Genomic DNA, 72,089 nt, shown 5'->3' with positions numbered 1-72,089 from the left:
TCCCTGAAAACACTATGGTTCACTTGCGTTTATGGCACAAGAAGAACATGAAACTAAAAAGGAAGAACAAGAAGTTGAACAAGGGAACTTATTAACCTCAAGTACAGGTTTCTCATGAGCAAGCCAAGGATGGAAGTTGGTGCAAAGAAAAGAAATAAAAAGAAGTTGGATGTGTTGGCTAAAGTATCAAAACAAATGTAGTAAGAGGAGGAAGTTCACAATTTTTATTGCATGGGGACATGCAATAGTCTTGCAGTGGGGGTATGTTGAGCCTAAAAAATGCCCTTTCCTTAGCAACTTTTCTCATCCCTTCTTCTTTGTTTTTCCATGAAGAAATGCATTCCTATCATCAATAGCCATTATACATTGCCTTAAGGAGTTACATTTTAGTGATTTACATGTTACACCTTTATGTTTGCTATTTGAATAAGTGTTTGTCTTTTAGCTACGAAACATAGCCTATTCTGCAGCTAATCGACTATTCCGCAGCTACTTCCATGATTTTACAGGTTCTAGGTGTCAGAAGGAGGAAATAACTACATGGACAACTTGGAAAACATCATGGCATGGATCGTGTCCTATTCACCTAGCCCAGGTCAACAAGAAAGATGGTATAAGACTCTAGTCAAAGGAGAAGTCAAACGTAGAGACCTAAGGCAAATAGGACTCTGTTTTGCACATGTTTAACAGTGATGGGATTCGAAACAACTTCCTAAACCCATGGACTTCAACATCCATCTTTGCAAATGAATCCAACAATCATCACCTTAGATTTATGTCTCCAGCAACCGAGGAAGAGAATTCTGTGTGCCTCTCTACTACGTGTTTTTTACTATAGCTTATTTTTCTCCATAAAACAGTTGTATAATTTCTCTATAAATTCTTGTGTGAGGAACACAGAACAAGTTCTAATTTTTGCTAATGTATTAAGCTCAGACTACTACTTTGTAATCTTGAAACTCATTTACTCTGTTTTTTTAATATGAAGACTGCAAGTTTCATGGATATCTGAAAGCATTTTTTTGGAGTTTTGATTAATTACGCATAACCTGAGCGGCTGCAGAGGGCCCCTGTGCTGGCTAAGGTTACATTTCATTTTGTTTTGTCTTTTATAATTAAACTGTAAATTTATCATTTCTTCCATAATGTTTATAACCATTTACTATCCTTGTTTATAGTGCAAATGTTATGAAACCAGCTCAAGAAAAGATAGAAAAGATAGATCAACGCCTTAGAATTCAGCCTCTTCGAGGGGGCAACCTCCTTTACATTACATAAATGAACAATTCTTTGATGATACAAATGAAAATACCTCCTTTCTATATATAGGAGTCTAAGGGGTGATAACATAATCAGAGCCGACATAACAATAATAATGTAAGGGCACAATAATAACAATAGTGGGCTTCTATGGGGCACAATAGTAACAATATGGGCACTACATGGGTACATAAATATAATAAGTGGGTTATACTAATAACAATAAGGGGTTACACTAGTAGTATAGGGGCCTAACATGCCCCTCTCCTTCAAAAAGTGTTGTCCTCAACGCTTGAGTAGTTCTTGATGCTTCTGTATAAAATTCTTGTCCTCCCATGTGGAATATTTAGTGGGTAAGTTCTTCCACTTGATGAGATACTCTGAAACTGATCGATTTCGTAGCTGTCGGGTTCTTGCTTCTGTGACTAATCCAGGTTCCAATATGATTTTTCCTTCATCTTCAATTTCTGGCAATATTGTTTGAATTGGGATCTTTTGCAACTTTTGAATAAGTGGCCATACTTCTTTGTCCTTCTTCCATTGATCCCTTGCTTCGTTTATCCAATCTAGTTGGATAATATAAATAGCACAAAACAATGCTTCCACATCCTCATCCTTGAAGAGTCTTCCCATTTGCTAAGGTTGCCATTTTTTAAGTGCATGTAGTATTGCCAACATTTCCTTCTCATAAATAGGTTGCTTGAGATGTAGCAGTAAAAATAACCAATCACCTACATCAAAAAAAATTTCACTACGATGTTGATCTACCTGTTGTTTCATTTGATTTTTCACTGAAGTGGCGTTATCCTTTAAAAGTTGGAGAACTTGTTGTTGATGCTTGATGTGATCTTTCACTGCTTGAACCTTTTTCTTCTTGATATGTCCTTCTATCTCTAGAGGTTGAGGAGTGGTAATTTCTTCCAATCCTTTACAAGATATGGTCGGATTCATTTCTTGATGCTCGATGTGATCTTTCACTTCTTGAACATTTTTCTTCTTGATATGTCCTTCTATCTTGATAGTTTGAGCAGTGGTAATATCAAACAATGAATTACAAGATATGGTTGGATTCATTTCTTCTTTCTCGATGTGATCTTTCACTTCTTGCACCTTTTTCTTCTTGATATTTCCTTCTATCTTGGGAGTTTGATGAGTGGTAATTCTTGCCAATGCTTTACAAGATACGGTCTGATTCGATTCTTCTTTCTCTAGGGTGGGGTCCTAGCGTATATCTTCTTCTTTTGATGTTTCTTGATCCTTTTCTTCATCCTCTTCATATTATATGTAAAATAATTTCTTCTCAGCACACTTATGACCTTTAGTGCATTTGCTATCACAATTGTAACAAAGTCATTTTCCTCTTTTTTCTTCCAATTGTTGTGGTGTAACCCTTGTAGGTTGTGGAAGGCTAGGAGAAACAACACTTCCATCTTTATAGTTGTGAGGGGTATGCTTCCTGGTTTCCATAATTTTGCTTTCCACTATGTCACAAAGACCTTTTACTCTTTCCAATTTTGTGGTGTTTCTCTAAAGAAGGTGTTGCTCTTTGTATCCTCATAATGTGCTATCATTTCCTCCATGAAAATTGACCATGTAATAAGTTGTTTATGAGAACAAAGCCCTTTGTACCATAAAAATTGATCTGGTTCTAAATATGAAGATGTAATAGATACCTTTTGTAACAGTTCTACACCATGTAGATCAAAATATTGCTCCATCTGAAGTATCCAATTTACCGGATCCTTGCCATCAAACTTCCTCATCTTGCTTTTTCTTGATTTTACGAGCTCGACCTTGAAACAACTATAACGTTGTACTTTTGGATCCTTAAGTTCTGAAATTGCAACCTCTAGTAGCGTTCTGTCTCATCTTTCAAATTCCACTAGTCTAATCCAAATTGGATTCTCCAAGAAAGAGTTATGCACAATATCCCACAGTGACCTGATTGTAGACTAGTTCAGTAGAGCTAACTTGTATGAAGCGCCACGTGTCACTATTTCAAGATTCGACTCTGAAAAATATATAAAAGCAAACTACAATCCATCCTCTTTCTATACCTTCTTGCAAAATTTCAATCCGATGCTCAGAAAGAAAGTTATGACGATTTTTCCCAGGTCACCTGTTTGGAATGTAATTCAGGAGTTTGCAAACAGACCAACTTCCTCAGATCATATCTCCGTAAATATTGCGTTACAACATCTGAAATTTGGACCCAAGGTTTAGCGGGATTTCTTCTCAAATGGGTCTTTTTTGTGACTTCCGAAACGTCACAGAAAAAAAGTTATAGCGAAAATTCCATGATGACTTGTTTGGAGCAGCGAAACCCTAGAATCCAAAGCTTTGATACCAAATGTTATGAAACCAACTCAAGAAAAGATAGAAATGATAGATCAACGCCTTAGAATTTAGCCTCTTCGAGGGGGCAACCTCCTTTACATTACATAAATGAACAATTCTTTGATGATACAAATGAACATACCTCCTTTCTATATATAGGAGTCTAAAGGGTCATAACATAATCAGAGCCGACATAACAATAATAATGTAAGGGCACAATAATAACAATAGTGGGCTTCTATGGGGCACAATAGTAACAATATGGGCACTACATGGGTACATAAATATAATAAGTGGGTTATACTAATAACAGTAAAGGGTTACACTAGTAGTATAGGGGCCTAACAACAGTCTTTATCAAAGGAGTCTCACCAATTATGATTTATTATTCCAGTTGGAATTAAGTGAAGATGCATGCTAACCTTTTTCTCATTTCTCAAGTTCCAAAGAAGAAACGTGGCTTCAAAGTATTTTTACTGTATACTTTTATAATTGTGATTGACCTTGTCATTATGTTGAAAAATTTCAAAAATTTATGTTCTATAAAATATTCAACCTATTTTACTATGGTGTATTCTTTTATGGGTCATAGGACTTTTTTATTTTAGAATTGGGAAGGTATGGACCAAATAACTAGCCCACCTAGTGCTAACTACTCGTTGTTGGTCCTTCATTTAATTATGCTTCGATAAGATATCTATGAGATTCACCACTGAATTTCTCTATTGTCAATATGTTCAATAGGTGGTAGTTCCCTGCAATTTCATAGACTTTATTAGAAATCTAACATCCCATGTCAAGAGTCATTTGATCTTGATGGAAACAATAGATGTTGTAGTTTAAAGAATTCTGAGAGTAAAATTCACCATGGAAGTCTTTGGACACCCTATGGCCAGTCTGACCCTAGCCTACCAACTTGGCAGCAAGGTGAAGTGTGTCATTGGTAATTTATCATGATAAATGGTTATGACCATTGTTCAGGGAAAATTTTAAGAACCGCCCTAAATTTATATGTATAATAAATGGGCGAATCCACATGATACATAGGAAAAATGGGAGGCAATTTTATCAATAATATAATATGTATATATAATTTTTTTGGCGAATCTCTCACTAGATTATTTATCTTGTAAAGTCGTGGCGAATCTTTTACTGGATTATAAAATCTTGTAAGATTTTGGCAAATATTTTACTAAATAATAAAACATTGTGAAGTCTTGGCGAATGTTTTGTTAAAGTATGAAACCATATATGATAATATAGGGAAAAATATTCATTAAACTGTAATATAATAACATACATGTTTGGAAAAAAGAAACATAATTTTCTCTTCCTACAAACAATGTTGGAAGCTTCAGTGGTCGTGTTTGTCAAGGTTCTTACTGTACATGCTTTCATATCCTTCTATTAGTTTTGATAATATTCCACAAAAAATTTCTTGTAGGTGTTGATCTTGACCACCAGTTCTGTCAAGGTAGGAGAGATTAATATTTTCTCTACCACTTTTTCAAGCTACCTCTTTTGTCAAACTATCAAACTGCTTTCTCATTTTGTAGGCTCCAACTGCAAGATAAAAAAAAAGCACATCAAGTTTATTTACCCCAACAAACCAACAAGTAGCAAGCCCCAACTATATAATACAATGAAGTAGTAGGTATCCCAAAGTCCTGAGGGGGATCTAATGGAAATAAGTGACCATTATCAGAAGCCTTCCAAACAATATATAAATATATAAATTGTCGGAAATCTACCTGTTATATCTAAAAAAGACAAATTATAACATAATATCATGAGACAATTAATACTAAAAACATTAATATACATGTAACTTGTATTTACCTATATAAAGGAATTATGGTTTGATTACAAAGAACTTTATTGTTGACGTTTAATTATCCGACAATCTCTTCATTCAAACTCATTACATATAGTACCAATATAATAGTTATTGTAAATAATTATCAACCTATTGTCAACGTAAGTAACATTACAAAGATTTACATTTATTCTCGTTTTAGTTTAATCCGGAAATCCAATAGATGTTTCCAACATACCATATCCTTATGTGGGTGGAAGTCATTTATGGGCGTTGATGACTCAGCTGCGATGTGTGACTTCCAGCAGCTCTTCCCACCTGCAACGTTAATGTGATAGCTGTGGGATTTGGCCGAGGTATGGTGTATTTATTTCTGCAGTACTGCATCTCTATCATTATTGGAGGGAACTCCCCATCAATGGTGGTCGATCATCGATGTGATCGAATAGCGGCAAGGGGTCTCCAAATTCTATTACTCTGATATTTGATGTCTTTCCTCCATTTCAATGAGGGTTTCTACTATTCAGAGGAGAGTTTGTGGGTAGAGCTATGGTAGGTCATCTGACTTCCTTCCTTCTTGTTTGTTTTGGTTGTTCTGTATGAGAGTCATACATATCTTCACAGGATGCTAGTTCTTTCAATAGGTGTGAAATGTATTTCTCATGCCCATGTTCTGAAGGAAAGACGGTTTCTTCCCATCACACTGCTTTTGGGTAAGAGCAACAACACCTTTGGCTTTCTGTTTTGCTTATTCGACTATAAGTTTGATTATAAAGTTTAGATTTATAACTTTGTCCTTTTCTTTCAGGTGGAACATTGTCAAGTTGGCCCATGTCTTAGGAGGGGCATCAAACCTTGTCTCAGCTCCTTCTCCTAGCCGAAGAACCATCGCTTGGGCCAAACATCTAGGTATTTTATCAATTTTTTTCCTTAGGGCCTCATAATGAGAAGGGTAGCTTTCATAAGAGGTTATACTATGACACATTAGTTGTCTCTGTATTTTGGGGTTTTTAGTTGGCTTGTAGAACAAGTAATGTATATCGTTTTTAATGGCGGGGTTATCGCCTGACCCAAACCAGGATTTTCTGGTTTAATATATATATAGTTTAATAACTTGGATAGGCTTTGTATTTACATGGTGATGACATATAAGTTGTTCCTTCATCTTATTTTTGAATTTTCTTACAGTTATTAGTATACGTATGATCTTATGGCAATTGAGGGTTTATTAGCGTATTTCGCTTTTGACCATTCTATTCCTTTGTGGTTGTTCGCGGAATTCTCTATGTGAGAGTAATGGGTCTGTCAGGGTTCTGTGGCTCATCGACCATAACTACAATTTTTCTTAATTGCTATTTGCATTAATATGCTATTTTGTCTTAATTACTATGAAAGAGTAAAAGAACCCTTGTAATATTTATGAGTCGCTCTGTTTCCTTCTTTCAATGAATTTCTTAGATAATTTGACTCGTAGACTTTTATTTTGAGTCTTTGAACTTCTTCTATAAATATGGAAACCTTTTATTACTTAGTCGAATGTCTTAACTGCTTGTTTAATAATGGATTATGGAATTATATAATGGTTATATGAGGGATTTTATATTCCTAATACGGTCCTCCTTAAGCGGCCGACTTTACACTGTATTCGAAGTTTCTCATTAATCATGTTGAAATTCATATTGTAGCGTGGACCTTAGATATTTTCTTTGTTTAACTCTTTGAGCGCTTGGGTTTTAGGGTGTTGTAGCCCGATTGTACCTTGATTATTTATGTTATACTACAACATGTTTTTCTTTTCTTTTATAAAATAATGGAAACTATATCTATTTCTATTGTAGGGTCTGAATGCTATTAAATTGTTCATATTTTCTATGCTATTTCTATTTTATCAACATATATATATGTAATTGTTTCCAAGCATAGATTTCTGAAAATAACAAAATACCAATCCTACTTTTGTTCAACTATCCATAAGTATATTCTAAATATAAGGCTCAAAATTCAGATTTTCCTACTTATTAATTGCGAAAATATTCTACTTATCTAGAACTTCTCTAGTTTCCAATCTCTGTCCAACATTAGACTCCATTGCTAGCTATTTTGCCTCCCAACCTTGAGACTACTATCACAGTTAGTCTCCTCCCGAGTTGTCCCTAATTTAGGAACTTATCTTCTTTAATTACCAGAAGATCTGTTATCTGGTCCAAACTAGACGTAGCCACAGGAAGGTCTATCTCACCTATCAACACAATTTTTCCTTCCTCATCTCTTGTTTATTCCCCTGATCTTAGATATACATATCCTCTTGATCTTCTTGAATTAAATCCTCCATAAATTGGTTAGGAACAAGTAATTGTCCTTCCAACTGATTAGCAAGTGAAATAGTATTTATTGATAAGTTTTGCTTTATTTAAGAAAATAATTAAATTCAAAAATAGTTTTTTTATAACTTAGAAGTAAAAGTCTATTTGAACTAAAATAAAATATATATTTACATGGTCTTTCTTGGGATATCACATAAATATAGATTTATTATTATTTTAATTGGAGTATTCAATTAAATAATAAAGTTTAATTACGTCTCTCCCAATCTAAATTTCTTATGAGCATAATTCACTACCTTCATAAATCTTGCTTTTTTTAACAGTGTTGTAACATGTGGATTAATTTCCTTTTTGTTGCACAATATTCGCCTTTTACAACAACATGGTGTAGTGGCGCAACCCCTACAGATCATTACAACTAACTAAGAATAACGGAGAAGATGAAAGGTTGTACAAAGCAACATATTTTTCAAGCAACAGCTAATCCAACATCAATACCTTAACTTTTTCATGAATATATCATACTAAGAACGTTTAAAAAATGGTGGGAAATCTGGGAAATGACTATCTCTCTTCTGTGAGGGTGATGCGGAAAGAGCGATAATATTTCATTGTTTTGATTTTTTTTTTTTTTGTTAAATCAGAAAAACCAATATTGATGGAGACATTGCTATTTTTTACTAAATTTTGTGAAGTGACTAAATGTAGCTTTAACCATTCACCTTAAGATATTTTTTACAATATAATTTCCTAAGTCTATTTAATATCTTTATTATCATAAAAACCAACCTATACACATTTTAACTCCACATCTACCACTCTTAGAGGGATGAAATCTATTTATCCCTCTCAGCACTTGGTAGACCCGGAATTAAGATGGATCTAAGCTGATAGAATTCCCTCTTTAAATAGTCTTTGCTCACATGAATACCATGGCATTACCATGGGTCAATACCATGGGTCTTCATAAACCTGGAGCTTAAAAACTACTATTAGTTATTTAAAAGAATTAATAAATTAATAATTGATTTTTATTTTATATTTTTATGTTAACCACGTTAAAATGTTTAAGTCACATTAAATTACAAGATCCATTTTTACTCTTGATCTACCAAGCCCCGAGAGGGATCAAATATTTTTTCACTCTATGCTAGTTTGCATATCATGATATTTGGTCCCTCTCGAAGTTTAGTAGATCGAGAGAAAATTTGGATCTACGCTGGTTTAATTCTCCCCTTTAAATAGGCTATATTCCACGTGAATACCATGGTTCAATACCATGTGCCATCTTTATTTTTATTAATACTAATATTAGGGTTAATAATGTTTTTTTGCATGGTATTAATAATAATTTGGTCCATAGGCTTCACCTAAATATAACACATTTTTGCCCACGAGGCTTTGGATTGACGGTGAATGGGTGTACTGTTAAGGCACTCCATGCGATAGGTCACTGGTTCAATTCCCCGTGGGTACTTAGTTTAGTCTTAACCTAGAAAAAAAAAAAATATAACACATTTTTTGAGTGTTCGTAAATATAAGGTGACTTATGGAGTAAACATAAAAAAATGTTTTATTTATTTACCATACATTTCATTTATTTATATTTTTATTAATTTACCATACCTCCCCTTTATTTATATTTTTATTAATTTACCATACCTCTTTTATAAATATGGGATTTCGCCCATAGGATTCACTTAAATAAAACCTCTTTTTTAGCCTTCTTAAATAGAAAGAGGGTTATGGACTAAATATAAAAAAAGGTTTTATTTATTTACCATACCTCCACTTTATTTATATTTTTATTTATTGGGACCAAATACAACCTCCCAAACCACCTCCCAAACCAAAAAATGGGTGACTGCAAACGAATTCAACATTGCAAAGAATAAGTATTTTCATAGTTCATCCACCCCTTCTTTTTGGGCTAAAATGAAAAAAGTAATTATTTTATAAATGAAAGTTGTGCTAAATATATGAAATGGGTGTTTTATAAGAATTTTGCCCCTCTAAAAGGAAAAACCCCTTAAATTTTTCCCTTGGGCTAAAATTTTCGCCTAAAATTTACCATTCCATTGTTGTTATATATTTGTCTATAATCATTTTATCATAAATAGATGCCAACATAGATACCAACATTTTACCTGTCTGTAAAGTTATGTCTTCTATGCCAACACACCCTATGTGTTCAGTCTCTTCTTCGATTCTGTTGAATTTTGGTTTCAATATTTTTCTACTGAAACTTTAACAAAATGTAGGCTATAATAATCCATTAATATAACTTTTACTTACAATTTTCCATATCTTTCATATGGTCAAACCTAGAAGGAATTTGGAACTTGACTTTCAATGCACGGTTTTCATGCCATACAATAATATTTTTTGCATTAATAGGCACACAGGGAGTTAGCAAGATAAGTTGTTAGGAAATATCTGGTCTAGTTCAACAATGGAAAGTTTGCCAACAAGCCTTGAATTCCTTTGGCGAAGAATGCTTCCAATATTCTTGCTGCAAGGAGTCATCCCGACAACCTGGGTTATAGTGTGGTGGATGCACAATAACATGGCAAGGACCAAGTGGAAACAAAACCAAAGGTAACTTCCAATTTGTGTTAAATTTATGTTACGTCTATTACCATTTATTAGAGTAATACTACAATTCGATTATCTTCTTAAATTGGTTTTCTAGAGTTATCAGTCCTTCCTACTCCTAATATTATTTAAAACAAGTTGCTAGGTTTTTATTTACCATGGCTTGTGGGTTTAATTTCCACTGATTTAATTCCATGCATATGAAATACAAGCCATTCATACCAAAAGTGTGTATGGTTATATGAAACCATCATCCCAATCAACATGAAAGTAATGCCTACCATTGTTCTTTTCATAGTGAATAATGTGTCTCCTTAGCTTTTGTAAAATTAGTTTCCAGATGCACTTGATTGTTCTAAATTTTATGTTTTGCATGTCTTTGTGAAACGCTGGTTATTCAGAACTAAGTGCATAGGAAAGTTTTTTTGTTCTTTGTTTCCCACATTTTCACATCAAAACCCTTAAATTATCCTTGAAGGTTTGATTTTGTGGTCTTGCAAATGCAGCAAAAATCAAGCTTCATAGTTGGCAAGGGTCAGAATTTGTATAATGTTTCCCATTATACATTTGCACCAGTGGTATAGCTAAAAAAGGCTTCACAAGTTAGATTATGCTAACTTTTTTCATAGCAATTTTTCAAATGGGATTGGTATTTTTGTTGGAAATAATACTGAGAGGGGGGGGGGTGAATCAGTATTATCAGATCAGATAAAACTTTTCAATTTCATACTCAGAAACATATACGCGACTTCAGTTAAGTGAACCCGTGTGTACACGCGACTTGGTCTTAACAAACCTGCGTGTATGAACTTCCTTGGCAAGCTGTACTAGGATCTGTCTTCTGATTAAGTTGCCATCTCCTGTACCAACTTCTGAGCATCTGTACCAACCTCTGAGTGAGTTGCCATCAAGGACAACAATTGAATCATAATGCCAACAATCTCCCCCTTTGGACTTGATGGCAACCACCACACCAAGTCACTCTCCCCCTTTGACATCAAGGGCAAAGGGTGGACCAAGATATTCTCTTCTTTGGTATACCCTCTCCTGTCCATACTGCTGTCCATACTCCCCCTGAGTACATGCTGAAATCTCCAAATGTGCTCCCCCTTTGTGTATGCCAAAGTGTACCAATCTATCCATCCTGCTCTTGCTGAATTGTGCTGTTCATGCTCCCCTTGACTGTAGGCAAGATCTGCAAAAGATGTTCTTCAAGAAGAACAAAGACTTATACATCATAGAAGACCTTCCTATCACCAAAAGACTCAACATACATTCATCACCCAACCTAGTGGGGATATACCAATATTGACTCATCCACCTAACCATGTGAAGATACATGATAATACATGAACATTTCATCATTCATCCCAGGCATAGTGGGGAAACCAACATAGGCCGTTACATGACCTTGACATCATAAAAGAGATACATGACATAGTGATGAAATATCTAGACCAAGACTTATGAAAGCCACCAACAGCATCATGATCTGTACTATAAGCATCAGCCTGCAATACCATTCCTAAACAGTAAGATGTATCATTTAGCTTCATAGACTTTATCAACACCTTCTAACCATAATGCCAACAATGCATTATTTGAAGAATATTCTCCCCCTGAGTGTAAGCCAACCATGTCTGAACCATTTCCTGAGTCTGTTCTGCTCCCCCTGAGCCTGAGCCAACCATGACTTAACCTGGGTCTGTTCTGCTGCCCTTTCTCCATATACGCGACTTTGCAGCCTGTAACTCGCGTATATACGCGACTTGTCTTCATTATATAAGCGTATGCAGGATGGAATACTGAATTTCATCACTTTCAGATTCCCCTGTGTCTGTTATGTCAGCTGACTGAGTTATCCCACACCTTTCTGTCTCTGTCTTCTTCAATTCCTACAACTGTGATGATGTATGGTCCTCTTGTCTTGAATTTTGAAATCTGCTCCTGCATTCCCTTGCTTTATGCCCATAGTTGTTGCATGTATAGCACCTTATATTTTTCATGTTCCTTCTATCACAATCAATTGCTTTGTGTCCATATGCATTGCAGGCAAAGCAATACCCTCTGAAGTACCTGGGATGCGATGATCTTTCTTGAACCATTCTACTTCTGCATCTGGCTGCAACATGTCCAAGATTATGACATACATAACATTCAACATTATTCAGCGGAGGAAATAATCGTCTATCATGTCCATAGTTAGGAGTAAAGGATCTTCCTTGAGAAATTTCTTTCCTTGGTTGTTCCTTGAGCATTTCAGATTTCTCATTAGAGTTTCTTGTCTCACCTTGTGAACTAGATTCACCTTCAACATATTCATGAAAACCAAGACCAGTCTTGATAGCAGGAGATCTTTGACTATTAAGAATATCATCCAAGACTTTATAACTATCTTGAAATCGTAAAAGCTTATCCTTTTCTTCTAGTTTACCTTTCAAGATATTTACCTCAACTTGATGTTGTTCTTCCTTTTTCAGATACTGCTTCCTTAGGTCTTCTTCAACTTTTCTCCCTTCTTCCACTTGTCGCTTTAGTTTGATCACTTCATGTTCTTGATCTTCAAGATCTTCTTTTAGAGAGAGGATCTTTGATTCAAGTCTCTGAATAGTTGTGCTCTGATCTTTTGCTATATCCTGCAATTTCTCCCTTACCCTGGTTTCTGTCTCCAATAGTTCTTTTAGTTTGGCAACTTCTTCAGTTTCTGCATTCTTCTCTTCATGTGCCATGAGACTTTTAATATCCTCGCTATTATTGGATGAAGCATTCTTCTTCTTATGTGCCATGAGACTTCTAATATCCTCACTATCATTTAATGAACTTTTAATATGGGTATAATAGCTTCTACCATCTTCTTCATATATCTTTTCTTTGTTATGAGGACATCTAGCAGCATAGTGACCAACTCTACCACATAGAAAACATTTGAAAGGTAGCTTATCTTTGAACCGTCCAGATCCCCGTTCAAGATTCTTGACAAAATTTACCTCATCTTCTTCCTCTGACACTTCGAATGCGGCCTCTGGTGGTACCTCTTGTCGCATTTCAAAAGCAGTTAAGATCCCGTGAAGCTGTGACATGGTAATTTTCCGCACATTCTCCTTTTCTTCTATGGCAGATACTTTAGAATCAAATTTAGTAGACAAAGATCTCAAAACCTTTTGAACTAAGACAACTTCCTCAAATTCTTCACCCAGATCCCTCATACAATTCACAATCTCATCCATACGCAGGAAATAATTAGCTACGCTTTCATTACTTCGCATCTTAAGAGTTTCATATCGGATTCTGAGAGTTTGAAGCTTTGCTATTTTTACCTGATCATCTCCTTCGTAGCTTGTAACGATTTTGTCCCATATTTCCTTAGCTGATTTGAGATGCATGATCTTCATAAATTCTGATTGAGTCAAAGTACTCAATAGGACAGTAACTACTTTGGCATTGAGCTCATATTGCTTTTTCTCTGCTGGATCTGTAGGAGTTGCTGATGGGAATTTGTATCCTCCTTCTACGATTCCCCAAACTTCTGCTCCAAGCGACTGTAGATATGCAGTGGTTCTTATCTTCCAGTGAGTAAAATTGTTCCCGTCAAAGACTGGTGGCCTGATGTGTGCCTCTCTTTCTGGATTAGCCATTTGATGGATCTTTTCCTTCAAGCGATCAAGCTTTCTCTGAAGGACCTGCTCCGATACCAATTGTTGGAAATAATACTGAGAGGGGGGGGTGAATCAATATTATCAGATCAGATAAAACTTTTCAATTTCATACTCAGAAACATATACGCGACTTCAGTTAAGTGAACCCGCGTGTACACGCGACTTGGTCTTAACAAACCTGCGTGTATGAACTTCCTTGGCAAGCTGTACTAGGATCTGTCTTCTGATTAAGTTGCCATCTCCTGTACCAACTTCTGAGCATCTGTACCAACCTCTGAGTGAGTTGCCATCAAGGACAACACTTGAATCATAATGCCAACAATTTTGGATTGTGAAACGAAAAAAGTAAACCACTCTAGCTCGTGTACCTTCTTTTCAGTTGGCTCTATTTTTACATATCAATGTTTTGTAATGTTTCGAGTTGGCTCTATTTTTACTTATCAGTATCTTTTGCTTTCTCTAGTTATTATTTGGTTATGTTATATTTTAAGCTTCTGTGGTAGTTTTTGCAATGGTATGATTTGGATTATCCACAGTTTCATGTTCATTCTGTCAATGTTTCAAAACCCAAAGGGGGTCCATCATCAGGACTAAATCAGAAAGAATAAGAATGAAAACTTATTGAGAGAAGAGCTATAACGACCTGGGTATAAATAAACCTAGAAATTTCAAGTCAGCAGTTCACCTCTCTATTTTTATCCTCAAGATTTTGAGAAGACAGATCTCCTTCCATGTTTCCCCTCCATACAGGGAAGTTATGATAGATTTTGAGCTTTTGTGGTAGTTTTTTGCACTGGTATGATCCGGATTATCCACAGTTTCGTGTTCATTATGTCGAAGTTTCAAACCCCAAATGGGTTCCATCATCAGGACTAAATAAAAAAGAATAAGAATGAAAACTTATTGAGAGAAGAGCTATAACGACCTGGGTATAAATAAACCTAGAAATTGCAGGGTAGCAGTTCTCCTCTCAATTTTTATCCTTAAGATTTCAAGAAGATAGATCTCCTTCCATGTTTCCCTTCCGCACAGGGAAGTTATGTTAGATTTTAAGCTTATGTGGTAGTTTTTTGTAGTGGTATGATCTGGATTATCCACAGTTTCATGTTCATTCTATCGACATTTCAAACCCCAAAGGGGGTCCATCATCAGGACTAAATCAGAAAGAATAAGAATGAAAACTTATTGAGAGAAGAGCTATAACGACCTGGGTATAAATAAACCTAGAAATTGCAGGTCAGGAGTTCTCCTCTCAATTTTTATCCTCAAGATTTCAAGAAGATAGATCTCCTTCCATGTTTCTCCTCCATACAGGGATGTTATGTTAGATTTTAAGCTTCTGCGGTAGTTTTTTGCAGTGGTATGATCCAGATTATCCACAGTTTCATGTTCATTTTGTCGACGTTTCAAACCCCAAAGGGGGTCCATCATCAGCACTAAATCAGAAAGAATAAGAATGAAAACTTGTCCATATGTCATTGAAATATATATATCTATATATATATATATATATATATATATATATATATATATATATATATATATATATATATATATATATATATATATATATATATATATATATATATTATCTCATATCCAAACCTCTTAACTTTATGGTTTTGATTGGTAATATAATTCACCCAAATGTAGGTCGAGTCAACTATAATATACCAATGATCATTTGGTAGGCTTGTCCTACATTAATCGAAGAAGAAACACTTGTTTCATAGTATTCAAACATGACTTCACCTATTACTGAAGGTCTAAGAAATGGAGGAGAATCATGCTTTACTCATCCACCTCTAAATGAAAGGATTCTTTCATCTATGTCATGTAGGTCTATTGCTACACATCCTTGGCATGATCTTGAGATTAGTAAGTGCTAAGCACCTTTCTTTGTTGTTTATTATGATGATACTAGACATTATCTTGTGTCATTTTTCACTTTATAATCATCACTCTAGATATATAGCTATTCATGCATGTGGAGATGTATTACTGAAAAAAATAGCATCCATGTTGCATTCAACTATAGGGGATACTTGCATGCATAAAAAAAGTACATTACTTTACCTTAGGTTGTGAATAAAAGGATAAAAGCATTACTTTTGTGATTTATAGAAATGTTTCCCACCTTGACCTGGATGTAGTATGTTAGTAACTATTATTTGGTTCTGAAAAGGAATTTATCTATAAATTCCTTTATCTTGTGATTTATTGAATGTTTATTAGTTTAATGATAAATTGCAATATAACAATGTTTGAGTTGTCCATATAATGTAATAATAATTAGTCTTCTAGATTTTTTCTTTGGTTTTTATTTAGGTTGGTTGATATAAATGTGAAATTCAATGTTAAATTCAATGTTAAATTCAGTGTTCAATTATGTAAGTGCCTAGTAGCACTCTTTGATTTTATAAGATGTGTTTATTATTAGGATAAATCCTAAGGTGTGATTACATGAATCTTATTGATTTTTTTTTTCCTTCTCATTTTTAATAGAGCTTTCTTTTCGGATGTAATTCCTTTGCATCTTCGAAAATATGATTGTCTCTTGTTTTTCATGTGCACATTCTCAAGCATGAGCTGAGACTTTTACAAACATGGTGGAACAAGTAATCGACTCCATAGTATTAAAAGCATAGTAAAGGTTGTCTATATAGGAAAAACCCAATGGTCCACTTGAAAGCTATGTCTCATTCGAATAGTAGAAACCCATGCTATCATCTTACCACATTTGAATAAGCTCATATCACTTACATGTTTTACCAAATTTAACTTTTTTTTTCCATAATTTCACCTATAATCATGTACTTGGTAGAGTATGATGATATCAAAAATTGATTTGTAGCTCATGTACAACTTATGGCTCTCAAGCTCTTAGTTAGGATCTATTACTGATAATGACACTGCTATAGATTTTGTTTTAGTGCATATTTCATTGAAATTACATGAGAGCCTTTCTTTTGGGTAAACATGTAAGCTTGTCTAAATCTTTTCTTGTTCACGCAATAGACTATCATTGTTTTTTATTTTTCATGTATAAATTATAAAATCTATTACAACTTCATTTGACATGGATAAAAGGTGGTTGGGCATCACATTGATTGGCCTCCTTGGATATGCAATTTTTTTGTTACTAAAATTGTCTTTGGTATGATCATTTTGTTATCTCATTATTTTTCTTATCTTGTGTGCTCAAAAGTGTGGCCTTCATATCTCTTCCCCTAATACTTTTCTTTTATGCTTACTATCGCTATCCTTTCCTCACAAATCACTAAAAGCTATCTTCAAACAAGCTCAGAATACCTTCTTACATAACGATCCATTTTCTCTCAATTTAATTTACAACAAAGAAGGCATATATATGTTATAAGTCTCTGCTTCCCACCTTCGTAGGATAACACTCCATCTTCTATAAAAATTCACATATGTGTTCATTTGTTGCTACTATCTTTCCACTGAGGGGCGAAGCCCTTAATTGATAATTATAATGCAATGTTTTCATTGGTAAGCTTGATAGAATATGGTTTCCTATTTCCTAGATAATCAACTTAAATTATAGTTATGGACAATTATCATTGTTATCTCCTACATCATCAATATTATAAATTATCGTTTGCTAAGGATTCCAATATGCATGTCTTATGTTTTTTCATATTACAAGGACCACAATCAGGCATGATCATACAATCTAGTATCGAATCCATGATTTCATTTCTCTTCATATCCCTACCTTAATTGTTTTCAAATCACAAGGACCATAATCGGGCATGATCATATAATATATTATCATTACAAGGACCATAGTCAAGCATGATCATTACATTCTATAAAGCTCCATAGACACTATGGTTATTTGTTGGTTGAAGCAAATGTATATGAGTATATATGTGGTTGTTATTGTAAATATTGTAATGAGTTGTGTTATAGAGCTCCAATAAACAATATGATTGTCATTTTTTCAGCAGCGGTCATTGTAAATACTGCAATGATATGTATTATAAATATCCATGGGTAGTATGTTTTGGTTTTAGTGGTTTGCTGGTTTATAGGTGTTATTGAACACTGAGGACACTGTTTCCCCAAGGGGGAGGGTTCTGTAACATCCCTCGTTGATTTTATGTGTAAATAACTATTGGGTGCGGGAACCCCCAAGGGTAGTTTTGGGGCTAAAAGCCCATATTTTGGTCAAATTTTGTAATCCAACTGTGAAGACTCTACATTTTGTGGTTGCAGAGTGCGTAGGTGCAAAAGAGTCATAAGGTTGTCTGCCCTTATTCTAGAAATGTCATGTCGGCTGTAAAAGATCTAACCATGGTCCACAGACCATGGGATTGTATAAATAGAGCTAAGCTCTAAGTAGCAAGGAGAGAATATAGACACATGAAGATATGATGTATGAGAGATAGCTCTGAGGTAGAAGTCTAAGTTTGGGTTGTAGCGTAGGTAGAGGCTCTGCACCTGAGTGCGTAGAGGCCTAGAAGTCCGCAGCTGAGAACACGGACCCCTGCAGCTGAGTGTGCAAGGCTCATCGAGTCTGTAATCCTCCGAAATTATCAATAAAGAGAAGTATTCTACAATTTATGCGTCTTTATTTCCTTTTTATGAATTCTGTTATATTGGGTATGATTTCACTTATAATGCTTATATTATGTGCAAATGTATGTAAATGTGTTGGTTAAGTGAACTCAAGTAAGAGCATTTGTTTACGTGGAGCTAACTAAGATCGGTTAATAAGATAAGTAAACACTTAGCCTAGTTTGGGGGATATCACAGTTCACTTCCCTAGTAGCGCGAAAGTCCTTGAGCCGCAAGTTAGGACTACGCGAGAACCAATTGTACCCTTTCGCGAAGATACTAAAGGATGGAATAGAGGGGTAAGAAAGCTACGTGAAGGTAGGTATAGCTAGAATAGATTGACATCACATCCATCTCAAGGGTACGGAAACTTGGTTCCAACATCCCCCCATACTGCTTTAGGTGAGACTTCAATCCGCTCTCTGTGGGCTGATGTTGAAAGGGCCAGTAGTGTAGGGATTTTTTTAGCTAACTAATGCTAAACCTGGGTCAGGCCCTCTCAAGACAACAAATGGTTCCATTGCCGAGACCGAAATCTACATAAGAGATGTGTGATCTTGTATCACTGGAACCCAAGTAAGAAAGAAATTTAAGGTTGGTTGGATAGAAGGATTCACGAGTTCGAGGTACAAGAAAATAGAAACTTGCGACTGTCAAAAGAATAGTGGTTGGACTAATACCTGTATTAGTATATAGAGATCCATGAAATATTTTTCGCCTCCTTCCCTACAGAGCTATGTCAGTGGATCGTGAAACTAGGAGATAACCAAGGAAAATGGAAACTTGGCAGTCCTATTGTTTGGACCCCAGAGCTAGTGCGAAGGCTGGAAGCATCAAAGGATAAGATCACCTACGATGTAGATCATTGGCTTGATTGCGTCATAGGAGTATTTGTGACTAAATTTTCGGTCGACACCTCAGTCAGTTATAGCAAGGCAGAGCAACATTTTTTCAAAGGATCGCGAGGTAAGTACATAAAATGTTTGAATACTTGGATTAAAATTTTGTTGTGTGAAAAACAGGTTATCCAGCTACCATGATGTTTAGGACTACACGAAGCAGAAAAATTTACAGAAACGAAGGAAATAAGGGTTCAGAGTATAGCCCCTTGATTTCACCTCTATGAAGAGATGAAGAAGGAATAGTGAAGGTCTCTCCGCGAAGCGCTATTCAGTTAATAAGACAAGGATTCCTGTAAATACCACCTCCACCAACACCACCTCCATCACCTCCAACTTCACCCGTACCACCCCAACCGCGATTCAGTATGGCGAATACAGTGAAGTTTCCTTTGTTCAAAGGCTTGGGAAGTGAGGAACTGGACCAATTCTGGTTCGTTCTGAGGGTTGTATGTCAAGCTCAAGGTGTTACAGATGATCACATAAATAAAGCAACACTAGTTAGCGCTATAGAGGATTGCGTGCTAACCTAGCATATTAAGTACTCTAATGATAACCCGAATGCTGGAGTAGCAGACATCTAAACAACACTAAATAGGGAATTTAGCGTGCCTAAATCTGAAGCACAGTCGATTGTGGGATTCAAAGAGATCATGATGCAACTAGGCGAGACACCTTGGGAACTAGATCAGAGGCTGAAATGTACGATCCATGAAGCCAACATGAACTTGATAGATGGACAACATTGCGAGTGGTTTGTGGCTTCGCTACTACCACATTTGAGGAGTGCAATGTCGCAGCAAAAGATAACAACTCAGGCAGCAGCCTTGGAGATTGCCATGAGACTACATAATACTCTGATGCAGCATTCTAATCTAGGAGTCGAATAGATCCATACGCAGCTCAAAAATCTGTGGCTTGAGATGCAAAGTCTGAAGCAGGACATGATGGTTCGCCAAAGACCATTTCTTGGTCTTTGCAAATTTACCTTGCAGTAGGAGGATTGATGCCTTTAAGGACGGAAGCTCAAGGAGGACCTAGTGTGGCACTTGCTTTCTGGTGTGCTATCTATCAGGTAGCTGGAAAACATGCCACAGATAACTGCCACTTGTTATAGAAGTATGTGCAAGCACCGCAACAATTGTTCTACAACTTTTGTAGGTTAGTAGGACATGATGAGCATACCTGCAAGAGCTATAAATTGATGAAGGATAAAACTCCTGCCTACAAGGTTCAGGCAAAAATGCGGCCACTTGAATAGAATGCAGAGATGGCATAGACATGATTTCAGGGGCACGGATGAGGCTGAGGCAGAGGAGGACCTGGTAGAGGTCGAGGACAATTGATTTGCTACAATTGCGGAGGACCAGGGCACTATGCTCGATATTGCATTAACCGAATGTGTTGATCATGCAAGTATTGAACATTGTTTGATCATGAGACAGAAGATCATCCTATGCTGATAGCTAGGATACATGAAAAAGGGGTGCTACCACCTCCCCCAACTAAGAACCTATAGATGATGAGATCTGAGCCACGCGAGGAACATCCGAACATAAATATAGTGCTCCGGAGTGGAATCACAATGGGAGATGATAAAGCGAACCAGTCAAACGACAATACCTGGGTTCGAAAATCCCTAACAAAAGAGGTTGAGTTTGATTTGGAGCACACTCATGAATCCTTCATGGAAGCTAAGAAGAGCTTCACTGAGGCCTCCACTTCAAAAAGCAAGGATAAGCCTGAGCCAGAGATGGACCCCTCTATGCTCACAACTTTCTTGGAAACATGTATGAAGTTACTGTGCGACAGTAAGGCTATAAAATGGCTACAAGAGCTCATTAATAAATGTGTTGGAACCGTACTAGGTGAGTCATGCATAGTTAGAAAGATTTGAAAGCATAAGATAAGGACGGGATGGGAGATGAGACTGACCGCACAAATAGGGGAGTATGAAATGGATCAGGCCATTTGAGATGTGGGGTTAGATGTACATGTCCCACCAAAGCATAATTGGGAGAAAATGGGGAGACCTACACAACAATGGTCTCTAATTTAGTTAAGGATGGAAAATCAGTAGAAAATCATACCCATGGGGCTGCTGCAGGGGGTGGTCGTGGGTATTGAGGGAGTGAGCACGCTAGAAGATTTTGAAGTAATAGAGATTGTAGATGACAACAATCCCTACCCTGTGCTCCTGAGAATTGACTGGGCTACTGATATGCATAGGGTACTCAATCTGAAAAGTGAAATATGATCTTTGAAAATAAATCACTGCGCATAATAATACCCCTCGATCCTGCTGAGGGATCGCGCTATACTAAACCAGACCACGATTATGAGAGTGATGATGATCTAGAATGCATCTATAAGATAATAGCATGAGACCAAGACTGGGTGAATCCCACCACATATGGACGGATTACTTGGGAGCGTGAGAGTTCCCACACTTCGAATTCTGATGAAGAAATAGAATGCTAGGAGAATCCGTTAAACATGAGGTAACTATGCTAAATTGCAACATGATGACCCGGTCGCTGCGCTGTGTGTCTTGAGAGGAAAAAAATATTCCTATTTATGATGGTCTATGTTGGCATTATGGCTAAAGTGTTGTCCTTGATGGCAACCCTTTCAGGTGGTAGTTCACTATTCTTCAAGTCAGCAGCAAAAGTTGATGATCAGCTCTCATTTTATTGAAAAATTATGAAGGACGCAGGAAGCCAGTTCAGAAAGTGCGTCCCCGCAGGTATACCATGCAGAACCCGCGTCCAAGGACGCAGGCCAGCCGTTCAGGGGGTGCGTCCACACAGTGCACACATTTCAAGGCAGAGAAAAGCACGTGGGGGTTTCTTGTGTGGTATCTAGCCGACGGTTTTATGTTTCTATGGTGTCGGCTCGTGGTATTGTTCCATGTTTTAAGGAGGAACTTGCCTATATAAAGCAAAGGAGATCATTTGGATTTGACAAGTCTTGGGTTGAATATCTTATGAGGGCTAGATCTGGTCTAGATCTAAATAAGGCGAATCTACTGATGGACCGAGATCTCTTCAGCGCATGTTCAGATCTGTGGATCTGATTGTCTGGGTTACTTCTGAAGTCTTGAAATCATCTATGCCCGGAGGGACGCAGGTGTAGTAAGGGTTCAGGTGCGTCCGGGACGCAGGAGCGAAGAGTTTCAGGTGCGCCAGACGCAGGTGCAGAAGGGTTCAGGTGCGCCGGGACGCAGGCAGTTCAGTAGACTCAGTGCGACGGACTCAGGCTAGCAGTTGAGCAGAGTGCGTCCGGGACGCAGGCCAGCAGTTGAGCAGGGTGCGTCCAGGGACTCAGGCCAGCAGTTGAGCAGGGTGAGTCTGGGACTCTGGCTAGCAGTTGAGCAGGGTGAGTCCGGACTCAGGCTAGCAGTTGAGCAGGGTGCTTCCTTCTCTTAAAATCTTTGTTTATCATTGTTGTGTTCTGGGTTTGGTCCTATTATTGTTGATCTAGTTACTTCAGTTGATTGGGTGTTTCAGAAGGTTGTTTGAGCTTCAATGTTGTTGTTGGGTCCAGTATGAAAATTGGATGAAATGTGGCCTTTCAGTTTATGGGTTGTGCTTCAGTGTATCCAGTATGAAAATTGATGAAACATGGTACTTGAAGGAGAGAAGATTGTAGGCCGGCGCCTACGTACTAGTATCTAAGCTAGTACAAGAGCTAAAGGAAATCTTTGGAGCATTGTAGCAGGTAGTAGCCTGCGTACTAGTAAATGGATCGGCTAGTACAAGAGCAAAGGGGGTTGTAGCTCCCGTACTGGTATAAGGCTGCACCAGTACAAATATTGTAAAAGAATTTTCTTATTAAGAAGAAGATTGAGATGACTTGCAGCAGGTGGTTTTTCTCCCGCATTGGGTTTCCACCTTACATCATTGTGTTCATGTGTGTGCCTTATGTGTGATGATCTACTTTATGTTACTGCATCTGTTAACTGATAATATGGTCGATAATGTTCTAATGCACTCATTGAAGATCGATTAACTTAATCATAAGAAGTTGTGGAAGTAGCATATATGAATCTGATTATGGAAATGAAAAAGTTTTATTAATATGATAATACTGATTCACCCCCCCCCTCTCAGTATTATTTCCAACAATTGGTATCAGAGCAGGTCCTTTGATAGAAGCTTGATCGCTTGAAGGAGATCCGTGGAAGAATGGGAAAGAAGCTTAAGAAGAAAGCTAATAAGAAAAAGAAGTCATCTCAGAAGAACTATGACAGTGGAAGAATCGATTGGGGATTAGGCATAAGAAGCTCTTCAGATTCAGAATCAGATTCAGAGTCATTATCAGGTATGAATGTGTTATCCTCTGATGTTCCAGCTATATTTCCTTGTGAAAGAGATGAAAGTGATAGCGAAACTACTGAATTTGCTCTTATGGGTGAACAAGAAAGACATCAAATAGAGGCAGAATTTAAAAGGCTGACAGACAAAATTAGAGATCAACAAGATCTATTAAACAAAAAAGAATGTGATTTCAAAGAAGAAGCTACCAAACTAAGGGCACAACTAGAAGAAGGAAACAAGGTAAGAAAGCTACTCAAGGACAAGGAAGACCAATGTCAAAAATTGCAGCATGAAGTGACATCATTAAGAAAAGAAGTCAACGAAAGAAGCACAACCATCAAGAAACTCAAAGATAGATCCAGCTACTATGAAAATCTTGAAGCTACAATCCTCTCACTAAAAGGAGATCTTGAAGAATCAAAGAAGCAGAATACAGATCTACTCCAAGCTATTGCAAAACAAGAAAACGAAGTCACCAGCTTAAAATCTCAACTGGAATGTGCCTTTCGAGTTCGTCAAATGCAGCAGGATCTGTATGAAGAACAAGAAAAAGAAATTCTCAAACTAAGGGAACAAATGGAAGAAGGAAGGAAAGCTGAAGAAGTTTTGAAAAAGAAATCTCTTGAAAAGGAAGAACAGCTTCAGGTTGAGGTAAATATCTTGAAAGGTAAACTAGAAGAAAAGGATAAGCTTTTACGATTTCAAGATAGCTCTAAAGTATTGGATGATATTCTTAGTAGTCAAAGGTCCCCTGCAATAAAGACTGGTCTTGGTTTCCATGAATCTGTTGAAGGTGAATCTAGTTCACAAGGTGAGGCAAGAAACTCTAAAAGGAAATCTAAAGTGATCAACGAAGAAGTGAAAGATCAATCTCATCATCAACCAAGGAAAGAGATTCCTCAAAGAAAATCCTTTACTCCTCCTATGAATAATGTTGAATGTTATGTATGTCATAATCTTGGACATGTTGCAGCTAGATGTAGAAGAAGAAGAGTTCAAGACCATTATGCAGAAAGGTCATCTCAATCAAGGTACTTTTATGGATATTGCTTTGCTTGTAATATGTTTGGTCACAAAGCTACTGATTGTTACAGGAGGAATATGAAACATGTAAGATGTTATGCATGTAACAAGCTTGGACATATAGCCAAGGAATGCAGGAACAAAGTTTGGGCACCATATCAAAAGGAGAAAATGTCATCATCACGCTTGAAGATATGGAGGAAAAAGGAATTACAGTCAGAAAATGATGACACAGTACAATGTACAGACATACCAGAATCAGAGGAAGCTGAAAGTACAGGACGCAGTGCAGTAACAGGAGACCTGCGTGCGGACGCAGGCCAGACCAAGTCCAGGTGTGTCCAGGACGCAGTTCAGTAACTGAAGATCTGCGTGGGGACGCAGAGCGACTGAGGATAAGGTGCGTCCCTGAAGCAAAAGGACGCGGCACGATAGTAATTTTGGGTGCGTCCCTGCAGCAACAGGACGCAGCGCAGCAGAAGATAAAGGGGAGCATATGTCCTAAATTCATTGTTGGCATTATGGTCCTTGGTGACAATGCTTATGATTCATCTTATGAGTTGGTCGCATGATCAGATGTATGGTTGATTCTCTAATGATGCTTGCATGAAGTCTTTATTATCCTTGGCACATATATGGATGAGGTTGGCTGATTTCGTGGATGATTATTCAAAGTCGCATTGTTGGAGTCATGATGATGATGAGTTACTCATATACATTTCATGATGATGTTGACATGAGCAAGATGCATGATTTCTTTCTTGGCACAAATGGATGAGGATTGTTGGCTGGATACAGGGATGATTATTCATACATATGTTGATTGATGCTGATGCTTTCATTTGATGGCTCTTGATTCATGTAGATCTGGATGGTTATGAGTTAATGTTGACAGATACTATGGAGCAGATTATACAGTACTGTTGTTTGTCATGATCTTTAGATGTTTGGAAGGTCGTAGCAAGACTCGTGTTGTAATGGTCTATCTATTATAGTCATCTCTTTAGGTCATGTAACGGCCTATGTTCCCCCACTATGCATGGGATGAAGATGTAATGTATCTGGTTCTCATATTTCTGATGTATTCCCACTTGGTTGGATGGATGATCCTTATTGTGATAGGTGATGGATGTATGTATTGAGTCTTTTGGTGATAGGAAGGTCATTTATGATATATATAGAGTCATGTTCTTCTTGTAGAACATCTTTTTGCAGACCTTGCTTACAGTCAGGGGGAGCTTGACCATACAGTAGAGCAGACATCTCAGCTGGTTCTCAGAAAGACCATTATCAGATTGGAGCACCATGACATATACAAAGGGGGAGCTCATTCAGAGACTTTAGCAGATCTAGTTCATAGTCAAAGGGAGCATGTTCTTAGGGGGAGCATACCCCTTTGCCCTTGATGTCAAAGGGGGAGAGTGATCTGGTGTTGTTGCCATCAAGTACAAAGGGGGAGATTGTTGGCATTATGATGCATGTGTTGTACTTGATGGCAACCCCCCCTCATAGAAGACCATCTCACTTATATACATTCAGAAGAGATATCAGATGTAACATAATACATAGATGCAGGACAGCTCAAAGGAATCAAATGGCAAGTTCTTAGTAAGCTTTGCCATCAAGTCCAAAGGGGGAGATTGTTGGCATTATGGCTAAAGTGTTGTCCTTGATGGCAACCCTTTCAGGTGGTAGTTCACTATTCTTCAAGTCAGCAGCAAAAGTTGATGATCAGCTCTCATTTTATTGAAAAATTATGAAGGACGCAGGAAGCCAGTTCAGAAAGTGCGTCCCCGCAGGTATACCATGCAGAACCCGCGTCCAAGGACGCAGGCCAGCCGTTCAGGGGGTGCGTCCACCCAGTGCACACATTTCAAGGCAGAGAAAAGCACGTGGGGGTTTCTTGTGTGGTATCTAGCCGACGGTTTTATGTTTCTATGGTGTCGGCTCGTGGTATTGTTCCATGTTTTAAGGAGGAACTTGCCTATATAAAGCAAAGGAGATCATTTGGATTTGACAAGTCTTGGGTTGAATATCTTATGAGGGCTAGATCTGGTCTAGATCTAAATAAGGCGAATCTACTGATGGACCGAGATCTCTTCAGCGCATGTTCAGATCTGTGGATCTGATTGTCTGGGTTACTTCTGAAGTCTTGAAATCATCTATGCCCGGAGGGACGCAGGTGCAGTAAGGGTTCAGGTGCGTCCGGGACGCAGGAGCGAAGAGTTTCAGGTGCGCCAGACGCAGGTGCAGAAGGGTTCAGGTGCGCCGGGACGCAGGCAGTTCAGTAGACTCAGTGCGACGGACTCAGGCTAGCAGTTGAGCAGAGTGCGTCCGGGACGCAGGCCAGCAGTTGAGCAGGGTGCGTCCAGGGACTCAGGCCAGCAGTTGAGCAGGGTGAGTCCGGGACTCTGGCTAGCAGTTGAGCAGGGTGAGTCCGGACTCAGGCTAGCAGTTGAGCAGGGTGCTTCCTTCTCTTAAAATCTTTGTTTATCATTGTTGTGTTCTGGGTTTGGTCCTATTATTGTTGATCTAGTTACTTCAGTTGATTGGGTGTTTCAGAAGGTTGTTTGAGCTTCAATGTTGTTGTTGGGTCCAGTATGAAAATTGGATGAAATGTGGCCTTTCAGTTTATGGGTTGTGCTTCAGTGTATCCAGTATGAAAATTGATGAAACATGGTACTTGAAGGAGAGAAGATTGTAGGCCGGCGCCTACGTACTAGTATCTAAGCTAGTACAAGAGCTAAAGGAAATCTTTGGAGCATTGTAGCAGGTAGTAGCCTGCGTACTAGTAAATGGATCGGCTAGTACAAGAGCAAAGGGGGTTGTAGCTCCCGTACTGGTATAAGGCTGCACCAGTACAAATATTGTAAAAGAATTTTCTTATTAAGAAGAAGATTGAGATGACTTGCAGCAGGTGGTTTTTCTCCCGCATTGGGTTTCCACCTTACATCATTGTGTTCATGTGTGTGCCTTATGTGTGATGATCTACTTTATGTTACTGCATCTGTTAACTGATAATATGGTTGATAATGTTCTAATGCACTCATTGAAGATCGATTAACTTAATCATAAGAAGTTGTGGAAGTAGCATATATGAATCTGATTATGGAAATGAAAAAGTTTTATTAATATGATAATACTGATTCACCCCCCCCTCTCAGTATTATTTCCAACAGTCTAAAGGAGGTAGATATCGTTTTGGATGCATTTGAAAGGGAGGTGCCAGAAAATTAGCCCTTCCAGGCCTTCGATTGGGCACTGCACGCTACACCCACAAGATGGTGGGGTACGCACAAGGGAAGCTTTGATGATTGGCACGAATGTAGGAGGATGATGCGAGCATGATTTGGGAAGCCTAAGATGCGACTGACAGACAAGTACGATGGGTAGAACGATCCACGCGTGCATTTTTCCAAAGGAGAGAAGAACTATTCTACCACTAAATGCGAGGGGCTAGCTATGGTGTATGCGCTCTAGAAGTACCGACACTACTTGCTAGGAGGCCACTTTAAGATGTATACGGATCACTCCGCACTAAAGTACCTGGTTAATAAGCCTATGTTGGGGGGGTGAATTTGTAGATGGCTCTTATTGTTCCAAGAGTATGACATTGAAGTTGTTGTGAAACCTGGACAATTAAACGCGAGACCAGACCAATTGTCACACATCAAAACAGGGGAGGAACCTACTAACGTGGAAGAAGGATTCCCTAATGTGCAACTATTTGAACTGCATGTCATGGATGGTCATTTTGATGATATAATACACTTCCTCACAATAGTAACTGCACCGGAAGGATACTATGTCCAGCAAAATAAGGAATTAGTGGTGCGCGTGACAGATTTCTCTATCATTGCTGGGAATCTCTACAAAATGGCGACTGATGAGATATTGCAATGATATGTACCTAAGTTTGAATGAAGCAACATCCTCATGGACACTCATGAGAGCACCACAGGAGGAAATTATGTAGGGAGAGCAACCACACAGAAGATTCTACGTGTCGGGTTGTGGTGGCCAACCCTTCATTAGGATTAAAAACCATATTCCAAGGTGTGTGATGTATGTCAAAGAACAGGCAAGCCATTGTGGAGGATGAAATGCCTTTTAATCCTAAAATGACGTTGCAACCCTTAGAAAAGTGGGCAATAGATTTTGTAGGACCCATTCGGTCCCAGCGGAAGACAGGAGTGAGGTACATTATCACTGCAATCAAATATTTGACTTGTTGGGTAGAAGCGTAGTTAGTGAAGGATTGCATGGGTGCAACTGCCATGAAGTTTATATTTGAACATGTAATGATGCGATTTGGATGTCCAAAGATATTGATAAATGATCGTGGTACGCACTTCCTAAATGAGACGATCAACGGAGCCCTAGAAGAGAGGCTCGCGCGTCTGGATGAACTCGAGGAAGAGGTATTTTTGGCTAGATTTCACCAGCAGGTCCAAAAGCAGCGGGAAAAGGCATGGCATGATTGACACATCAAGTTGCGTACATTTAAGGTAAATGATCTGGTTTTGTGGTATGATAGTAAGTTTGATAAATTTCGCGGAAAATTCAGGATGCACTGGTTAGGGCCCTATGTTATTAAGGAAATTACCGACAGTGGCACGGTACAGTTGAATGGAGATCCCTTCTCAGGAAAGGTGAATGGTAATCAATTGAAGCCATACACAGGTGGCCCGACCATGTGACTAAATGAAATTAGCATAGTCTTCGCACTCTAGGCAGATGAAAGGGGGCGCGAGACTATAAACTGCACTGCTCGGGTTGGGGAGTTGTGCGATTTCAGGATTGTGTGAAGTAGTGAAGTGTCACAAGGTCCGCAACAACGTGAAGGCAGGTGTGCTACTCGTGGAAATAGCATGCAGGTCAACCAAAAAGTGATCATTAAAGTCATTGTTCATGATTTGATGGTCAGATTATGGCCAAATGGAGCGGGCGACAGGCATTTAAGGTGAAATTTACGCATTAGATTCTTGAAAATTTTCTGCCAATCTAGCATTAATTGGCCAAATGTGGGGGAAACAGTCGCATTTGAATTCAAAAATCCCTATAAATCACAGGTGGCTATGAAGCGAAAAACACTTGGTATTTTGAAAATTTAGTTGTTGCGCTATCAGGTGTGTACGAACCTTGTGAATTTTGAGGCTTTGAGAGAAAGTTCAACGTTTGAGAGATTGTTGAATAGAACGTAGGACCTCCTAAATAGAATGATGTCGACACCCAAGGAAGCCATGCAAGAAATTTTTGTAGTAGAAGCCCTAGAGAGTGTCAGAGTGATAGTTGAAGTCCCTAAATCACCCAGAACACTGAGACCAAAGAAGGATGTCTCAAAGAAGGATAAGCAGGCTATGATCCTAGTGCACGTCTCACCAAGAAACCCATAAAGGACCAATCTCACTTTGCAGGAAAATGGGGAGGCCATTAATCTAGAGGCAGACAAGGAAGAATCTGAAGAAATCCTGGTGGATGAGGAGGATTTGGTAATGGAAGTTGAAACCCATAGTGCGGACCCTATTACCAAGTTACCAGAATATGTTCCTTCACGCAAGGGCAAAGCTAAGGTGCTAAAGGACATAGACGAGATAAAGAGCTCCCTGCAAACTCTGTTGCTCCTGGATGACATTGTGTTTGAGGGGCCACATTTAGGATGGGTTCCTGTACTAAAGTTTGAATATTGGGACCTCACAGATCACGATAAATTCTTGAATTTAGCCATTGAGTAGCGAATGCACCGACGAATTGACACAACTGCTGGAACGATTGAATTGAAGTTGTATACATGGCTCAAGGGTGTAGAGAAAGTTGGGTTGCTCAACCTGCTCTGGGTGCTGCATTACCACCGCACCCTAGTGACCATCTCCGTCATCAGAAAACTATGGTGTATGCGCTCTAGAAGTACCGACTCTACTTGCTAGGAGGTCACTTTAAGAGGTATATGGATCACTCCGCACTAAAGTACCTGGTCAACAAGCCTGTGTTGGGGGGTGAATTTGCAGATGGCTCTAATTATTCCAAGAGTACGACTTTGAAGTTATTGTGAAACCTGGATGATTGAATACAAGACCAGACCATCTATCGCACATCGAAACATGGTAGGAACCTACTAACTTGGAAGAAGGATTGCCTGACGCGTAACTATTTGTAGTGCATGTCGCAAATGGTCATTTCGAGGATATAATACACTTCCTAACAACAAGAACTACAACGGAAGGATACTTTGTCCATCAAAAGAAGGAATTAGTGGTTTGCGCGACAGATTTCTCTCTCGTTGCTGGGAATCTCTACAAAATCGGGACTGATGAGATATTGTTATGGTATGTAGATGAGTTTGAAGGAAGTGGCATCGTCGCAGACTCTCATGGGGGTGCCACGGGAGGACATTATGTAGGGAGAGTAACCGCACAGAAGATTCTACGTACCGAATTGTGGTGTCTAACTCTTCATCAGGATTCAAAAGCATATTGCAAGGGGTGTGATGTATGTCAAAGAATAGGAAGGCCATTATGGAGGGATGAAATTCCTTTGAATCCTCAAATGATGTTGCAACCCTTTGAAAACTGGGCAACAGATTTTGTAGGACCCATCCAGCCCTAGGGGAAGACAAGAGTGAGGTACATTATCACTACGATGGAATATTTGACTTGTTGGGGAGAACTGCAACTGGTGAAGGACTGCACGGTCGCAGCTGCTATGAAGTTTCTATTTGAATGCTCTGATGTGATTTGGATGTCCAAGGATCTTGATGAGTGATCATGCTATGCACTTCTTGAATGAGATGATCAGCACAGTAATGGAAGAGTTTCAGGTGCATCACGAGAAGAACACACCTTATCACCCACAGGCTAATGGGACAATGGATGCATTCAACAAAGTGCTTGAAAACGTGTTGAACAAGGTTTATAATGCTCAGTGAAGTGATTGGGACCTACGCACACCTGCAGTATTGTGGGATTATCAGACAACATGCAAAAAGCTAATGGGACAAACCCCTTTTAGGCTTGTCTATGGTGTGGAAGTCGTAATGCATATGGAATACATTGTGCCTAGTCTACGCATAGCAGCATTCGTAGGTATGATGGATCACAGAGCCCTGGAAGAGAGGCTCGCGCAGCTGGATGAACTCAAGGAAGAGAGATTTTTTGCTAGATTTCACCAGCAGGTCCAAAAGAAGCGTGAAAAGGCATGGCATGATCGACACATCAAGTTGTGCACATTTGAGGTAAATGATCTAGTTTTTTTGTATGATAGTAAGTTTGATAAGCTCCCTAGAAAATTCAAGATGCACTAGTTAGGTCCCTATGTTATTGAGGATATTAGCGACGGTGGCACGATCCAGTTGGTTAAGTTGAATGGTAGTCAATTGAAGCCATACATAGGTGGGCCAACCATGTTACTAAATGAAAGTAACATAGTCTTAGCACTCTAGGCAATTGAAAGGAGGCACAGGACTGTAAACAACACTACATGTGCTGGGGAGATGCGCAATTTCAAGACTGCGTGAAGCAGCGAAGTGTCACAGTGTCCGTGAGAGGACGAAGGCAATTATGCTAATCATGGAAATTGTGTGGAAGTCCACCAGAAAGCAACCGTTAAAGTCATTGTTCATGATTTTATGGTCAATTATGGTCAAATGGAGTGGGCGACAGGAATTTAAGGCGAAATTTATGGATTAGATTCTTGAAAATCTGTCGCCAATCTAGCATTAATCGACCAAATGTGGGGGGAATGGTCAAATTTGAATTCAAAAATCCCTATAAATCACAACTGGCTGTCCCATGAAAAACATTTGGTATTTTCAAAATTCAGTTGTTACACTATCAGGTGTGTATGGACCTTGCAAATTTTGAGGCTTTGAGAGAAAGTTCAACATTTGAGAGATTACCGAAGGAAATGCAGGACCTCCTAAATAGAATTATGTCGACACCCGAGGAAGTTGTGTAGGAAATTGCGGTAGTAAAAGCCCCAGAGAGTGGCGAAGTGATAGTTGATGTCCCTAAATCACCCAGAACACCGAGACCAAAGAAGGATAAGTAGGCTATGATTCAGTTGCATGTCTCACCAAGAAACCCACAAAGGACCAAGCTCACTTTGCAAGAAATGGAGAAGGCCATTAATCTGGAGGCAGACAAGGAAGAATCTGAAGAAATCTTGGTCGATGAGGAGGATTTGGAAATGGAAGTTGAAACCCAGGGTATGGACCCTATTACCAGGTTACCAGAATATGTTCCTCCTTGCAAGAGCAAAGCCAAGGTGCCAAAGGACATAAATGAGAGAAAGAGCTCCCTGCAAACTTTGTTGCTCCTCGATGAAATTTTTTTTGAGGTTTCACACTTAGGATGGGTTCTTGTACTAATGTTTGAAGATTGGGACCTCACAGATGACAAGAAATTCTTGCATTTAACGATTAAGAAGCTAATGTGACGATTGATTGATGCGATTGCTGGAATGATTAAATTGGAGCCATAGACATGGCTCAAGTGTGTAGAGAAGGCCGGGTTGCTCAATGTGCTTTGGGTGCTGCGTTACCACCATGCCTTAGTGAAGATCTTCGTCATAAGGTGGCTACTCTTCTTCCCACATTGTGGGTGTTTATGGTTGGAGGAGACCATTCCCATCACAGACCACTTGATCCATCGAATCACAGGGCTGCCATACTCAGGGGAGGATCCAACCAATATATGAAAAGGAAAAGGTGGTGAGTTGGCCCTTGCGGAAGCTCTAAAGAAGAAATTCAAGTTGGAGAAGAAGAACCAGAGATATCCCATCTCCATCATTAATAACCCTGCAGTTAGGGTAGCAATGCAAATATTAGTAAGTAAGGTGATGTGGAAGTTTCGCACGGAAGAGGTGCCCGCGCCTGCGATTGTACTAGCGGCTCAATGCGATGAAGGAGTCCAGTTCAGCTAGGTGAATTATCTATGCAGGGAGTTCCTTGTGAACTGTCGTGAGGCACAGGAGTAGCGCAAGACATTTCACTATGTGTGGCTCTTGTTGTCGATTGTACTCGTGGCATGGGAGCTACCAGAAGACAGCCAATTCCCTTCGGTCGCGCCAAACCTTCCAGAGCTAGTGAAGTATGATTCACTATGGGTGACCAAGGATGCACATTGCATAAAAGAAAGCAAGATCTTTTGGGTCTTGACGGAGATGAGTATATGGAAGGGGATCAATCACAAGCCATGGTTGTCACCCACAATATATGCTGGTTTGCAGATATTTGTAGAGTTCAAAGCGGATTTCCACCATGTCTTTATCAGGGTGTGAAAGGACCCTGAGAAGACATGGCAGAAGTTACCATATCTAGCGAATGATGTTGTTATCCTTACAGTCCTCGAGTCTTGGCCATCGGAATGGCGCGCTCCAGCAGGCTCCATGATGGAAATGAAAAAGTTCGTTACGCTACATAAGAAGGAAGAAACAAAGCTCTGAGTGGCACAACCGGCTGAGAAGCACAAAAAGGAGGAAGCGAAGGCTAAGGCCCAGGTAGCACACAACGCCGTGAAATTAGCCAAACAACAGAGGACAAGAGGAGAAGAGCGTGAAGGACAGAAGTCACCTTCACCCAGCACAAAAGCAGAGATAGAGGAGCCGACAGAACAAGGTGGCACGGACCCATAGATGACATCCACCCAAATCAAATGTAAGCACCCTTAAGAGAAGGAACTGGCACAAAATAAAACCAAGGTGTCAAAGACATCCTTTGACCCAATCACCCTCATTGAGTGGGATTTGCATGATATTGGAGAAATGGTGAGGGATGTCACCGCGGAGGCCCTCCAACAGTTTGAAGAGCAACAACAATTGGTATTACGGTCTCTTCGATCAAATATGAAAGAGTTGGAGGCTCGCACTCCACAGGCTAGCATAGTTTCCACCAGCCTCGCAATCGGCACTTCAACTGCCAAGGAGTTAATGTGCATAAGGGTGACCAACGCAATATTGCCACCAGATGGGGCACTTAATATAGAAAATGAGGTCAACAAGCCCACGGTTAGCAGTATGAAAGGGGTGGGGTCGAATATGTCCGCGCTCCCTTGGGAGACACTCCACCTCTTACAGGACGAAGTCATCGCGAAACTTAGGGTGCGAGAGAGTCACGCTCTGTAGTTGATGAGTGAGCAACACATCAATATCGAGAAGTTGGGTCTGCAGCGCAATGAGGTAGTAGAATAGAATAAGTAAATCATGCAGGTAGTGGAGGAAGCCTGTTGAATGGTCCCAAAGTTAGACATTCAGGCAGAAGAATCAGTTCAGGCACATGTCCACAAGCTGGCCGCAGGGGTGCGTGACGCTCGAACAAAGATGGCCACGATTCAGCTGGAGCTGATCCTGCAGATCATAGAATTATAGTTGTGGGATCAGCCTTCAACTCCACCAAAAGTCAGGGATCAATGTACCACCATTGTTACAATAGCAATAGCAGTGTTTGACAGTGTAGTAGCAGTCTGCACGCAACTTTTCGAATAGTCATTCGAGGTCTTGACCATACTATCGGATGACCCGAAAGTAGAGCACCTAGAGATAGAGGCACATGAGCTACAACAAAGATATGACGAGGTCAAAGGGACCATGCAGATGGTCACCCTTACACAGACACTCGCACAGATGCAGGAGGCAAAGGCACTTAAGGAACAAGTGGATGTTGCTCGGCACAAAGAAGTGGTCTTAAAAGTGCGCCTAAGGCCATTGATAAATGAGGCATATATGATCAAAACTTCCATTGAAGGAAATCTTGTGACAGTGCAGGAAACTCAATAAAAAATTCAAGATAGCAGTTCAGCAGCAGTCACCGAGCAGCGAGTGGAAGAAGTCCAGCAGGCGGCCGCTAAGTGTGCTACAAGGGTTGCGGTCATCCAAACAGAGCTGGCAAATATTCACACTAAGATCTCTGCACCTGTAAAGTGACTCAAGGGCGAGTCATAATGTTTGTATTAGAGGTCTGTTGGGTGCAGGATCCCCCAAGGGTAGTTTTGGGGCTAAAAGCCCATATTTTGGTCAAATTTTGTAATCCAAGTGTAAATACTCCATATTTTGTGGTCATGGAGCACGTAGGTTTTAAAGAGTCATAGGGTTGTTCGCCCTTATTATGGAAATGTAATGTTAGCTGTAAAAGATATACCTATGCTCCACAGACCATGGTATTGTATAAATAGAGCTAAGCTCTAAGTAGCAAGGGGACAGATAGACAAATGAAGATATGATGTATGAGAGATAGCTCTAAGGTAGAAGTCTAAGTTTGGGTTGTAGCATAGGTAGAGGCTTTGGATTTGTGTGCACAAAGGCCTAGAAGTCCGCAGCTGAGAGCACGGACCCCTATAGCTGAGTGCGTAGGGTGGGTAGAGTTTGTAATCATCTGGAATTATCAATAAAGAGAAGTATTCTACAATTTCTACATCTTTATTTCATGTTTATGCATCTCATTATGTTGGGTATGAATTTCACTTATAATGCTTATATGATGTGTGAATGTATGTAAATGTGTTGGTTAAGTGAATACAAGTAAGAACATCTATTTATGCGGAGCTAACTAAGATCAGGTAATAAGATAAGTATACATTTAGTCTAGTTTGGAAGATATCGTAGTTCCCTACCCTAGTAGCGCGAAATTCCCTGAGCTGCAGGTTAAGGCTGCGCGAGAACCAATTGTACCATTTTGCGAAGATACTGAAGGGTGGAATAGAGGGCTAAGCAACCTGCATGAAGGCAGGTATAGATGGAACAAACTGACATCACATCCATCTCAAGGGTGTGGAAACATGGTTCCAGCATCCCCCCATACTGCTTCGAGTGAAACTTCAGTCCGCGCTCCATAGGCGGATGCCAAGAGGGCCAATAGTGTAGGGATTTGTTTGGATAACTAATGTTGAACCTGGGTCAGGCCCCCTCAAGCCAATGATAACCAATAAGATGAAGGTCATGGGATATGTATTCCAATTTGAATGGAAGAAAAACATTCTAGTGAGTGTCACTTCGATTTATTAATGGCTATTGAAATTGGCAAAGGAAATGGAAAAGGAAAAGTGGCATTAATTGGCATTTATTCATGAAAATAATGGAAAATATGAGAAAAGGGAGATGAAAAGTCACATATTTTCATGAGAAGGAAATTAAAGGAAAAATGAAGGAAAATGAAGAAAATAGCCTGAATGATAAAAACGATTTTGTGGATCAGTTCATGGCTTTTTTCAGTGTTAGCTTTTGTGACTTCAGTCTTTGGCGCTCTCACTATATTCTCTCTCTCTCATACTCTTCGACACTTATTATTTTCTTGGAACACCCTTGGAGGAGTATGGCATACTTGGGATTTGGAGCAAGACGGAAAATGAAGAGCAGGAAAGCACAAGGGGTCAACGAGATCAACAAATAGAGTGGGTTTTGCTTGCACGTACCAAGTTGCATGTATGATTTCCTTGCTAGTTTTGACATGCATGACATATGCATGTGGTTATTTGGTTATGATTCATCATTGGCATGGAGGATTTCCTAGATTGACAATGGTTTTTCCTAGCCTTTCCATTTCGTGGATGGCGATGGCGTTGTCGGTTTTATCTTTTGTTTTCTAGTTGGTGCTCATGTTCCTCATGGTTGTGGGTTGAGTTATTAGTTCCTGGATCCTGTTGAAGAATCTGGGCAATTATAGTTAATAAGATTCTTCTTAGCATGATAAATATTTGTGAGGTATTTTATCTTTAGCTTTTTAGCACAATATTTTCTTGATATCATTAGTGTGTGTATTTCTTACTTCATCAAATAGCTACCAAAAAAAAGAGACAAGAACACATGATGTTGGATTTCTTCTAGGGCCAAAACCTCTCCCTATTGGAGAGGAAAACCCACACAAAATTATTTGTATAGAGATTCCAATTGATGAATACCAATACCATGACCCTTGACCTCTCAAGCCACTCCAAGGCCAAGACACCAATCCTCTTATTTGTCACTATTAAGATCACCATTGTTGCACCATTGAGGCCATCACTTCTACACTAAGGAGATCTTCATTGATGTTGCACCATGATTACACCTTCATCGAGATATTCATCTCTGCTGCAACACCATTGCTGCACCTTCATTGAGGTCTTCACCATACAAACAAGATCATCATATATATGAACGAAATATGTACCTAAATTCACGAAAATCATGATTGTTTCCTAGATAGATAGTTGAGACAAAATGTGTTACTTTGAGACCTTCTCATCATGATTATGCTGAGACTGTGTGTGCTATTGTGTGATCCTAAAATCACCTTCATCAATGAGACTACAACTATATTTTGCTTGCACCAAAATTTTCCTTGTCATGATGTTGCACCATGATTACACCTTCATCGAGATATTCATCTCTGCTGCAACACCATTGCTGCACCTTCATTGAGGTCTTCACCATACAAACAAGATCTTCATATATATGAACGAAATATGTACCTAAATTCACGAAAATCATGATTGTTTCCTAGATATATAGTTGAGACAAAATGTGTTACTTTGGGACCTTCTCATCATGATTATGCTGAGACTGTGTGTGCTATTGTGTGATCCTAAAATCACCTTCATCAATGAGACTACAACTATATTTTGCTTGCACCAAAATTTTCCTTGTCATAGTTATGCCAAGAATACATCATTGCTCCTTCTTATTATGCTGAGAGTGTGAGAGTGTGCACCCCTGTAATATCTATCCGAAAAATATAGACTCCTTCTCCAACTGAAATATTGTAATAATGTCTTCATCTAAGTTTCCTGTTCTATTATGCTTGTCTGAGTTCCTGTAATTTAATTGTCTGAGATTTCATAGACATCTGAATTTGCAGAGACTTATGCGAACTTTTGTCTCTCTGTGACTCTAGCTACATATATATATTGGTATGTCATGTTTATGAGCCAACTTGTATTCATGAAGAGATGTGTCACCTTATTATGCATGCTGACATGAGTGAGTTTAATTCACTTTTTTCGCTAATGTGAAGAGGATTGTTCTTGTCATTTGGAGGGTTGTTAGACACTTTTATGTACATTGAGCATAAGCTCTAGATGAGCTCTTTAATTATGAAAAATCATAAAGACATCAAGAAGAAGTATTTGACCTATGAATGAAACTTCTTGCTCATGAAACCAATGATGCAAGGAATACAATTAATATATTTTTACATAAAACATAATTACAATGTCTTGAAGACTGAACCTAGTTACACTTTCTTCAACTGATCCTTGGTTGCACAAATGCTCTATAATCCCTTTAACATATCAGGTTGAGTTACTACTATTGGAAGCCTTGGTTAGACAAACGCATTGGAGCCCTTGATGGGTTGAGTTACTAGACCTAGAATTCTTGGTTGGAAAAATGCTCTAGAGCCCAGTGGCAATTGTGGGTTGAGTTACTATTCCCAGAATCTAGGTTGGAACACACACTTTGGATCCCTGGATAGCTTGGATGGAGAATGATCTAGTGATGGTTAGTGATGTCTCGCCATGAGGTGGAATCATTGGTTGAGGGTTGAGCAGGTTTGGCCTCTAGAAGCCTTGGTTTGGTTTTCATAGTTTATTCCATGCAATCCCACATTCATGCTTGGAAAATGGAAGGGGGTGATTGGCTAAGAGAAATATTTGGTTAAGCCCAATCTACAGTCGGGTGGCATGTGGAAGTCCTTGACTTGTTTGGCTTTTGCATATGTCAATAAGAGCTCTTTTCCTTTTATGTTATATGTGTAAATGTATTTTTTATTATGTGGTTAAGATGGTTGTTCTATCACTGATATTATTATGTTTATATGCTAGTTATAAGCATGGTTTCATGACATATTTTGGTTATGGATCTTAACATGTTTTGATTGGTAAATGAATAGTTATTGAATTCATGACATAATAGATGTTATTGCAGCTATTATGAGAAGAAAATAGACCCTATTGGTGATTTTTAGATTTGTATCATACCCTTATGTTCAAATATGAATTTATAACATCTAGATTACATGTTCACAATGTGTTCAACGAAATGCCTGTCATGGGTATTCTTTGTTAGGTCCAGTCCTTGATCAAGTTTTGTATTAAAAGATTTTTCTTGATGTCATTTATTTTCATGGAAAGTCTCATCAAGTTTTGGGAAGTGGTATGGAGACTAACCCTAAAAAAAGTGGCTCAAATCTCATGGTAGAAGGCAAAAAACTGGTGGAAAAAGAATGTAGTCTCTCCCTTGCAGGCTTATCGGAGCAAGTGGAGGCCTAGAGTCACATAGATGTAGGCTTGTGCATGTGACTAGGGATTTTTTTGTGAAAAATGAATCTGACTCAGGGGTTGTACACCTGGAGTGGTTTGTTAGTTCCTGGGGTCCTGTAGCTCTTTAGAAGGCCAGTTTAGTTTTTGGTGCGTCGATTCCACTACCTTTATTATGCATGGGGAGTTGATACAGATCATAGTATCTCTTCATCACATGCTTACCCCAGTGGACCGGTTAGCTTGGATAAATGTGGGAGTAGGGTGTTACACACATGACTACGTTGCATGATAAAATAAGGAGAATGGTAATGTGGTAGCTATTCCCTAACCTCACCTCAAGCCACAAACAATGTAGTGATACCACGAGCACTCAGTTGACGACTGAGCATTTATGCCGTACAAATCTTATGAATTTGGACACTATCGAGCGAGAAATTCCTTCGTGTAGACTCATAACATTGAGAGGGTTCAGTTGCTGATGGTTTGGAGCTAATGTGGAACAAAAAAAATGTCAATGAACTAGAGGGAACTACAACATTCTAATTATCATGGTGGGAGAGAGAGAGCCTAGCCGAAATGGGTAGCAGGGGATGATGATGTCAACCTCTTCCCCCCTAGCATGCTAAAGACGAGGAGAATTTTGATGAGGATATTCCAGTGCACATTCATTGACTCATGGCTACCATGGAGGTATAAGAGAGATGAAACACCAATAATGCTCTCTATACCGTCTAGAATATGCTCACCATGCAACTAAGGGAGTAGGAAGAAACCAAAGAACACTTAAACAGTATAATGGTGGAGGTTAATTCATTTTTGGTCCATAAGTTCACAACAATTAGGAACCTAGCCAAGGAAATAAGGATTCTCTTTCATCCTACTCCTTCTCCGACATCCTCCAATTCTCACAACACGTCTGAAGAGGCAGGTTCCTCTAGTTAGGGTCTTAAACCATTTCATTTTGGGAAATCATAATTGCACTCAAATACAAAAAAGTTGGTAGCCAACCACATCTCACTGAAACTTGTGGAACAACCACCAAACTTTTCTATTTAGAATGGCCCTAAAGGCACATCTAAGGGAGAATCCTCCAAAAGACAAGAGGAATTTTATGGTGCATACATTGAATGGGAGCACCCTCCCTAGCCATTATTGGGATATGACAACCCTTTCATGTACCTATAGCAGCAAGAAGAAGCTAGAAAGGAGAAAGAGAAACGTAGCAAGGTCTCGATGGAGCCAACTCATCCGTCCTAGCCCAAATCTAACTAGAACAAGGTCTAGTCCCACTAGGATTGATGAATCTCTAGAATCATTACTCTTTTTGGTTTCAGTGTGATTTTTTTCCTCCAAACTATTTAGTTTCCATTAGGTTCAATTTAGTTTTGTTATTTTATAATCAATGTTATGCACTTGAACTCACTAAGAGACCATATGATTTCCTTGTCATGGACACATGATCCTTACACTCCTCTCCTCATGACTCTACAATTTTTTTGTTCTCCTGTCAAATTTATGGCTCAAAGCTCTTGTCGAGATTGTTTGATTTCTCTTTCACTGGAAGGCAATTTCTACAAGGTTTCTCTATCTCAGAGTTTACAGCTCTACAAAGTTGTATTTTATCTACATTATATATATATATATATATATATATATATATATATATATATATATATAATCCAAGAAGGACACTTATGCTAACTTTATGTATGACAATAGTAACTTGGAGGAAGTGTCTTCCTACAAGTACCTAGGAATTGATGTTCATCACAAGCTCAACTAGAACTATATCATTGATCCGGATTTAAAAAGGAACGCAACAAATTACAGAGATAACCATAAATACAGAGATGAGATAACCATAAATACTAAGATGCAACAGAAATAATACTTCATTTCATTACTGTAAAATACTGAAATGTGCTTACAAACAGAAATGGAAAGAAACCAACTAGGGCGATGGTAGCTTATCTCTGAGAAGAGATGTGGTGGCTACATGCCTCTGAACTGTTCCGAACTGTGTTACAAGGAGGCTCGAAGACCTATTTATTGTTGAGAAACAATGGAAAACCCTTCACATCCCAAAACCTAACCCTAGAAGATGAAACGCCAAATTGTGGGCCCCGTTTGGGTAAATTGGTACATCAATTTCCCGGGGTCGTAACTTTGGCATACGATCTCCGTTTGACGCGTCCGATAGCTTGTTAGAAAGATCTATCCGAGTACTACCACTTTGGGAGGCAACATGGGTCCATGGACCCATGTTGCCCCAGATTCCCAAAAAAATGTCGTTTATGGCCTCAAAACGGCTCCGGAAGTTCAGGACCCGAAAAACTGCTAAAAATAGTAAATTGGGCTACAAATTAGGAAACTAAAAAAGTTGAAAGAGACAGTTGTGGGGGTCCAAATGGGATAGGTGGGTGGCCACCAACATCCACCTGGATCATTCCTCCCCCCTTAGCAAGCAATGGTCCCCATTGCGTTGAGTTCCTCTATCTGCTAAACTTGTCCTGCAATCTCTGATGTGTCCAGTGATGGTGGGAAGCATGGCCGATGATGGTCCACATTGAACATTTGGTGCAGGCAAAGGAATGGAGGAATGATGTGCTCCAAAGCATTGTTCCCCATAGCCTTGGTACTGTTGTAAGGACCATGTCGGAGTGATCTGAGCTTCTGATGGGTTCTGGTAAGGCGTTCTTTCTGTCGATGCAACCAGACTTTGTTGCCCACCAGAAACTTGTGTGGTACCCATGTGGGTGAGGAGAAGTTGTTCTTGTGTTTTTTCATGACCGTATCCCTTTGCTGCTGCTGCTGCGTGGAGGAACCCTTTGCAGGGGTCATGAATGTAGCAACGATCCTCCCCTTACTTTGGGAGTGAACCAGACAGATGAATTTCCTGGTCTGTGATATGATATTGCTGCCTTTCTTGGTAGTGATCAACGATGTGGCGGTAGGTGGAGCTACCTCCGGTATCCTGTATAATGAATTATTCAAAGAAATAATGACAGCACGAGGCCTGGACTCATACACAGCATGTTGCCTCCACAAGTATGGCTGGCCTAATAATACATCACAAACATCCAGAGGTGTAACATCACACAATACCTCGTCTGTGAAGGGTTTGATGCTGTATGGAAGGCGGCACTGCTGGCGAACTTTTAGATCTCGTCCTTCGTGAAGCCACCCGATACTGTACGGCTGTGGGTGTGGTGTAGTCGGTAGGTCCAACCGCTTCACGACCTCTGCTGAAACGAGGTTCTTTTGGTTGCCACTGTCGACAATGAATTGTAGCGGCGAACCCTTCACCCACATATGTGAGTGGAAAAGTCGCTCCCCTTCCTCTGGATTTTCGGGCTCATCTTTCTGGATCATGGCGGTGGCAACACTGGCACTGGGATCTGCATCAATGATCTGCTTCCCTTTGCCATTCTCCTTGTCAGGTTCTGGCCCAGGGTCGGAACATGCATTTGATTCGAAAGCCTTCAACTCAGCTACCAACGACTGCCTGGTCCGACACTCACTTGTGTTATGAGTGGGACTCTTGTGGAACTCACACCACTTTCCTGTGTCCTTCTTTGGCTTCATGGTATTGTTCTTTTCTTGCAGCTTCGACGGGTTGTCTTGGGTCACCCCACCTTGGCTTTGTCCTTTGGGCTTCAGATTTGCAGATCCAAAGTCTCGCTTCTTCTGTTTGAACTTTTGCTCGATTTTGACAGCGTATCGGTATGTTGTGCCGAGTGAGGGGATGTTCATGAATCCCATCTCTTCCTGGATGTATATGTGTAGGAAGCCATGGTATTTGAGTACTAGATGCAGCTCAGAATCTTTGATACCCAACTGTGTGCGAAGGGTATGAAAAATGTTTGTGAACTCTGGCACATCTTGGTATCGTCCCTGCCGCAGTGTGGTCCATTTGATGTATTTGTCCTCATAGCTTCCGACAGGGTAGTACTGCTCCTTGATGGCATCCCGAAAGTCATTCCAAGTGGGTGCGGCTGAAAATAGTGAGCCTGTACTTTCATCCTTCTGCTCGCAGTAGGTTTCCCACCAGTCCTTGATGTGGGGGGCTGCTTTGAGAAGAGCGAAAACAATCTTTTCCTGACTTGAAAATTCATGAACAGAAAAATACCCATCTAGCAGATTTAACCATTTATCTACGACATCTGCGTCTATTTGACCCTCGAATATGGGGATTTCAAAATTAACTTGTACCTTAAACGGCGTGGCATTTCTAGAGTCGCCGTTGGAATCCGATGTGTCGCCTCTGGGTAGCAGCTGAAGGATCTGCGCAAAGCTATCCATCATCACGTTCCTTTGCTGCTCAAGTGCTTCTTCGAGCAAGATTTTGATGGGATCTCTTTCCCCCTCGTCTTTCTTCTCATCCGCCATGGGAGGCCGTCGAGATTTCCGAGGCTGGTCTTGCAAAGGTTCGACCAGTTCAAGCCCTAACTCCTTATATCCCGACCTCGTTGGGGACATGCAAAGAAAAACAGAGAAAAAGCAGACCGCTCTGATACCACTGATCCGGATTTAAACAGGAACGCAACAAATTACAGAGATAACCATAAATACAGAGATGAGATAACCATAAATACTGATATGTAGCGGAAATAATACTTCATTTCATTACTGTAAAATACTGAAATGTGCTTACAAACAGAAATGGAAAGAAACCAGCTAGGGTGATGGTAGCTTATCTCCGAGAAGAGATGTGGCGGCTACATGCCTTTGAACTGTTCCGAACTGTGTTATAATGAGGCTCGAAGGCCTATTTATTATTGAGAAACAATGGAAAACCCTTCACGTCCCGAAACCTAACCCTAGGAGATGAAACGCCAAATTATGGGCCCCGTTTGGGTAAATTGGTACATCAATTTCCCATGGTCGTAACTTTGGCATACGATCTCCATTTGACGTGTCTGATAGCTTGTTAGAAAGATCTATTCGAGTACTACCACTTTGATTCCTTAGATTCCCAAAAAAATGTCGTTTAGGGCCTCAAAACGGCTCCAGAAGTTAAGGACCCGAAAAACTTCTAAAAATAGTAAATTGTGCTACAAATTCGGAAACTAAAAAAGTTGAAAGAGACAGTTGTGGGGGTCCAGATTGGATAGGTGGGTGGCCACCAAAATCCACCTGGATCAATCATTGAGAAAAGGATTAATGGGGGATGGAAAGCTTATTTTGGTCTCGAAAATAATTGTAAAATGGCAAACATCGTAATGTGGGATAGAAAGAAGTACCTCTTTGAAACTTTAGTCACTCTGATTATCTTATATGGATGTGAGGTTTGGGGTTGTAGCATCTCTAGAGAATCTTGGAGTAAGATTGAGTAAATTCAAAAGAGTTTTATAACCTATAACCTCAAAAGTAAAAGCAACACACCCTATCGTATTCTCCTTATAGAAATGGGTCTTTCCCCTATCGACAACCTAGCTATGACTAGGCTTCTGTTGTACAAGCACAAACTTAATAACATAGGAGACCATAGACTTCCTAAGCTAGCTTTAAATTCTAGCCAAAACCACCTAAGGCTCAAACGAGGTTGGTATAAAAACACTAGGGCCTGTTTAAACCATTGGGAGATCGACGAGAATGTTGCATTGCAAAACATTAATATCATTAAAAATATTGTTACTTCTAAGTTCAAAGAAAAAAGTGTGGTGTGAGAAAGATTTAGCAACTAAAAGAAAATTAAGATATTATAAGGAGGTCATCAACCCCACCCTAGAAGATAAAAAGTATCTCTCTGTTTTAACTATCTCAAAGAAGAAAATTAATATAGCGAAGATTAGAACAAACTCTCATGAGATCCATAGTGAAATAGGTCATTGGGTAGTTCCTAAAACACCATGGATGGAAAGGTTCTGCCATCTCTGTGAGAATATGAACATCGAGGATGAAAATCACTTCCTCTTAGAGTGCCCCGCATACAACCACATTAGATCTCAGTTTCAAAATCTTTGTTGCAATAGTGACCTTCCTAGCCTTTTACATTGTCAAAATTATAGTGAGCTCGGGAGGCTTCTCTCCAAGTTTTTTGAGCATAGGAATAAAATCTTAAATCAAACTAAATAATTCGTTTGTTTAGGTCCGATAGACCAAAGTTTGGTCTCAGTGGACGTTAACCACCACCACCACCACCATCATCATCATCATCATCATCATCATCATCATCATCATCATATATATATATATATATATATATATATATATATATATATATATATATAATCCATCCATTCTAATATATTAATCTATCATAAATAATATACCAATCTATTAGTATATTAGTTATGATAGATTAGTATATTAGAATGAATGTATTAATATATTAATATATTAAGATATACTACATTAATATTTTATTATATTACATAAAATACATTATTAATAATTTACTAACTTATTAATATATTAATATTAATACCTCAGATGCGGGTGTTAGTTGAACATTTAATGAAAATCGGCCGTCGGACAAGCAGTTGGTTGATCGATATGCCAACCTGTGCCTTCCCCTATGGGAATTTGAGGCAGGTCACTGCTCCTGAGTCAATGCCATTAACCAGTAGTGAAACCAAAAAATTCTCTACAAATTCAGAAATATGGAGCAAAGCCCCCTACAATTATCCATTCAGCCTCTCAGTTGCTCTTGCCACCCCTCTGCAGCAAAGCCAAGCCTTTGCACCACTATGGGAAGACGTTGCAGACTCCTCTGCTGCGTCAACCTGGGTAATGGTCATCATTTGTCTCAAGCCTTTCTCTACAACCTACATTTTGAGGTCTTGGCCCCTCTCTCCAGCCCGAACTTGAATTTCCCTGTTCCTCTCAACATCCCCTTCACCGTTCTTGCCCCACCTCCTGCCCCTCAAACTCAATGCTTGTTGCAAATTTCTAGTCGGAGAACCATGCGCCAACGCCATCAAATGTGGTGCAGGCGAGGTGGTAGTCGGGGTGGCGCCACTTGCCCTTCGTCTGTGCCCCCTTCTGTCTCCACTTCCATGTTTGCCTCTCCTCCCCCAAGCCCTTCCTCTTCCCACTTCCTTGGCCGATATCCAGACACCCACAACAGCTGAGGTAGAATGGGCACCCCCGAGGTTCAGTGTTTAGGTGAAGTCGCCCAGCACACCACTTCCACTGCTTCTTCCGAGCAAGCTCAATTCTGGTTTTGTTGCTCCATGAACAAGCCGGTCATCATTGCCACCATCATGGTGGACTTCGGAGAGGTAATTCGCTCGTGTACAGAACCAGAGCTTAGCCTAGAAATGAACCAGGCTCCTCCATCGCTCGTCAACTTTTAGGGGGAGCCGAGCTCGAGCCACCCGCCAAGAGACATGGACCACCCATCCAATAGCTGACAGCAGACTCTGAGAGGCGACGCCACCCCCAAAGACAAAGGAATACAAGTGGAGGACCGTGAGCCACAGGACATTGTAGGTGGCGGGCAATCAGCAGAAAATAGTTCAGAAGAAATATATATATATATATATATATATATATATATATATATATATATAAATAATATATATATATATATATATATAAATATTAATTATTAAATCTTCCATATTCATTTCTATTTTTAGCTTTTTTGTCTTTTGTGCTTTTATGGTTTTCTTTTTCCTCTTTTCTTCATTTCTTTATATTTATACATCTTTCTTTCTCCTCCTTCTTTTAACCATTGAGTCCTAACTATGGGTTTTGTTTTGGACTTGAAACACCAACTAAAAAATTTATTGTGGATCAAGTTATCGACTCAATTTTATATATATATATATATATATATATATATATATATAAAGCATTTCAAGTATTCTCACACCCTCTTTTGAGTATAGTTTCGATTGTGCTCAAAGAAATTTTCAAGAAACTAAATTAAATTTAAATAATGAAAAAACATAATTACAAGTAATATGTAAATATATATATATATATATATATATAGAAAGAGAGAGTTCAAGTTAGCCATAGATCTATTAAACATATAGAGCATCAAATCTCTAGAAAAGTTATTTCAAGTTTTTCATTGTAAAAGATATTTGTAATCCAAGAGATTTAATAAATCTTGACTTATATTAAATATATAGTAAAAGGTAACTATGTTTAAATCCATTCTGTACATACTTTTAATCATCAAATTAACAGATTATGTGTAAATACTCTTCATCATCTATCTAAATTAACGAATTATTTTTCCTAACCACTGTGTCAAAAGATACCATCATTAATTTAAGACAGTGTATTTTATAGGTTTTTGATTTATAATAAATAATTTTAAACAGAAATAAGAATAATAAAATTTATGTATTATGTTTTAAAGAAATTTAAAAACACAACTATTAGTTTTACATGAACCTGAACTATATTATCAAGCTTGTTTTATATATATTATTTGAAATAATTTTGAAAAAAAAAATAGTTGGTTAACCCATAGGGGTTGAATCTGATATCATAAGAAAACTAGAAATTAGATTTCATTATTAAAATATTATATAATTAAAAATTATATATAAACATTTATGTTTTCTTTTTTATAAATATATAAACAGGTATACCTAAGTACTTTTTATTTTTTAAATCAGTCTTAATGTCAGGACAAGAATTACGGATTAATTTTTTCCTCGTTATATGATTGTGGGATGAAACCAGAATATTTAGTAACATTGAGGTTTTGCTTGGTATTTTAGGGATGAAGCCAATATAACCTCAATGAAACCTTTCTTAATATATATTTTAAGCATTAAATCAATGTGCATAAATCACTTTAAACTGATTTAAAAAACCATTGGTAATTAAAAACGTTTTCATCGGTAGATAACAAGGTATAATGAAGGAGAAATGTCATGAGATCAAAAGTGGTTGGAATTTGGGTAAAAATATTTCGAAAATTTTTGTAGAGGCAGTGTTTGGTGTTTTTGAAGGTGGAAATAGATTCATCACCATCAAAAACTTAATACACCTAAAATTTCAAAGTTTGATAACTATAAGATTTACAAAAATCCTTACAAGATTTTCTCTAAATATGATTAGAATATCCATATCCATAACTTTAGAAACAACTCTAGGCCTAGTTAAACTACGAGTATAATAAATACTTAATTTCTAAAACTAATAATTCAAAAGGTACGACTAAACGAAAAGCAAATAAGTTGACTAAACGAAAAACAAATAAGTTGTCGCTGGGATGAGACGTTTGGGGAAGAGTCGCCAGATCGAAGGGAAACGAATGAGAGTCATAACCCTAAAATATAAAATCACATTTCAAAGATTACACAGAGAGGAAGAGGCAAAATCTTTAAAAATGGTTCTTCGTCAGTCTGAACCCCGAAAGGTGGCCGACGCCGAAAACAGACATGGCAGCCGCCCATATGTGCCAAAAGAATTTTTCTGTCCCATATCAAATAAATTCATTGACGATCCAGTTAAAATCCCCGGCTCTCGCCTCACCTACGATCGAGACTCTGTAAAACACCTGCACGGGCCAGAGGACGTTCAGCCCGATCTGAGAATGAGGAAAAGAATGGAAGCCTGGTTTTACCAATACACCAACGACCCTCCCTTCAACTCAATCTCCACCCGAGGCTTTCTCATCGGATCCGCGAGTTCTATAGCGAAGCAACGCGATCTGCCCCTCTTACGCGAATTTGCGAGTGCAATCAAAGGCAGGCCATGGCTTCTGAAGAACGGAGGTGGCATGTGGTGCGTGGCCACACTCTTGTCGTCCGAGAATCCCTCTGCCAGCTGGGTGTACACGGCGCTCTGTATTCCCGCCCATGTTAACATCGATGAACTCTTTTTGGTGCCGGAAGACATTGACATAGGCATACACCCTGCCTACTCCATTCTCGACCCAATAAGAAAAGCACTGCAATACTTCCGTCGAACTGTGTCTTTCCAAAGAGGATTCGCAAATTTCCTACACGGGCTTGTCATGAGCAGCCCTGATATCTGTTGCATGGAAGGGAAAATGGAAGGAATTATAGAAGAACTGATCGAACAGATGTTGTCCCAACGCCCGGATTACAAATCTGTCTTGTACCTGAAACAATTGGCCACCTTAGAACACCTCTCCCACAGCCATGAATTCTCCGAGAGGATGTGTAATTCAGACCACCTCTGGTCGATGTTGGTCATGGTAATGGATAAGGAAATTAGTTTTATTGACAGTGTTGAAGAGGGTCATGGGCAACGATCAGCGTCTTTGCTGGCTATCGGGAGGTGTATGAGAATTCTGGAAAGAGTGTGTTGCCATTCTCTACAAGCGAATAAGACTTTCTATGTAAAAGTATCTCTCACGCCTCTTTTGAATCATTTTAAACTTGCGGGGCATTATGTCGAATGTTCCCATTTCCTTAACCAATTCTTGGGTGAGCATAGGGCGCAATTCCGGATCGACATAGGCCCTTGATGTTTACTTTAGCGCGAGCGTCGAAATCCATCCCACATTAGTATTGCATAGAGATTTAGCTGAGCATAAAGACCCTAGTAGGGAAGTTATAGACGATGATAAAGATGTTTGACTAGAAATAACAGGCTGTATTGATTATAGAAATTAATGCGATGAATTTATTTTACAATTTAGTACGAGTTTATTTTACAATTTAGTACGCGAGATTTATAATTATGTTTGTGTTTAATTTGTATTTATGTTTGTGTTTAATTTGTATTTGACATATATTTCTTTAAAAATAATATTTAGTATGAGAGATGTGTAAGTATGTTTATGTTTAATTTGGAGTTTACACGTTTTTTAATATTATTTAAATAAAAAAGAGAAGTAAAAATATTTTACTCACTCTCTAATATAAATAAAATCTTTAACATTGACTATAATAAAAACACAAAAACAAAATTTGATTAATTAAAAGTATAATAAAATATTTAAATGTCTATATGAAACAATATGATTTTATATCAACTTTATAGAAAAATAAAGTTATAATGCACAAGTAAATTTTGATCCATTTTATACATTCCAAAATATAACATAAACAATGATAAATTATAAGTGCACTCTTTCCATGAAGATACAACTATCACAATGAAAAATATTTCACCCTTTATTCTTTCAAACTTCCATGGATTTAGTGAAGATTGTGAGACATTTCTCTTTGAATTTGAAGTGTTGTGTATATCATATGATTATCTACATGATGCTCAAAAGTTGAAATTATTCCTTACAACCCTTAAGTATGCATCATTAAAATGGGTTGTGTTTAGGAATAAACTCCATAAGAACATTCAAACAAATGAAGATTTTGTTGAAAGATTTTCTTACAATGTAAAAAGAGAAAAAATGAATCTTCTAGATGAAGAGAAAATGAAAGATCTCCTATTAAAATCAATTAGAGATTAATGGATTGATATTCTTAATCTAATGGGTAAGGGAGACATTTCTCAGTTATCACTAAGAAATTCGTGAGTACACATTTCAAGAGGCAAAGCAAGAATTGGGAAAAGGGCAATAAGTAGAGCAGAATTAGGAATTTGCTTGATAACTTTTAAAAAGTTGTTTTGGGGAGTCTTGATGAACAAATTGACACCCTTAAAGTATGAAACAAGCAATAAGTTGAAAATGATGCATTGTCCATTTTCTGTCCTAAGTGCGGAGAGAAACATGCCTCGAGAAAATGTCCTCTTAATTTAAAAAGTATATAAACTTGTGTTATTTGTGTCGAAAATCATGATTCAAAATAATGTCCCTCAATACGAGTTCTTAAAGTTGTTTTTCAAGAAGGAGTACCAAATCAGGTAGACCCTCTTTGTTTTACTACTAAAATACCTTGGTAGAATCCACAGCTAAATATAGCTCAAGGTTTTAATTCTCAATAATTTTCACAATCTTCGGAAAGTAATTGGAATGATCCAATTCCTTGCCAATATTGACCACAACCCATGTCATAAGGATGGAAAATTCTCTCAATATCCTCAATATCACAATTTCAACAATCATATCCTACGTTTCCTCCACAATATTATCCTCACCTTGTTCAACCAACTCAACCTCACAATGTGAATCCATAACTCTAATTATTGTTTCCTCAAAGACCAAGTCAATTGCCTACCCAACCACTTCCAAATCCAAATAATAATAAAAATTCATAACCAGTTTACAATATGGGAGGATAAAAATTTTAGACTTACATGATAACTCTACTAAATATAAATAATGTTCAACTTAGATCTAGTAGAATATTAGAAAAAAATTCCCCGTGAGTTGTTATTCAGGAAAGTGAAAAAGAAAAGATCCCTAAATAAGAAAATTCTCTTAATTATAAAAAAGAAGAAACTTAAAAACAAGTTATTTCAACACATCCAAATAACATAATCCCTATTATGGAACAACCTTCATGTCTAAAAACCACCCTTCTATGAAAGATTGAAAATTGGTGGAGTGGAGAAACAAATTTTATTGCATGAATATGACATGTTAGGTGAACTAAAGAATGTTTGCATAAATATTCCTTTACTTCAACCTATTCAGGAAATACTAATTTATGCAAAAATAATTAGGGACTTGAGCATAAAAAAACTGGAAGAAAGAGAAAAGAAATCAAAAGAATCCAAGTTGTTCGAAAAATTGCAGATATCATGATGGGTAAAACAACAATTCAAAAATATATTGATCTAGGAACCCCCATTGTGAAAACACACATCAATGGTATAGTGATCCCAGAGACATTGATTGATCTTGGAGCAACTATAAATATCATGAGCAAACAAACTATGAATCAATTAAAGCTTTCTAATCTTCATTATACACCTACACTATTACAATTGGCGGATAGATCTATAATCAAACCTGGTGGTGTATTATAAGACATATATGTATCCTTAGATTCTTGGGAATATCATGTTGATTTTATGATTTTAACTCCCAAGAATAACTTAGGAGGACATCCATTGATTCCAGGAAGGCCATGGCTAGCTATAGTCGAGGCTTTCATAAGTTTTAGATCTGGTGATATGTTCATTTCTCATGGAAGTACAATAAAGAAATTCACACTATATCCACCAGCAAAAACAAAAGTATAAGTTGAAAATGCAGAATGGATAGATGATGAGTTCGATATAAGCCTAATCTTTGCTACTTCACAATTAGATGAAAAATATCAAATTTTAAATTTAATGGAAAATAATGAATCTTCATTATGTTGTGAATCTAGTCAGAGTTTTTAAGAACAATACAATATTGAATTTTTATCATCTCGTCAACTACCCTTGCACTCTCTGGAACAATTTGGCAATTCTACAATTGAAATATTTCGAGGAAAAACTTTGAATATCAAATAATAAAGTGGAAGAATTTCAAAAGAAAGAATTAATGAAGATGTTACAAGAACATTCATCTGCTTATGCATGGGAATATACTAATATGAAAGGAATTGATCCTAATACTTGTAAACATCATATCTACATTGAAGAAAATGCCAAACGAGTCTGAAAACCTCAAAGAAGAATGAATCCAAATTTAAGGGAGATTGTGAAGGAAGAACTACAAAAATTGTTGAATGTCAATTTCATCTATCCAATATTAGACACTCAGTGGGTTTCACCCTTAGTAATTGTCCCTAAAAAGAATGGAAAATGGAGAGTGTGTATTGACTATACAAATTGAATAAAGGAACTTTAAAAGATCACTTTCCACTTCCTTTCATAGATCAAGTTTTGGATACATTGGCAGGAAAAAAATATTTTTCATTTTTAGATGGTTTTAGTGGGTATAACCAAATCCAAGTAACAAAAGAAGACCAAGATAAAACCACATTTACCTGCCCATAGGGAACTTATGCTTATCGATTACTTCCCTTTATATTATGTAATGCTCCTGCAACATTCCAAAGAGGAGTATTAGGAATTTGTTCTAATCGTATTCATGATTGTGTGGAAGTGTATATGGACGACTTTACAGTTTATGGAAATTCTTTTAAGGAATCTCTTGAAAATTTAGAAAAATTTCTCATTAGATGTAAAGATGAAAATCTCTCATTAAGCCATGAAAAATGTTTTATGGTGTTTACTGAGGGAATTATTTTAGGGCACCATATTTCGGGAAATGGAATTAGAGTGGACACATCTAAAGAAGAATTTATTTCTAAATTATCAATTCCAAACTCTCAAAGAGATTTTGGAAGTTTTCTTATTTTCACTGGTTATTATAGAAGATTTATAGAAAACTTTACAAAAATTGCATCTCCACTTTTTAAGCTACTCATGAAATACTGTGAATTCAATTGAGATTTTGATTTCCCAAAGTCCTTAGAGTCATTAAAAGAGAAAATCTCTAAAGCACCCATTCTTAGAGGACCAAATTGGAAATTACCTTTTCATATCTCATTTGATGCTTCAAATACAACGTTAGGAGTTGTACTAGGTCAAAAAGACTTAACTCCATATGTCATTTATTACACCAGTAAAAATTTGGTTCTACCAGAGTTAAATTATACTTTCATAGAAAATTAGTTTTTAGTTGTTGTTCATGCCATCAATAAATTCAGACATTATATTACTGGGTATGGAACTTTTGTACATAATAATAATTTTGCAATTAGATACTTAATGAATAAATCAATCACTAATGGTAGAATCACTAGATGTGTATTGTTTCTACAAGATTTTAATATTACTATTCTAGATCAACCTGGAAAACAAAACACAGTTGCTGACTTTTTATCAAGAATTCAAAATGATAACAATGATATGCCTTTAGAATATAATTTTCCTGATGAATATACTTTTGGAGTATCTACTAAATCTCCATGGTTTGTAGATACCGCTAACTATTTGGCTCAAGGAAAATTACCATTGTACTTGTCTCCTCGAGAGAAAAAGAGGGTAATTCAAATTAGTGCATTTTATTCATGGATAAACAAGGAATTGTATAAAACAGGTTTAGATCTGATCATCTGAAGGTGTGTAAGAGAATATGTGATCCAGGTGGATATTGGTGGCCACCCGCCAATTCCACTGGGACCCACACCATTGTTTCTATCAACTTTTCAGTTTCCTTAATTGTAGCACAGTTTACTATTTTTAGCATTTTTTCAGGTCCTAAACTTCCAAAGCTGTTTTGAGGCCCTAAACAATGTTTTTGGGGAAAACTAAGAGCAACAGAGGTCCATGGATTGATGTCTCTCTTCCCAAATTTGTAGTCCTCAGATAGATCTTTCTAACGCGGTATTGTGTGTGTCAAACAGAGATCATATGCGAATGTTACGACCCCGGGAAATTGATGTACCAACTTACCCAAAACGGGGCCCATAGTTTGGCGCTTCATGTGCTAGGGTTAGGTTTTTGGTTGTTTAGGGTTTTCCATTGTTTCTCAACAATAAATAGGCCTTCGAGCCTCATTGTAAGATAGTTCAGAGGCATGTAGCCACTGTTGGAAATAATACTGAGAGGGGGGATGAATCAGTATTATCAAGCCAATTATCTCCTTTTTCAAATTTAGATCATATGCGCTACTTCAGTTAGTGAAAGCCACATATATACGCAACTACATATAAGGAAACCCGCGTATACTGTGCAACCTTATAATTTACTTTATCTTACAGATGTTGATCATTAATCTTTGTATCAGAATCAAATAAACAGTAACGAGAAACAATAAAACAGAGGAGAAGAAAATCACACACAAGAACACAAGATATAAGGTGGAAACCCAATGTGGGTGAAAACCACTTGGTGCAATTCGTCTCTATCTTCTTTTTAATTAGAAACTTCTTTTTACAATGATTTTGTACTGGTGCAATCCTTTATTAGTACGCAGGCTCCAACCTGCAGAGAGCTACAACCCTCTCTCGTTCTCCAGCTTCTTCTGAAAGGGAGATACAACCCCTTTAGCTCTTACACTAGCCAAGATACTAATACATAGGTGTTGGCCTACATAAGGCTACAACCTTCTCTTTCTTTCAGGGACCATGTTTCATAAATTTTCAGACTGGATCCATGAACATTAATCAATCTTCAAGAATTTCTGCATCAAACAATCTCCTTTTCACCAATTAGAAATGAATCAAGTAGACACTTTTCTGAAAACTGTACCTAGAACATAGTAACAGTAATCACACACCAAATTATGAACCCAGAACACTGCAACAATAAACAGAAGCAGCTAGAACCCAACTCAAGAGATGTATGCTACTTCAATAACCTGAAACCTACGTGCATATGCTTCTGTGTTTGGACCAACCTGTGAATACGCCATTTTTATTCACTGAACCGGCGTGTTACGAGCCTTCGCTTCACTGAACCTGCGTACAGATCTATAAACGATAATTTCAAATATTCAGACCTTAATTAACCCAAATTACCAGATTTATAGGTCAAGCATGCGCCACATATAACGGATCAAAATCATACAAAGATACTATTATTCAAGCCTTAAGATTATGACCCATCAATAGAACTTATCCTTCTCTTTGCACTAAGGTTCCTCCTTCATTTAGATCCAGATCTGCACCATAACCCCAATCACCAATATTTTAGATCTAGCGCTTATTAGATATTCAATTAATTCAGATGATCCTTTGCCAAATGATCTCCTTCCTCTTTTATAGTCTTAGGCTTTTCACAATACCACGGTCCAAAACCATAATAAAACAATACCATGGACCCAATACTTGGGATCAACACTTCTTACGAGATACCATGGTCCAAAACCATAGGTTCAAATACGAAGGACTAAATACCATGGACCAAAAGTAAGTTCTCCAACATATACGTGCTTTTCCTTGCGTGAAAGTGCATGTATGCGCATACGCGCCTTTGTAACGTCTAACCTGCGTGTATACGCGCCTTCATCTAGGTGAACCTACGTATATATCGTTTTCCTTCATTCGGAGAGCTTGTACAGAGATCTGTCACCAAAGTGAGTTGCCATCAAGGACAACACTTGTGCCATAGCTCTAAATTAGTGCCACAATGCCAACAATCTCCCCCTTTGGACTTGATGGCAACCCCAAGATCCTCAGAGTCATTCTCCCCATTTGTCATCAAGGGAAAAGGATTGTGCTCCCCCTGAGTACATGATGAAATCTCTACCCTGCTGTGCTGACCATGCTCCCCCTGACTGTAGGCAAGATCTGCAAAAAAGATGTTCTTCAAGAAGAACCATTACTTATACATCATAAAAAACCTTCCTATCACCAAAAGACTCAATACATACATCCATCACCCAACCAAGTGGGGATACATCAGAAATTTACATATTTCAACCAAGTACATTACATCATCATCCCATGCATAGTGGGGAAACGAAAATAGGTCGTTACATGACCTTGAAACCATAAAAGAGATACATGACATAGAGACGAAATATCTAGAGCAAGACTTATGAAAGTCACCAATAACTGATATCAGCAGCATCTGTCAATCACCATTCAGATCAGCAACCATGTTTTCCTTTTGTTCTCCCTCTGCATTTGTTCCACCTGAAACCAACAACAGCTGTGAATTTGAACCAAAAGCTTGTAAGATAATGACAACAATGCATCATTAGAAGTTTATCTGCTCCCCTTGAACCTGTGCCAGATGGTCTCTGTTAGACCCATATCAGACTATCTTCAACCAGAGCCTGTCCCTACTGATATCCATCAAACCTCCATATACGCGACTGTATCTGTATAAACCAATGTATATACGTGGATCCTCTTCAGCCAACTCACGTACAACCACTTTTCTCCGAAACAAACAAGTTTCAATAGCAGGATGAAGCATCAACTACTCCCAACTTCTATCTGAGGTATTCAAATGTCTCCCTGGGCAGTGTTTTGGTGAGTATATCAACAACTTGTTCCTTAGAGAGAACATATTCCAACTTGACCTTTTGTTCAATCACTTGTTCTCGAAGGAAATGATATTTGATAGGTATGTGATTGGTCTTTGAATGCATAACCGGGTTCTTTGAAATGATGATTGCACTTGTATTATCACATAAGATGGAGATAGGTGGTGTACAAGTGATTTGAAAATCCTGCAAGGTTTGCATCATCCAAAGGAGTTGAGTGCAACAAGATGCAGCAGCCACATATTCTGCTTTAGCTGTAGATAGAGCAATCAAATTTTGTTTCTTGCTGAACTAAGATACTAATCTGGAACCCACAAAGAATTCACCACCACTTGTGCTCTTTCTGTCATCCATGCTTCTAGCCCAATCTGCATCTGTATAAGCATGAAGAGTGAGATTTGTATCTCTCGGATACCATAAGCCATAGTTTTGAGTTCCTTGAAGATACTTGAAGATTCTCTTCACTGCCTAAGATGAGTTTCCTTTGGATTTGCCTGAAATCTTCCAACCATTCCCACTGCATGAATGATGTCTGGTCGGGTACCTGTCAAATAAAGCAGACTTCCAATCATGGATCTATAGGTTGGTTGATGCACTGTTGCTGATTCATCATTTGCACTTAGGCTACATCCTGTCACCATAGGGGTACATACTGGTTTCAAATCTTCCATGCCATATTTCTTCAAGATCTGCTTGAGATACTTGGTTTGAGACAAAAAGATAATGCCTTCATTTTGTTGGATTTGTAGACCAAGAAAATATGTCAGCTCTCCAAGTAATGAAATTTCGAATTCTTTCTGCATCACCAAGGCAAAGTTTTGACTCATAGCTTCTTCATTGTTGCCAAAGATAATATCATCTACATACACAACAAGTATTAGCAATTTGTCATTTTCAATTTTTGTATAAAGATTGCTATATGCTGATCCTTTTGAAAAACCTTGTTGATGAAGGTATTTGTCCAAATAGTAGTACCAAGCCCTTGGAGCCTGTTTAAGACCATAGAGAGCCTTTTTTAGTCTGCATACAAGATTTGGATCATTCTCAAGAATGAAACCATCTCGTTGCTCAATGTACACTTCTTCTTCTAAGTCTCCATTCAGAAAGGCTGATTTCACGTCCATTTGAAATACTTTGAACTTCTGAAAGCTAGAGAGAGCAAGCAGCATTCTGATGGCCTCAAGTCTAGCAACGAGAGCAAACGATGCATACCCTTTACAAACAAGTCTGGCCTTGTTTCTAATCACTTCCCCATTTTCATTCAAGTTGTTTTTGAAGATCCATTTTGTCCCTATGACATTCTTATCTTTTGGTCTAGGAACCAACTCCCAAGTGTTATTATTTTCGATCTGCTCAAGTTCTTCATCCATTGCCTTGACCTAGTATTCATCTTTTCATGCCTCTTTTACATTTTGTGGTTCAAGTGGAGGAGAGCAAAGCCAAATAGCTTGAGGTTTCTGCAATTGTTCTTCTTGTTTGTATACCTGCCTCTTTCTGCCCCCAAATTTGAGATTCTAGATGATTCTTCTGAACATACCTGGATGGAGTCTTATCTTCTATACTTATTTGTTCTTCTGGTGCCTCTTGAGCTTCTTCTTCATCATAAGTCTGATTTGATGTTGAAGGATAGTCCACATCATATTCGAAATCTTCAAATCTTACCTGCCTAGGAGTGTTTTCTTCTTCATCAATTACTACATCAATACTTTCAACAATTTTTCCAAGCCTTTTATTGTGACACTTGTAAGCTTTGTTGTGAGGAGAGTAACCAAGGAGAATGCCTTCATCTGATCTAGGTTCAAACTTGCCAAGATTCTCATCAGTATTTTTGATATAGCATTTTCTTCCAAAAATTTTGAAATATGTTACTGAAGGAGTCTCACCATACTAGAGCTCATGAGGAGTTTGAGTGCTATTCACCTGGACATTTGTCTTGTTGAGAATAACAACCACAGCAAATGCGGCTTCACCCTAGAAGGTTGCAGGAGTTCTAGACTCATCAAGCATTGCACGAGCCATTTTTTGAACCATTATGTTCATCTTTTCCACTACTCCATTTTGCTGAGGGGTCCTAGCTGTAGAGAATTCCTTTCTTATTTCATGTTCTTCACAAAAACCAAAAAATTCATTCGAGGTAAATTCTCCTCCTCGATCAGACCTGAGCCATTTGATTCTGTGATCTGATTCGTTCTCCACCAAGGCTTTGAATGATTTTAAATTTTCAAAGGCTTTGTCTTTGTGCTTCATAATTCCTATCCAACACATCCTGGAATAGTCATCAATGAATAATATAAAGTATTCTTCTCCTCGAGGTGACCTTTTCCTAGATGGACCACATACATCAGTATGGACAAGTTCAAGCGGCCTGCTGGCTGATCCTTCCTTCTCAGGGAAGTTAGTTCTGGTTTGCTTACCAAACTGACACGATTTGCATATTGTATTGTCCGGAATTCTAATGTCTAGAAGACCACGAACTGCCTGGCATTTGCATGCTTTCCTTATTTGTGAGAAGCTAAGATGCCCCAATCTTTTGTGCCATAGCTAGTGTTCATCATTCTTGCTTAGATAGCATTGATGTTGTCCTTCTTTGAATATGTATAAATTATTTGGAGTTCTTACACCTTTGACCATTGTTTTTCCTGTATCAAGATCACGAACACTACATCAATTTGATCGAAATATTATCTCAGTTCCTTGATCAAACATCTGACTGACACTTAAGAGATTATGCTTTAAGCCATCTACATACATGACATTTCCAGCTTTGACCCTTTCTTTCAACTGAACAGAACCTTTACCTTTTATGAGAGCAGGGGTGTCATTTCCAAAAGAGACCTTATTTTCCTTCTCTAAGGCACTATATGACTGAAGTTTTTCTTTATCACGTGTCATATGTTTCGAACATCCACTCTCAATGTACGATTGATTTTCCTGCCCTTTCGCATATAAGGCTATACCACATCTTTCTAGTTGTGGTTCTTTTATTCTCCATGATTTGGCACTTGAGGCTTGCTCCTTCTGAGTTGTCTGCCAAAACTTGCACCTGCACTCAGAATCTTCATGATCGAAATTGTTGCAAATAGAACATTCTACTTCATTTTCAAGAGCAGAGAAGTTGTTGTAGGTCCTTTTCATGATCCTAGTCATACTCCTCTATTTATGAGCTTCTCTAGTCATGATTATTTTATAGGCAACATATTGAGCTGCTTTGTGACCAAAGTTATGACAAGAAAAATATTAGCCATTGAAACAAATCTTGTGATTATCAAATCTACCAGCCAAATGGTTTTAGTTCTTATTGACATCCATTCTTGATGCAAATTGAGAAGGCTTTACCTGTGGCTGGTTGTAGCTTCTGTTTGTCCTTAAAGTAGATTGCCCCCGATTTACCTGGTAGTCTTTGTTCATTCTTGAGGTAAATTGTCCCTGATTTACCTGGTGATTTCCACTGGGTCTTTGTTCACTTCTCCTTGTAGCATCAAGATAACTCTTGGAGGTAGATGGTTTCTGCGCTTGAGTTGTTTCTTCATTATATCCCAGACCTGTCTTGATTAGTGGAGAGCGCTGCACTTTGATAATCTCATCTAAAGTGTCATATCCTTTAAAAAATCTAAGATTAACAACTTTAGTTTTCTCAATCTCTTTTCTCAGCCCCACAATTTCACATTCTAACGTTTCATGATGTTTTTCCTTTTCAGACAGTTGGAATTGTAGAGTGTCTATGATCACATTCTTCTCTTCTAAAAAAATTTTGAGTCTAGAAATCTCTTCATAAATACTTTCTTCATCTATAGCATCCACAAAATCTTCATCTTCAAAAGCCATTAAAAGTTTATATTTATTACCTTGTTCATCTTCATCACTATTTGAAAGTCCATCACTATCTTCATGAGTGTAATAACTTTTCTTATTTGCATTCTGTTTCTTGTTCCATCTAACTAGTTCCTTACCCTTGTCAATCTTATCCTTATGAGGACATTTGGTAGCATAGTGACTGACTCTTCCACAAGCAAAGCATTTGAAAGGTAACTTACCTCTGAATCTTCCAGCACCCCGTTGAAGGTTCTTGACAAAATTTGATTCTTCCTCTTCTTCTGACACGTGTCCTAACTCATAGTAATCTCCTTTACCTGAAGCCTTGAAAGCAGCTTCTCTTCTGTCTGGTGTTCCTCCTTTCCTCATTTCATAAGCAGTCAGAATTCCATGCAGCTGTGACATGGTAAGGTTTTGTAGATTCTCCTTTTCTTCTATTGCAGAAACTTTAGATTCAAATTTAGGGGACAAAGATCTTAGAACCTTTTCAATCACAAGAACCTCTTTTATTTCTTCACTCAAGTTTTTCATACAATTAACAATCTCATCTACATGAAGGAAATAGTTAGCCACACTTTCATCATTGTGCATTCTAAGATTTTCATACTAAATTCTGAGGGTTTGAAGTTTTTCTCTTTTTACCTGTTCATCTGCTTCATAGCTCAGAACAATCTTGTCCCATATTTCTTTTGCAGATTTATACTGTATAACCTTGACGAATTATGATTGAGATAGACATCCTAATAAAGTATTGACAACCTTTGCATTTGTTTCATATTGCTTCTTACCAGCCGAATCTGTAGGAGTTGTGGATGGAAAAGTGTACCCTGTGTCTATGATATCCCAGACTTCTGTACCAAGAGATTGAATATAGGCTGTGACTCTTACCTTTTAATAGACGAAGTTGGACCCATTAAAAATTGGTGGCCTGATAGATGCTTCTCTCTCGTAGTTGCTCATGATGAAGGATCTTCCTTCAAGCAATCAAGCTTCTTCAGAAGGACATGCTCTGAAACCAATTGCTGGAAATAATACTGATAGGGGGGGTGAATTAGTATTATCAAGTCAATTATCTCGTTTTTCAAATTCAGATCATATACACTACTTCAGTTAGTGAAAACCGCGTATATACACAACTACGTATAAGGAAACCCGCGTATACTATGCAACCTTATAATTTAATTTATCTTACAGATGTTGATTATTAATCTGTGTATCAGAATCAAATAAGTAGTAACCAGAAATAATGAAACAGTGCAGAAGACAATCGCACACAAGAACACAAGATATAAGGTGGAAACCTAATGTGGGTGAAAACCACCTGGTGCAATTCGTCTCTATCTTCTTTTTAATTAGAAACTTCTTTTTACAATGATTCTGTACTGGTGCAGTCCTTTACCAGTACGCGGGCTCCAACCTGCAGAGAGCTACAACCCTCTCTCGTTCTCCAGCTTCTTCTGGAAGGGAGCTACAACCTCCTTATCTCTTGCACTAGCCAAGATACTAGTATGTAGTTGTTGGCCTACAAAAGGCTACAACCTTCTCTTTCTTTTAGGGACCAAATTTCATAAATTTTCAGACTGGATCCATGAACATTAATCAATCTTCAAGAATTTCTGCATCAAACAATCTCCTTTTCACCAATTAGAACTGAATCAAGTAGACACTTTTCTAATAGCTGTACCCAGAACACAGTAACAGTAATGAGACACCAAATTCTGAACCCAGAACTCTACAACAATAAATAGAAGCAGCTAGAACCCAACTCAAGAGATGTATGCTACTTCAATAACCTGAAACCTACATGCATACGCTTCTGTGTTTGGACCAACCTGCGTATACGTTGTTTTTATTCATAGAACCGATGTGTTACGTGCCTTCACTTCACTGAACTTGCATACAGATCTATAAAGGATAATTTAAAATATTCAAACCTTAATTAACCCATATTACCAAATTTATAGATCAAGGATGCGCCACATATAACGGATCAAAAGCATACAAAGATACTATTATTCAAGCCTTAAGATTATGACCCATCAATAGAACTTATCCTTCTTTTTGCGCTAAGGTTCCTCTTTCATTCAGATCCAAATCTGCACCATAACCTCTATCTTCTCAGGTTCCTTTGGTTGGACTTCATGTTGAATAACATCTTTTACCTCTTTGAACAACACATCTCGGCTGTACACAACCTTCTGTGTGACTAGGTTCCAAAGCTTATAACCCTTTAAACCATCCTTTTACCCAATAAAGATGCACTTTTCAGATTTACTATCCAACTTGGTTTGTTTCTCCTTTGGAACATGTACATATGCATCACATCCAAATAACCTTAGATGTGAAAGAGAGGGTTTCTTACCAGTCCATACTTCTTGTGGAGTCTTATCCTCCAACGCTGATGAAGGTGATCTGTTGATCAGGTAACATGCAGTATCCACCACCTCTGCCCAGAATTCCTGTCCTAACCCGGCACCACTAAGCATGCTTCTTGCCCTTTCCATCAATGTCTTGTTCATTCTTTCTGCGACTCCATTTTGCTGAGGTGTATATGGAGTAGTATTCTACCGTGCTATACCACACTTCTTACAAAATTCTTCAAATTCCTTGCTGCAAAATTCTCCACCATTATCTATCCTCAGCACCTTTATCTTCTTCTCTGTCTGATTTTCCACCAGAGCCTTAAATTCTTTAAACCTGTCAAAGACTTCAGATTTCTTCTTAAGAAAATATATCCATGTATTCCTTGAGAAGTCATCTATGAATGATACATGGTACACAGACTTACCGAGTGATGGAACCTTCACAGGTCCAAACACATCACTGTGCACAAGCTCTAATATCTGTTTCGTCCTCTTACCACCAGAGGGGAAACTCACCTGATTCTGCTTCCCATATACACAATTTTCACAAAAATCAAAATCCAGAGAGCTATTATTCATACCTTCTACCATACCTTTACCATGAAGTATTTGAAGGCCCTTCTCTCCAATATGTCCAGGCCTTTGATGCCACAACATGGTATTCTCTCCAGAGACCACTAGATTCTCTACTCCATTTTCAGGAACCATAGAACTATTGCACCCATCAACAACAGTGCTACCTTGCAGCTTGTACAGATTTCCAATCCGAACTCCCTGCATTAATATCAGTGCTCCTCGAACCATCTTGCAGGTATCTTTCTTGAACACCGTCTTTACACCTACATCATCCAACTTGCTTACAGAAATCAGATTTCTCGCCAATGCAGGAATATGTAAAACACCCAGAAGTGTTCTAACCCTTCCACCTTGCAACTTCAACTTTACCTTTCCCCGACCAATGATTCTAGCCTTCCTATCAGCTCCTAAGAAGACATTACCACCATCGTATTTCTCATACTCGTAGAACCACTCTCTATGGGGAGTGAAGTGAAAGGATGCACCTGAGTCAATTAACCATGCCTCATGATCTACATGTGTACTTGAAGAAGCCAAGTACTCATCCCCCCTTCATCTGAGGCGGTTTTCGCCTCTGTAGAAGGAGCATCATCAGATCCCTTTCCTTTATCAGGAGATTTAGATTTACAATCCCTTCTGAAGTGCCCTTCATTTCCGCATTTCCAGCACACCACCTTTGTAGGTTTTCCTGGAGATTTAGATCTCCCTCTAGATTTAGATCTCCCACTCGATGACTTATTTTTGTTTCTGTTCTGGGACCGTCCTCGTACAGACAAGGCATCACCATTATGGTTGTCCATATTTTTCCGTCTCATCTCCTCCGTCAGCAAGGCTGAGACTATTTCATCAAACTGCAAAGCAGTTGCATTGTTACCTATTGGAATAACCAGACTATCCCACGAATCTGGTAGAGAACACAACAGACTGATGCACTTATCTTCATTGAAATTTTAATATCAACAGATAATAACTGACTTACCACAGTATTAAACGCATTCAGATGCTCTGTCACCGAGTCTCCATCTTTCATCCTCAGGTTATACAACCTTTTCCACAGGAATAGTTTATTCACCAGAGACTTAGATTGGTACAAAGTCCCTAACTTGACCCACAAAGCCTTTTCCGTAGCTTCCCCTGATACATTCAACAATACTGAATCCGAGACACACAATCGTATTGTGCTCTTTGCCTTCCGATCCAACTTCTTCCATTCTTCATCGGTCACTCATGATGGTTTAGTACCCGGATCTACCGCGATCCACTGATCTTTATCCACCAACAGATCCTCCATCTTGAGTTTCCACAACTCAAAATTCTGACCATTGAACTTCTCAATCTCTATCTTTCCACTGCTCGCCATCTTCTTTCACCACCAGAATCGATCTCGCAGATCTCCCACTGAACAGGGTCTACCACAAGCCCGAGCGAAAACCCTCAGCAACAAAGGCATCCCCTTGAAGCCAAAACATCTCTGATACCAAATGTAGGTTTTAACCCTGTACAGAAATTACCTCCATATGAATTCTTAAACAAAGAAAATAAACAATGCGAGAGCATAACCCATAAAGCACATATGCACAGAGATTTTTCCCTGGATCCCAAAACTGGGACTACCAGCTTGATTTTTCATTATGTTCCTTTCAATGTTACAATACATATTTATACATGCCGAAGCATCCAATACCATGGACCGAAAACCATCGCATCCAATACCATGGACCGAAAACCATCGCATCCAATACCATGGACCGAAAACCATCACGTCGAAAAAAGATGTGCGAAAATCATGCACAAAACCATAGGTGGGTCCGCCCAACCTAACATATGGTCCAAAACCAAAATTTTCCGAGGCGCTGCCCCAGAACCCATAAAGTGGGGTTACAGGTGCCCTTCAAACCCGCTATTAACTACGTGGAAAGAATATAACACAACCCAACAGGAGACCTACTGCGAGCAGAAGGATGAAAGTACGAACCCACTATTTTCAGCCTCATCCACTTGGAATTCATTCTGAGATGCCATAAAGGAGCAGTACTACCATGTCAGAAGCTATGATGATCAATACATAAATTGGACCATGCTACGGCAGGGAAGGGACCAAGACGAGCGAGAGTTTTCCAATATTTTTGATACCCTTCACACAAAGTTGGGTGTCAGGGATTTGGAGCTGCATTTAGTACTAAAATACCATGACTGCCTGCACAAGTACATCGAAGATGAAATAGAATTCTTAAACATCCCCTCCCTCACCACAGCATACCGATATGCCATCAAGATCGAGAAAAAGTTTAAACAAAAGAAGCGGGACTTTGGATTTGTGAATCCGAAACAAGGGAAAGGTACCCCCAAACCGCAGAACAAAGGACGAAGCCAAGGCATGGTGACCCAAGACAACCTGCCAAAGTCGGAATAAAAGAACAACGCCATGAAGCTAAAAAAGGACACGGTAAAGTGGTGTGAGTTCCATAAGAGCTCCACTCATGACACGAGTGGGTGTCAGGCCAAACAGTCACTAGTGGCTGAGCTAAAGGTTTCAAAATCAAATGCATGTTCAAACTCTGAGTCAAAACCTGACGGGGGGAATGACAGAGGGAAGAACATTATTGATGTGGAGCAGAATGCGAGTGTTGCCACCACAAATATCTAGAAGGAGGAACCCAAAGATCCAGAGGATGAGGAGCACCTCTTCCACTCCCAGATGTGAGTAAAGGGCTCCCAGCTAGAGTTCATTGTCGATAGCAAGAGCCAAAAGAACCTCATTTCAGCAGAGATCGTGAAGCATCTGGCTTACAGACGACAACACATCCACAACCGTACACCATCGGGTGGCTTCACCAAGGATGAGATATTTGTGTGAGCCAACATTGTCTCCTTCTGTACAACATCAAACCCTTCAGGAACGAGGTTTTGTGTGATGTTACTCCCCTTGATGTTTGTGGTGTATTATTAGGCCAATGATACTTGTGGAAGTGACATGATGTGTATGAATCAAGGCCTCGTGTTGATATTGTTACTTTGGGAAATAATTTGTATAAGATACCAGAGGTAGCACCACCTACCACCATCTCTTTGGTTACTACAAAAAAATGCAGTACGCTCATTTCCAAAACTGGAAAATTTTCTTTCCTGATGATACACCCAAAAGGAAAGAATAAGATGGTGGCCACGACCTCTAGACAAGGCCCCTTCGCACGACAACTACAGATGGACAAGGTCATGGAGGAGTACGAGGACATCTTCACATTCCCTATATGGGTTTCTCCGCACTGTCAAGTCTAGCACTCCATCGATTTGACCCCAGGTGAGCCGCTGCCCAATGGAACAATCTATTGGCACTCTGTTCTAGAGAACGATGAGATAAAAAGGCATATTCAGTGTTGGAAATACTGAGAGGGGGGTGAATCAGTATTTCTTTTTCTCACTATTGTTTTACTAGTTAAAACATGTATGTTCAGAACACAAAATGAACAGCAGGAATAAATTCTTTTATTAATATAACTGTGCAGTAAAATAAATACAATAAATAGAATGTCACAATTGGTTGCCAAGATCCAACTTGGACTTTGGTGAGGTTCCAACCTCCTGAGCACCAACTCTATTTTGCCAAGACACCAATCTTGGACTTAGGAGCACCAACTCCCAAGGACTTCAATCCTTTTCAATTCTGAGGCTCCAACCTCTTTGGTATACACTGGTGTGCTACTGCGCTCTTTTCAGCTTCCACTACTTCTGCTGCCCCCTTTTTTTCTGTTGCTTCCACTATCTCATGCTCAAGTTATGCCATCCACCAACAACACTCAGTTCTCTGTTTTTGCTACTTTTATATGCTCCATGCCCCTGTCCATTCGTTTCCTCTTACGTGCTGGCTCTTTTGCTTCCTCCTCACTTGATCACTTGACACTTCGGCTTCCATTTCTTTGCTTTTTTTTTTCCTTACAGGCTTTATCGGTGCTTTTAATCACCCATCGGAAGCCACCACCTGAGCGTTTTAATCAACCATTGGAAGCCACCACCCGAGCGTTTTATCAACCATCGGAAGCCACCAACCGAGCCTTTAATTAACCATCACCGAGCGCTTTAATCAACCTGCCACACTTATAGACATATATGGAATTACCATAAAAACCCCTCATGGCCATATGTAACCATATAATATCAATACACAGAACTATCATAAAAACCGCTTAACTCAATGTACGCGGATCTCAAGGATTATATGGCTGCTTTCATAAATTTGGCAGGTACGGATTACGCAACCATAACAAAACTCTTAAGGCCTGACCTCCGATGAGGTGCGGACCCGATATGGCTTTAGACTCCCTTTAATATTGTTTCGGGTCCGATCAACATCGGCGTTCGCTGTAAACAATAGAACAGCCTCCTCCGATGTGACAGACCCAACACCCTTTTATGATCCAGCCTATTCAAATTTCGGCTCCGTTAATTCGGCGAGTTCACCTCGGCGACTATCTAATACAAAGGGTCTGCGGCCTTGTTGAGGGCCCCGAAATTGGGTCGACAACAAGGGGGATACCCACCCAGTCCGGAGCCTGGTTGGCGGCTCCTTGCCCGTTTGGAGTAGCGGGTCCAACTGGGGAAAACGGGACCAGCTTCCCGATGCAAGGGGTGTGTGTGTGTGTAAGTTTTGATTTATGTTGTTTCTAGAGAGCTTTCAAGAACTAATTTTAATCCAACTCATCATCTGGCTATAAGCTGCTAAAATCAGAATAAAAATAACATATACAACCTACGCTAACCCGGGATATATCTTTTCCATCATGCGATCTAAAAATATTTCATATAATAACTGGTAATGAAGATTATTCAGCTACTATAAGAATATAAACCATTTAAGATAAACCATTCTGCATAAGAAGTTAAACAGGACAGTTGTGGACTTCATATCACATGATAAATCATTCATATGTCAAACATAAACAGATGATTCCACCGTACAAAAGTGCCAAATGGTAACCATAAATCTATATATTAACATACAAATAACATCAGCTGCATATCACTTCAAGCAAATTAATAGAAATTTGTCAAGAGATAAAAGTACCATTTATGACTAATTTCTATTCACAAACTTCAAGCAATAATGATCTACTTCTACTTACTTCGAACGCCTACTAAGAGTACAGAAATGCAACATTAGTAGCAGACATTAGAATGCAAATATAAATAAATCCGATCCTTCCATTCATCAAACCCTCCTCTGAGGTGCAGAAGTGCATGTTCTGAGGACAAGTTTTTGACAAATTTCTGGACCCTTCTCCAATGCAATGAGAAGGGTTGAAATACTAATACCTAATCTTAATAATAGTATGTTTACAAAATTGAGGATATGGTTCTCAAATACCGCCCTTTTTCTAATTTAGTTAAAAGCAAAAAAATCAACATTCTAAATGAAATTACTTCTTAATTTGGTCTCTGAAGTTGCAGCTGTCAAGCATAGGTTTGAGAAGAGCAGGCTGCCTGATTTCTGTGCTTAGCTGGGCTGCGAAAACAACATCCATAAGAGCTGGCACTACTTTCTCAGCTGCGTTCATGATGTATCTTACTGTCATGCATTGGCTGTGTGGCTTAACTAAGTAAGTCCAATAACTTTTCCAATTTAGTCTAGCCAATGCCTGGATTGTCGTTATGTTTGCCTGCGTCTTCTGTCTCCATCCTGCCTCCAGTTGCAACGTGCTCGGTAGGTACCCCGGGGTGGTTTCTGAAATCAAATTAGCCCTATGTAAATTTTCATTTACACAGTCGATAAGGATGCTCCCTTGTGTCGCCGATGTCTCTGCTGCTTGCTCCGCCTGGGTGATTTGTTCGTCCCATTTGTTAAAGAGTAGCTCCTTATGATTTTCATTAATCTTAGGTGCTCCTGCTCTTTCCCCCTCCTCGTCATTTTTCCAAGTTAGATATTCTGTTACTCTTTTGTTGGCCTGGTCATAGTCGTTCTGCAATTCCACCACCTGGTTGGTGATCTTGTCGCTTATTTCACAAAAATGCCTCCATTGTGATATTCTACGTACCATATCTTCCTGTTGCTGTGACAGTTGGTCATTCAAGCCGATGGACTCTGAAATGACCTCTGACAGCTTAGGTTCATCTTTATGTATTTCTTTCACCGTCTGCAGCTGCTTTTCTTTTTCTTCAAGACTTGTTTGATAGCTCACCTGCATCTGGCGAAAGTCTTCTTGTAGCTTCTCGAGCTGTCTGGAGGCTTCAGTGTTTGCATGGGCTTGCTGCAACTGTTGTTGTAGCAGTTGTATTTTATTTTCATGTTCTTTCAGAAGTTGTTGAACTTCGGAGGCCTTGTCGATAGTTGCAGAAGCATATGCTCCTGCAATCTGAGACAATTTCGTAAGATTCTCGGTTGGATTACTGTTCGGGTCTTTCCATAAGACATCTAGATGTTCAGCATCTTGAGATAATGCATTCTCAAGTTTCCTCTTTTTTCTCTGTCTTCTTACAACTGATTTGTGCTGGGGGCTGTAGAATACGTCCAGTGGGGGAATTTCTTCTACGCTGAGTAGAAGTTCTGAGGATGGAGCGATAGGGAGATGCTTCGTTTCTACGGCACTACTGACTATGGCTGAGACGACCTCTTGCACCACCTGTGTATTGCTGACAGGTGTCTTTGGGGTTTGACCTTCAAGATTAATTAATTCATTGGAGGTGTCCCATTCTTTATCCAACTCTACTGTGACAAGAGGTGTGTCAACGACAGGAGGGGGAATTTCTTCTAGTGGCGAGGCAATAACTTGTTGCTGAGCCATCGCACTTGATTGAGCTGTGTCTTTGATTGTTTCTTCGTTCAGCTCTTTGTTATGCACAGACTCTTCAGGATGTTTAGATATTTCTTTTGCGGCGCTGGACTTAGATCTGGAAGCGCTGGAGTTTCCGCTAAGGCTGATGCTCGGAGTCGGTTCTCTAGTAGCTACTCGCAGTCTTTCCAGTGGAATACTAGCCAGTCTTCTTTCTCTGAACAATGTGAACTTCCGAAGGTCGTCTGGAGACAATCTTGACTGAGCTTCTTGCAAAAATTCTGTTAGATACCTATACCAATAGGTTTCATATTTCATGATTGGCAAAGGAAGGTCCAAATATGCTCTGCTTTGATGATGCAAAGATCCCATATTTCCAAGAGAAGACAAGGTGTGTATATAGCTTGATGCGGACTCAATTTTGATGGATGGTCCAACAACCTAATCTGGATCATGCCATGTTTTAAATTTTCAGCTGTAGAATAGAGAAAGAAGTCTGTCCAAACTGTTTAATCTTGGCAGACAAGTAACTTAGGTAGGGAAGTAAGGCTCCCAACTGCTTAATCTGGGACCTTGGAAGCAATAAGGGTAGCGTTAGATAGAAAATCAAAAGGAAAAAGCCAGAGAAAAGAAAAGGCAAATAAGGGTCTGCAAGTCTAAGTGCACCCTCCAAGAAGAAACAAAAAATGCTAGGCAAATAGATGGGTAGGCAGATGGGGTTGCAGAACTGTCCTTCCTTACAATT

The sequence above is a fragment of the Pinus tabuliformis genome, chromosome X (assembly GCF_031772625.1).
Source record: "Pinus tabuliformis cultivar Carrire ecotype Pingquan chromosome X, CPIR1, whole genome shotgun sequence".
NCBI lineage: Eukaryota > Viridiplantae > Streptophyta > Pinopsida > Pinales > Pinaceae > Pinus > Pinus tabuliformis.
The sequence above is the reverse complement of the archived record's forward strand: the minus strand, read 5'-3'. Positions refer to the sequence as shown.